General features: G+C 52.2%; 4 protein-coding genes across 4 annotated transcripts; all 4 read left to right on the top strand.

Annotated features, from left to right (window-relative positions):
• The first annotated feature begins 24,061 nt into the window (after positions 1–24,061).
• LOC144246542 (serine/threonine-protein kinase pim-1-like) lies at positions 24,062–26,362 on the top strand. Its single transcript, XM_077784454.1, has 5 exons — positions 24,062–24,308; positions 24,776–24,879; positions 25,321–25,687; positions 25,893–26,069; positions 26,257–26,362. The coding sequence occupies exons 1-5, from the start codon at positions 24,062–24,064 to the stop codon at positions 26,358–26,360; spliced, it is 999 nt and encodes a 332-aa protein (XP_077640580.1). The 3' UTR covers positions 26,361–26,362.
• A 5,212-nt stretch (positions 26,363–31,574) lies between these two features.
• LOC144246541 (serine/threonine-protein kinase pim-1-like) lies at positions 31,575–33,876 on the top strand. Its single transcript, XM_077784453.1, has 6 exons — positions 31,575–31,821; positions 32,289–32,392; positions 32,485–32,535; positions 32,835–33,201; positions 33,407–33,583; positions 33,771–33,876. The coding sequence occupies exons 1-6, from the start codon at positions 31,575–31,577 to the stop codon at positions 33,872–33,874; spliced, it is 1,050 nt and encodes a 349-aa protein (XP_077640579.1). The 3' UTR covers positions 33,875–33,876.
• A 5,211-nt stretch (positions 33,877–39,087) lies between these two features.
• Positions 39,088–41,388, top strand: LOC144246539 (serine/threonine-protein kinase pim-1-like). The gene is made up of 6 exons (XM_077784452.1): positions 39,088–39,334; positions 39,802–39,905; positions 39,998–40,048; positions 40,347–40,713; positions 40,919–41,095; positions 41,283–41,388. Exons 1-6 carry the CDS (start codon positions 39,088–39,090, stop codon positions 41,384–41,386), a joined length of 1,050 nt encoding a protein of 349 aa, XP_077640578.1. The 3' UTR covers positions 41,387–41,388.
• A 20,674-nt stretch (positions 41,389–62,062) lies between these two features.
• On the top strand, positions 62,063–64,364 carry LOC144246538 (serine/threonine-protein kinase pim-1-like). The gene is made up of 6 exons (XM_077784451.1): positions 62,063–62,309; positions 62,777–62,880; positions 62,973–63,023; positions 63,323–63,689; positions 63,895–64,071; positions 64,259–64,364. The coding sequence occupies exons 1-6, from the start codon at positions 62,063–62,065 to the stop codon at positions 64,360–64,362; spliced, it is 1,050 nt and encodes a 349-aa protein (XP_077640577.1). The 3' UTR covers positions 64,363–64,364.
• Positions 64,365–68,779: the final 4,415 nt, after the last annotated feature.

Below are 68,779 nucleotides of genomic sequence, written 5' to 3'. Positions count from 1 at the left end.
TGGGCATGGTTTGACAAGATGACAATTACATATTGATTGATATTTAAAATATCAGCAAGAAATTCTTTATCTTCCAGTAACAAATCGACTTTTCAGAGATCAGAAATCATGGTAAAAAGGATTAATTCCTTCATGTGGGGTTCTGGAGTCCAGCCACTTAATTCTACCATAATCAAATGAAAATTAGCTAAAATTAAAAGCTTTAAAAGGCTGAAGAAGGTCCTTTGAGGATGTACTCAAGCAACAAGGCATCAAAGGCTGACTGGAACTCTGTCACTTGAAGATCTGCTAAGCAGCAATGGACAATTAATTACATGTTCAGAAGGGAATATATTACCTGAACTGCCTCAGTCACATAACAAGTGTGAGGAAAGAAGCCAGTAAAAGCAATATTACTTCTCCTAAATGTTGTTGACCCCAGTTTTTTTTAGACTCAGTTTCACTCCAGGTTAGACTTACCAATAAAAGGAGAAAGAAGACGTGGGAAAGAGAAGAAAAATCAATCCCATGTTCCAAAAGCTCCACACAGAGGCTGTAACTAGAAGTGAATAACCTGGAGCTCCTGCAATAGTCATTGACAGTTAATTTCTAGAAGAGATGTCAAGGGAAACTTCTACTGAGGTCCAGTGAGTGGGCATTACACCACCTGGGAGATAAAGCAACATTTGTAGAACTAAAGTGCACCTAATAAGGATGAGCTCATTCTAATAATGCAATCTGACAGGCTGACATTCCCTATTACTGACTTTCAAGGTCACTTAGTGAATTTTTACGTAACTGTGTTTTCTCTTCCATGGTCTATTCATATATTAATAAATAGTTAAATATATAATAGTTAAATAAACAATTAATTATTTAATATAATAGTATATTAATTAGTAGATTAATTAATAGACCATTATTCCATGGTCTATATGATATTGAGTGCTAAACCTCTACGACAGACTGATTTCTATTGGTGTACCTGAATTACACAAATGGTGCTAAGTGATCACAAACTGTAGAAGCTTCAGAAGGCACATGCTTCAAGAAACTACTGTGTAGGAAAGCAGCATAACTTAGGACTTTTATGAAGACAAGGTAGTATCAAAGTGCCTAAATAGAATATTAGATTTCCAAATTTTGTTGTGTCACAACCAGAAAAAGAATCCATGCAATACTGTTGATAGGCAAATATTATTCTTTGGTATTATTTTAATGCATCCTCCTATATGCAGATTATTTAAGCAGTTAATGCTTCCAGAAGGCCTTCAGTTAAACCTATAAACTATGAAAAAGCTGTCATCATGGTGCCAGGAAAATAATGCCCCACATTTTGGGCCTGAACATGACATCTGAATCTAACTCCAACACTAAAGCACCTCAAACACTTGGGAATCCAGCTGCTCTTCAGCTAAGCCTAAATTTCACTGAAGTATCTAAAAGAAGTTCAGAAATTTGAGGTATAATTAACTGCAGCTTATTGTTGCATGCCACTGATGCTGAAAGAAAAAAAGAAACATCTACACCTTGGTGAGTCAATGGAAGGAGGAAACATCCTTCATACATGTAGGGGATGTATATTATACATGTGTATAATAGGAGAGAATGTAGACAGAGGGTCTAAAGACCACCAGAGAAAAGTTTTTTTGCAATTCTGTTTAGTAAATTACTCCCCACAATGCTTGGTGTGAATTAACACTATTCAAAATATCTGAAGCTAGTGCATAAGAATTTCAGTCTGGATCATTTCAGATTCCTATTGATCTTGTACAGGATTTGAAGTCAGTGAAATTCATAATATTCCACATATACTTAAGAACTCAGAAAGCACCATCACAAAGCCACTACTGGTAAAAAAATCAGTAATTTTATGTAAAGACACTGATGCTTAAAATGGGTTTATTACAAACATTTCTTTATAGGACAAGGTTTCTTTGTTACAGTTCATGTTTACCAGGGCTCCTTCATCAGTTATTTAAGACTACTGCTGAAACAAGAAATACTGCAAAAGTAGCAGAACTGCCAATGGATTTTTAGGTTGCCAACCAGGTGGTTATTACAGACTGCAAATCAACTTAATCTCTGCTGCAGTGAGATGTGTCCAACTCTGCACTCAACCACACTCCACTCTCCCTACTTACTTCTTCTTAAGAAGGAAATTTTGTTTTTTCCCCATCAAGTCCAGACTGAGTGCTTAGTGGATGTTCTTATGATTCAGAAACATCCTTCTGCTTAGAAGGAATTGAGACATCCATGGCATTTTGTGTAAACCTCCAAAATATGAACATCTGGTAGTGTTCAGTCACACAAGGAACTGAAATTAGTATTTTCTCCTGGAGGAAGACCCACCAGGAACCTCTTCAGCAAAACCTGCTTTTCTGAGCTCAGTTTCTTTTCTTTTGGACAATGATTTTGTGAAGACTGGAGGCTTGAAGGATTCCAAAGCTTTCCAATGGATTTCTGGCCAAACAGAAACCTGAAACTCAACAAAAGTATTCTTGCTTTAAAATACTAATATGGGAGGGAGGAGAGGGAGTGTGTGTAGAAACTAAAACCAAAAGAGGAATAGAATAAGCCTTTCTGCAACAAGGCAAATATCATCAATTTTTTATTATTTATAAGTGATACAGCATCCAATAAACAATCAGGTAAAAAGCATCAGTGTTCTACACAACTCAAAATTAATTTTACACTGAATAACCTGACTGTATGTCAAAACCTAATGTTTGTAAAAGGTACTATGTGATCCACACCACTTTACTCAAACTCACAATAAAACAATTTCACCATTCCATGAAATGTAAGTTTTCATTTAAAATATTTACTGGTGATGGTAATGATATTAAATTAAATCATTTATTTTGCAAGAACAAAGTCATTTGATACCTTCTAAATGTTAGATGAAAACAAAAAAGTGGATTCCACTAATTTGACCGGTGACTGGGACAGATGAGTAAAGTTAGCTTAAAAAAAAAAAAGCCACTCTTAGTTCTCCAGATTTATTGTTTGGCACTCACCATCACCATCACCTATATACCATCTATCTCCCCACCTCCAGCTCAAAACATCTTCATTCCAGAGAAAAAAGCTATTGTTTCATGCAGCAAAGCTATAAAAATCTTGAATATATTTGATAATATCCTGGCATTACCAGGCAGTAACTCCTAAACCTGGACTACCACAAACAGACCAGGAAAAAGTAACAACTGACCTTCACAAATTCAGCCTCATTTTCTACAGTCTAAGCACTAAGCTTTTCTATTTGCCACAAACAATGAAGTGCACTTACTATTTACTCTAAGTTTTTCCTTTCCTTTCAAACCAGAGCATTTTCCTGATTTTAGCTGGTGAATGTATCCACTTGGATTCAACTGCTGACTCCTTCCTCGAGGTCCCACCTTCCTGACCACACCAGGACACTGAATTTCATTGCACAGGTCCTGCTGTGCTGCATAAGATAAACCAATGAAAAAATACCACAATGTACATCCCCAACAGGCAAAAAAAAATCAATCAAAGAAATTCTGAGGTCCCTAAAAAAAAGTATAGGGATAGGCTGATATTTTCCCTTCACAGACATTACATCTCCATTCTTGACATTACATGTCTTTTAATGCATTTGCAATGTTTTTCTCCCTGGAACCATCCTTCTCTTAGATTTAGGATAGAAGAATTTAGGAGTAACTTGAAAGAATCCTAGTAATTTAAGAGTCAAACTTCACTTAAAGGATAAGAAGCCTTCACTTTATTCTTAGGCCCTTTTAAAATACAAAAAAAAAAGTCCCCATGTTTTCTTCAGCTTCCTCAGAAAACAGTATTTTAAAATTAAAGCTTTTCTGGCAGGCTCATATAGCTTTATCTAAGCACAGGGTAAGATTTTCACTTTTAAAATAAACGGCTTACAGGCTGACTCCTGCTTTAACTAGAATTTTCAACTTCATAAACACTGTGAATATGTGACAAATGTGCTAGAATGTGCACGAGTCACTTACTGGGAGAACTTAATATATTAATTATAAATATCTATCAACTTAATTGAAGGAAAGTGTTTACTCCTTGTGTCTGACTACCACTTCTACACTTAGTGGAGTGTGTTTAAGAGATTCGTCCTTAAGAGCTGGGCATCCCAAATATGCCTGGGACTCTGGTCATTTCAGACCAAGAGGTTATAAGAGAGTATGAAAGTTGTAAGAAGCAGAAAGCCTTTAAAGTCACCCAGTTTGATAGGTTTCAAGTACCATTTGAGATCCAATCAGCTTCTGCAGATTGACTGCTGATAAATTACCACCTCTCTGAATAGCAAAGACTGCTGGCTTGTGAAGTTTATTTTTAACTGATAGTTAACTTTAACTTGCAGTTATATTTTAATTTATAGTTATTTAAAATTTAATTACCATCATGTCACTCAAAGCCTTGTACAGGCTTTCTTTTTTAAATGGTAGACATAAATCAGTAAAATAAATTAAATGCCACTGACTGCTACATAGTTATACAGCAAATTAATGAAATCACTCAGGAGTACACAGGTAATATAGGCATAAATAATACTGAATCCAACAAGTGGGGCAAATGTGCTATCAAACCTGTCATGCAGCCATGGGGTACACCATGAAAGACAGCTCTCTCTTCATTTTAAGTAGCAGCATTTACACCAGCCTTAGTCATTAATCCACACCTTAGCAACTCTGCTGCTTTCTCCTGTTTTTCAAGCAGGTCTTTGGATAGCATGCCAGGCTTGTTCTGTGTCATCTCTCTTTATGGCCTCTTCCAATAAATTAAAAATGACCTTTGTACCTCTTGGACAGATGCAGCTTCTGTGCTGGAGGCAAAAGCTCCATACTAAAGTAAGCAGATGTTAAAGTAATTGTGATCCTATAAGAAGTTTAAACAGAAAAAGAGAAAATAGCAATCCTTTCGCCCCCAAGAGGAGGAAAATAAGACCTCAGTTCCCAGAGAAGAAAATAATTTTAGAAATAGATAATGAGAACTTTTACCTTTGAACAACTCACCTTTAAAACAGTACCCTATAAGTTAACATAACCCATACACACAACTATGAGAAAAACCTGTAGAAAATAAAAAACTTCACAATTACAGATTTCCCTGGGCAGCTGCTATTTGTAAGAAAACTACAAGAAAACTGGTTGGTTTTTTTTCTTGTGGAGAAGTCTCCATAATATTAACAAGAGACATTAATTTTAATTAACATTAAATTAAACATAAACACTCATTAATATTAACCCACCACAGCAGTCATGAAGATAACCACAACTTCAAGGTTGAGTTTTGGAAAGTCTACATTACTTCCTGAGGAATTCTGGAGGATTTTTGCTGGAGCTGTTTCACCTTTGTGGCTGCCATTCCCAGCCCAAAGTTGTATAAAATAACCTTTCTTTACAGGCATTCTATCACTTAACTCCCCAGTGCCACTATTTAAATGCCAAGGTAGTAAATGTTCCCTAATTGAGAAGTCTGAGTAACTCCAAAAGCCACAACACACCGAGATTGTGATCTCCTAAAGAAAAAGCCTTTCCTCTAAATCTCTGCTGATCCAATTCACAAGCTATGGTAAAATATACTGAATTCCAAGAGTAATAAATTCCCAGAGGTGCTGGAATAAAATGAAATGCAGCCATTCTGTCCTCTCCCTGTGACCAGGGGGCTTCTTTTCTGAATCCGAGGAATATGAACCCTGGCATCCTAACACAGTCCTGAAATGGATATTGCAGCTAATTCCTGACTATGTAAATAACCTGTCCATTTTCAGCTTGATGGGTTGATTTTTTTCCCCTCCTAAAAATGTTATTCAGTCCTACTGCTCACTGTTAAACAGCTTCGGAGTTTCACTAGCGAGGTGCTACATGTCAGGGGTGGATGGAGTGATCCTTTTATATCAATTAGCAATTACTGTAAAGTGCTTTGGGGTGAAATGCCACAAAGGATTAGAACTTCAAGGGAAGAATAAGCAGCAGGAGCACATGAACTCATAAATGGCATAGATCCTATTTTACGTAAATTGCCCTAGTAATAAAGAATGAGCAAAAGGTCAGATAAATACAGGAAATGACATATAAGCAGAGTGGTCTCTAAATAGAATATTTTCCCAAGCTTTCCCAAGTACCAGTGTGTCTTTAGGCCAATAGCTCCCTCATCTGAGCATCTGCAACATTCAGTACAACAATATTCTTCAGTTTTACCACCCTGTGAGTTAATTTCATTCCAGACTAACATAGTGTGAGCTCATAAAACCCATCAGAGGAGAATGAAAATCTCTCTTATATTTAGCAACAACACAAAACCAAAGCCAAATAAACCTCTCTTCTCTTCCCAAGACATGCACCTGTATTCTGTACACACATCTAATCCCTGGAATTCAGTCTTCCTGGAGCAATTTTATGTATGAGCAAGGAATCTGCACAGAATAAAGACAAAATCTAAACTGCATATGAAGGCTGGAACATATCAATACAGCAACATCATAAGAAATATTTGAGCAGCCTTGCAATTCAAGATGTTATAGTTTCTAAAGAAAATTCATGTCCTATTTCTGCATTTTCATATCATAACAATCTTTCATTAGCTGTAAGAGACATATTACAGTACTTTGTCCAAAACATGTAAAAGGAAAAGAAGAAAATTGAACATTGATAAAAAGTAATTAATTTGTTCTGCCACCAATACACCAGATCTACATTTCATTAAATAGCAGCAAAAAGATAAAGTGAGAAAATTTTATTGTCCATACCTGGAATTAGAAAGTCATGGAAATTAAGAATTATCTGATTAAAACTTCAGTAAGGAAAGCAAGAAAAAAACATACCTAGCAAAGACACAGCAAGTCACATTCTTATATTAGTAATGCATTCAATATTCCAGGTAAGAGTAATGTATCATATACAATTAGCAATATGACTTCTACAGCACCAACAGTTCATGTACCAGCTCTTCTAGTTTGTGTTTCTCCTAATAAAACTTGTCACTTAATACCAAAAAAGTATACACAGACACAAAAAATATACATGGACCTTAGTGGAACATTTTAAAGTAGTTCCCAAGCATGCAACAAAATTCTTCATTAGTAGCATGCAAAATGCTTTTACTTGATTCTTTATGAATGCTTTCTAAGCTACAATCACTACAGTTAACAAAATACCTCAAAATCTGTAAAATAAACTAATTTTCTTTGCATTACTATGTAAAAGCTGATCCAATGCCATTTAGCCTGATTTCCAGGCAGTGCATATATACAATTTCTACATCATTAACTCAAATTCCTATGTATCCAAATGTCTTTCAGTTCTGCTGGCTAAGCATTAGTTCCTTCATGGTGTTAAAAATGCTACCTTTTATATATCAGATATTTTACTTGTTCAGTTATGAAATGCACAGATACTGCAGCTGAAAGGAAAAAAGATAACCAGCATACAAAGTAAAGTATTAAAACTGCTACTCCTGAGGATTCAAATTTACTCTTTTTATGTGTGTAGGTTCAAATTGATACCTAAAAAATGCAATTATCTATTTTTGCCTCTATTTATATTGTATAAATATTTATATTTAAATATATTTTTATATAATTTTATATATTACATTTTGTTCTTTTTAATGCCTCCTATATTTGTATATGGTATTTGGCTCAACATAACTATGAAATTGCAACAGTCTTTCAATGTCCTGTAGGCACATGAAACAGCTATGAAATAAAAGGCAGAAAGATAAAAAAAATCATAAATGAGAAAGAGCAACCTCTTGCTAAAGCAGAGAACTGTGAGTCAGCAGATAAAAATTTCCCAATTCTTTCAGACTGACTATATTAGCATGAATTAGAAACTAGTCCTCTTATGAGTTTTCTTAACTGTAAACCAGGTAATACTTGTCTCTGACCTCAGAGATGCTTCATTTGTTAATATTTGTAGGCATTCCTGTCTGTGTAGATGGGGCAGCCCCTGGATTTTATGATAACAAAGCCCTGAAGTAGCTTTCTACAGACAATATTTCTCAATACAAATATTTCTCAACAAAATATTAGATTAGAAATCTCAAACACAGACCAATTTTTTTTTTTTTTTCTAGCTGGTTAAAGCTGACTTGAGGTGAAGCCTGTTGAATGCCAGAGCAATGTCATGAAAGCATTACTACTCCATGGGATGTTGAAAAGCATTTGTCCTGAATTGTGCAGGACATTCCCTGTCCCCAACAGTGCTGCCCTGCCCTGTCCTCTGCACCATCACGCAGCTCCTGCCTCCTGCAAACCAACCCAAATCTGCAGGCAGTGTGGTTTCCTGGGACAGAAGCCCACGGAAGCCCTTCTGGCAGATGGCCTGTGAGAGCTTCAGCCTCTGTGTCCTCTTTCTCTGTTTATTCTTGAAGTTTAAAATGTTTGCACATTTTATGGAATATCCAACAAAACAAGCAAGCCAAACCTCAGAATGAGTAATGTCTTAAGAAGCAAGATGCACCAATGAAAAGCAAATTGCATAAATACCATTTTTAATGTGGCCAGACTGCATTCTCTGCTCAGGTACAACTGAATTTTAAAAGATGGTGGTTTTTTTTTTTCAACACAAAGCTCACACAGAAGGGTTCTATCAGCTCATCAGCATCAGATGATTTCTCCCTCAACTTTTTCTATGGATCTATGCTAATGTCTTGTAAGTATTTAAATGTGTTAATCTTAGATTATATGTGAACCCGTAATTTATATTGTTAAGCTATGAAGGTTTCAAATACACTTCTGAGTTTGGAAAAGCTTTTGTAGATGAAATTACTCTTGCTCAGTTCTTTAAGTTCTGCTTTTGATGAAAAGTGAAACTGCAGTAACACAAGAAAGCAAATGCCATCCAAAATATTAGAGCATTTTATGAGAAAAGACAAGAGAAACTGATTTATGATGTGGCTTCTGTTAATTCCTGCAATTCTTAATAGCCAATCCCACCTTTCAGTTGCATATTTTTCATTAAATATTTGGGAGCTCGTTAGCTGCAGCTGATACCAATAGAACACCAGTAAAAATCCTTTCCTAACTGGCTGATTAAAAGTAATATAAACAGTAAAACAAGCAAAGAGTTATACATAAAACAAACTAGGAAATTAAAGAAAAGTCAATATATCGCTATGCGGGAAAATATAAAAACAAGCTAGCAATTTTATTTACAGGAATTTTGCTCCATTATATGAAGTGCAAAGACACTCTCAAGTTTTCATCACAGTTAAATAATCCATCTTCAGAACACCAAAAACCTGCACCACATACAACACAGTTGCTATGGCAATTCTTCATTTACAATGAACAAAATAAGTGAACAACCAACACAGCCTCTGTGTTAAGCAAACACACACCTGCAGGCTTGGTAATTGGGGCTAGTATATACTATATACATATATAAAAAACATATAGTGTGTGAATATATATAAAACATATTTTGTGTGTGTATATATGTAGAAACACATAGTGTGTGTGTTTATATGTAAAAAAACAATGTGTGTATAGAAATGTAAAAATCCAGTGTGTGTATATATGTAAAAAAATACATAGTGTGTGTATATAACATATAGGATATATATATATATGTATATATAAAACATAACATATCAGTCCACCAAAACCAGAGATAGGAATTTCTGAAGTCTTCAGCTACAGATGCTCTTACCTCTGCTCCCAGACACTGTTAAAGGCTTGTAAATCATTCCTAATAGCTTACTCCAGCTGTGATACCACACAGCATTTTCCAGAATTAACTCAAGCACTAAGATTTGTCTTTCCAGATTAAAACTTTGTCCTCTTGTGTCCCTGCAGCCCAGTTTCTGCTCTATCCAAGGTAAGCTAAAGCCCAGCACATGGGGTTGCCAACTTGCCTTTGTTCGTGCTGGTCATCCATGCCCCAAAGCCCGGCAACGCTGCAGCTTCTGCATTTATATCAAATACTGCCTTGCAGCTCCTCAGAAATATCCCCATTCCTGGGGAGGGACACAAAATTCTGGGCATTTCACAGAGTCTTATGACAGGGAGTGGGTTATTGAGGTAGCAACTTCAGACAGTAGAATCCTGAACACACGTTTCCCACACAGAGATCATGGAAGGTTGGGTGAGGGACACATCCTTTGCCACTCAGATTTTTTGCAGGTGTTTTTCCCCCTCAGGGCCAGAGGCCCCTGAACACTAACAGCAGCCTTTTTCCCAGGGAAAGAAAGCAAGGCAAGGTGTGTATTCTATTTGCCACCTGTTGGAGGTGTGGCAGTTATCTTCTGTTAAACGGGCAGTTTTCTTTAACTCTTCAACAAACCATTCCTCCCTCTGGGGAGACATCTGCTCTTAATGGCCTATTGAATGTCCCTGCATGGCTGATAAAATTCCATCATTCCACTGAGAGATGCTCTGCCCAGGAGGATGAGCCAAGCACTCCTAGCTGGATAGAATCAGAGATTTTGGGACACCAGGGCAGCCTTTTCCCCACTGGATTCTCAGAGGTGCAGCCTTCTTCTCCACTGGATTCCCAGAGGAAGACCAGGCCCATCTACACCACCACTGGAACTTCAGAAGAAAACTCCACCCTTGTCCAGGATCCCTGCTCCAGCAGAAGCACAGCTGGCACTGCAGGAGCACTGCAGCCACCATTTAATGGGACTGCTGCCACCACCCTGACCCACAGGGTGTCAGGTCGTGTTCTGACTCTCTCAGGGGTTTATTTTTGTTGATGTTTGTCCTATTACATTTGTATGTTTTAGTTTTCTAGTAAAGAACAGTTATTCCTATTCCCATATCTTTACCTGAGAGCCTTTTAATTTCAAAATTACAATCACTTGGAGGGTGGGGGTTTACATTTTCCATTTCAGGGGAGGCTTCTGCCTTCTTTAGCAGGCACCTGTCTTTTCAAACCAAGACATTGCTCCGAGCAGTTACTGGAAGATTTTGCTGTGCTTTCCCATTATGTTTTATTTAACCCAAATTACATAAGTACTATTTTGCACATGTTGAAACTTCTATATTTCAAGTTCCCAACATACTACAGGGATTGGGTAGGTGATTTTCAGACTCCAAAGGTGATATTGACCACAGAATATCAATTAATAGGAAATCTCAGACAAAAGGTTATCCAATACACACCCTCAAAAATCCTCAATTTCTTTTTTCTTTTCTAGTCTGGAAGAGACAAATTCACCAGCACTGCCATGCATGCAACAAAGTGACCCAGGCATGAAGATGAGCAAGCTGATGATCCTTCAGATTCCAGTTTTCAAGGGTGACATTAGTGAGACACTGCTTGGAGCACTGCTCACACAGTGCTTATCTTAGGATGAAGTTTACAGAACAGATTGAAGTGTTTTATTAATTTGCCTTGAGGGAAAAATTTCTTCCACAAAACATCCAAGCTTCCTCAGGGAACAGGAGGAATCACACCGTGCTGTGCAAGGCTTCCATGATTTAAGAGTCCGCATTATCTTGCAATATTTAAATAACCTGGTCATTAACAGCAAAGGAGCAGCGCAATTTCCAAGGCTGCAAGAGAAAAGGATGTGTGTAGATCCAGCACTGAAACAAAGCCCAGCTACAAGGTACATTTGTTTTCTAGGTTTGCAGAGAGCCTTTTTCTCCTGCCCAGACTATCCTCTCCAGGATGAATGCAACCAAACCAAAACACACGCTCACCAACGCAACTCAGCCAAACCTGCCAGGAAGATCAATGCATTCAGCTGCTTCTACAAAACATCAGTAGACACTTTTCTACTTTAAAAACTAACAGCATATTTCTATGCAGTAATTTTTAAAATGTGGTTATATCCAATATTTTTAAAAAGGCTTAAACATAATACCAAGCTTGTCACAATCTGCATAGGTCATACTATGATCCCTCTTTATTTGGTTGACCTTGGAATACAGAATCTCAAGGAGCTCTTGAAATTCAGCTCTTGAAATTCATTTTTAAGAGCGCCTTTTGTATCCTTTACTCACTCTGAAAGATAACCATGTAACAAGAAAAGAAATAGCTGAAGGAAAATAAGCAGTATTTTCTTTGTAGTGAATCTAAAAATTTAGAACTTTAAATTTTTGCAAACATGATTTTATAGAAACTATAGGGAATTAAGTTTTCCATCCCCACTAAAGGATGTGGCCTGAACCACGGCTGCAGTGCCCCCAAGGCTGTAACTGCTCTGCCAGGGGGATTCATCCATGGCCGTGGCTCTGAGGTGCTCCAGCATGACCCCATGCACAGGCACTGATGCTTCGAGGGTGACCTGCTTTTTATAAATAAAGTTAATGTCTAATCTTCTATCTGTTTTATCCATTCACAGTTTGGTCCCTGGTTAAATCCCTCTATGTATTTGCCCCTATTCCCGGAGTGTATCCCCCAGTTAACTCCCTGAGTCTCTGTACCCCTCTCCTGTTATGAATGCTTTGTTAAAATCCCCTTATGGAAGACATTCTACTTATCGGGTTTACTGTTTTTAGTAGTCTAGAGCATTTTCCGTCCCTTTTTCACTGCGTCGGGTAGTTCCAAAGCTGCTCCCAGGAAACCACTCCCAGAGGAGGCTTCCTGCTTCCCAGAGGGCCAAGCGGGCGCTGACTATTAATTACTGGACTCTGAAGTAAGACAAAATGGACTCAGACAACGAGCCAAGAGCAGGAACAACAGAACGATCTACACCTACCTGCAAGGAAACCTTCAGAAGACGGGAGAGGACTCTTAGAATCTCCGGAGTCGATCGCTGTAGGCTTAAAGGAGTAAGAATAGGGAAAACCCCCTAGACCAGCGAGCTACGAGCGAGTCTTGTGGCGTATCCCGTGAGGGCGAAGACTCCGATCCTGCCGTAACCGACAGGCTCGTCTGCCCCTCCTCTGGGACGTCGACTCATCTGGAAGCAGCGGCGGCGGTGCGAACCCCGAGCCCCCACCCCCATAGGCTCTCCTCATAATAAAGGCCTATCAAGAAAGGAGCACAAGGTCTCCTGGCCCTTTTATTTACATCAATTGGGGGCTCGTCCGGGATCGGCCACGCCCACAAGGACCGAAGAGGACTGGCCACCCTCCTCGAATCTTTGTGGGACAACTGGCCACATCCGGACGACGAGGACAGCCTACGGGGAGAGTCAACGACCGAAGAGCGCCGGACTGGTAAGCCCTCCGGCGGCGGGATATGGGAGACGAGCGAGTGTGTGAGTGCATGAGACGGGGGCCGGCAGCTCGGACCCCCGAAGCGTTGGGACCCCCTAGTACTGCGGTTCCGGACTCCCGCGAGGGGGCCGGCCGGGAACGGGGGGGAGCGGAAGAGGCCCAATTCAGGGTCCAGAGAGGCAAGTGAGACGTCTCCCTCCAGGGTAAGCTGGGCGGCTTCCCTGAGTAAGTTGTGAGGTGGAGGGAGGGAGGACCCCGGGCCCCCGCTAAGACCGAGCCTCACGGGAGGTACGGGGAGGGAGTAGGGGCCAGGGTGGGCCCCCGTGACCTCCGCTAGGACCCGGCCTCTAGGTCAGGACCCAGGAGCGGCCGAAAGGGGATAGCGCTAGACCCGCTGGGATCGGGCTCCGGGTTTCTGGGAAGGGGGGTTGAGGACTGGGGGAGGGATTAGCCCATTGGGACCCCACTCCAAAAACTTCCCGACCCTAGGGGTGGCCGCTGGGACCCAGCCTGAGGGAAAAGGTGTGGGAAGGGACCCCTAGGTTTTATTGAGTTCAAGTAGTTCCCTTGGGGGGGGGCCTTACAAGAGGTGCGGGGAGGGAGTAGGAGCCAGGGTAGGCCCCCGAGATCTCCGCTAGGACCCGGCCTCTAGGTCAGGACCCAGAAGGAAGGGAAGCTACGGGTTTTTGGTTTCTGTGGCCGGTCAGTAGGCCTCAGGAGGTAGAGATCTTTCGTTGAAAATCAGTTGTAAGGAGAATTAAGTTTAGTTTCATTTGTGTTGCCCGTCAGTCGCTTTACGTTCGGGTAGGGGCACGTTAGATTTTTTTTTAAGATGGGTCAGTGTGGTAGCAAGAAGTGTTCCCGTGGAAAGAAGGTAAAGAGAGTCAAAAACATTCCCCCGAATAGCCCCCTCGGGAGAATGTTAGATGAGTGGGAAAGGAATGAATTAACCCGGGACTTAGATAAGATCAAGATGATCTATTTTTGTATGGAAGTATGGCCGAAATTAGATGTGGAATGGCCATGGTTCGGGTCAGCAGATGTCTGGATGTGTACCCGGTTAAAGGAAAGTTTAAGTAGCCAGCCCGAACCGGACGAAGACCAACTTGTGTATGCATCCTTCTGGGGACAGGAGAGATCTAGCATGAAGCCAGCAAAGATGTGTAAGCTAAAAGAGCATAAGGAGGGAGTGGAAGGGGAAAGGGAGGAAAAAGGTATACCCTGGGACCCTCTGGACCATTTGCCTCCTCCTCTTGCTCCAGAGCCTCCCTTGCAACCCCGAAATCCTATTCCACTACCTCCTCCTCCTCCGGACCCTACCCCTATACCTCTGTCTCATCCTCCGGTCCCACTTCTAGTCCATGCTTCCTCTCCACCCAACTTTTCACAGTCACAACCCACCCAGTCGGTGCCTGCTACACCATCTCAGGCAACTCCCTCCGCTCCCCAGGCGTCCCTTGCTCTAACCTTTGTCCCAATAGTATCCCCCCCTTCCCAGATTCCCCATCCTTTACCTCCACCACCTACCACCCCCTTAACTTCCGTCCCCCTAGCTCCTAAGGACCAGTCCCAAGTTTCCCCATTCCAAGTCCCAGCTTCTCCTCCAGTCACTGACTCTTTCTCTACCCCTGTCCTTCCCCCATATACCCCGAGTCCTTCAGCTCACTCTGAGCACCCAGTAGCAGAATTGACTACACCGATGTCTCAGTCCCCTTCACCGAAGGTAGTCCCTAAGCCCCCTCTCCAGTGGGAGAAATCCCAGTTTTTAGTAGATGACAAGACTGGACCTGGGGAATCATCATCTTCTCGAGTCCAAAGAGAGAGTTTAGATGAAGGCCCGTATTGTAACACTCGATCTCGGGCCTTGCGGACCGATAAACTATTCCCCTTAAGAGAGGTACCTATGGGGGGAGTCCTTGGGAGAATTGGATATGTAAACGCTCCTCTGACTTCCTCAGAAGTGAGAAGTTTTAAGAAGGAATTAAGCAACTTAGTAGAGGACCCAGTTGGAGTATCACAGCAAATAGATCAATTTCTAGGCCCCAACGTTTATACCTGGGGAGAGCTCACCTCCATTTTAAGAATATTATTTAGTCCTGAAGAGGTGAAATTAGTTTGGGCAGTGGCAATAAAGATCTGCGACAGAGAAAATCGAACTGGAATCACTGCAGATTGCAAGCTACCGGTAAACGATCCGGGTTGGGACCCCAATCGAGCACAGGACAGGCAAAACATGGAGGAATATCGGACTTTGATGATCAGAGGAATTAGGGAGGCTGTTCCTAAAGGAACTAACTCGAAGTTGGCATTTGATTGCTGTCAAGAGAAAGATGAAACTCCTGCTGCTTGGTTGGGTAGATTAAAAAGGAGCTTCCAACAATATTCCACTATAGATCCTGAAAGTCGGGAGGGCCAGGTATTGTTAAAGGTTCAGTTTGTGTCTAAGGCGTGGCCGGATATTAGAAGGAAATTAGAAAAGTTGGAGGATTGGCAAGAGAAAGGGATTAATGAGTTGTTGAAGGAGGTTTGAAGGTGTATTTGCGTAGAGAGGAAGAAAAAATGAAGAATAAAGCACGTATGATGGTGGCAGTAGCAAGAGAAAGTGTGGGGATAGGAAAGGAAATAGCAGGAGGAGTGGGAGGCTCTAATCCACCTGGAGGAAGAAAAATTCCTGTAGCATCTGGGCGTGTCAAACCTAGACAATCTGAGGATTTAAAGTGTTATTACTGCGGAGGAGTTGGGCATTTCAAGAGAGAGTGTGGAAAAGCCGCCCGCGATGAGGCCATTATGAAAGAACAGGAAGCCCTTGAGAAAGTACTAAGAGGGGAAGACTAGGGGTGTCAGGGGCTCTATGCTTTAGGGGACCCCATGTACCATCCTGTTGAGCCCTTGATAACCTTAGAAGTGGGTCCCTGCTTTCAGGAGTTTGAGTTTTTAGTTGACACCGGGGCAGATCGGTCTAGTATAAATAGAGTTTCAAGCGGAGTAAAGATAGGGAATAAGACCTGCGAGCTTGTGGGAGCAGAAAATAGACCCTTTTCGGCACCAGTTTTAGAAGAAGTACCGGTAAAAGGAAACTCTCGGATAAGCCAAGTGGACCTGGTTTATCTCCCGGATTTAGGCACTAACCTGTTGGGGAGGGACCTCCAAGTCCAGCTGGGAATAGGGATAATTCCCCAGGGAGATAAAATGATAGTAAGAATGTTTAAGCTAACCGAAGTAGATTTGGGAGAGATAAATCAGAAAGTCTGGGCTGAGACGGGGAAGTATGGAAAGTTAGACATTCCCCCTTTGAGGGTGCAAATGACCGAGGGACGTCCAGTACAGGTTAGTCAGTATCCATTATCACTGGAAAATAGAAGAGGTTTGGAGCCCATTATCCAATCCCTGTTAAATGAAGGGATTCTAGAGCAGTGCATGTCACCACACAATACCCCAATTTTGGCAATCCGGAAGGCTGAAGGGAAATATCGTTTAGTACAAGATCTCAGAGAAGTTAACAAGAGGACCATCACGAAACACCCCACAGTACCAGATCCGTATACCCTTCTGAGCAAAATCCCTTACTATCATGCCTGGTTCACAGTTATGGATCTAAAGGATGCTTTCTGGGCTTGCCCATTAGCTCCAGAATGTCGAGATTGGTTTGCCTTTCAGTGGGAAAACATCGAAGGGAATAGGAGGATGCAGTTAAGGTGGACTAGGTTGCCACAGGGCTTCTGTGAGTCACCCAACCTCTTTGGTCAGACTTTAGAAAAGATATTGGAGGCATTTACCCCAGAGGAAGGAGTACAGATACTCCAATATGTAGACGACCTTTTGGTCTCCGGAGAAAATCAAGAACAAGTTTGAAAGACCAGCATAAAGTTATTAAATTACTTGGGAGAAATCGGACTGAAAGTATCAAGGAGTAAATTGCAGTTTATGGAACCCCAGGTAATATATCTGGGACACATAATTGGACCGGGTTACAAGAAGTTGAATCCTGAAAGGATATCAGGGATTATATCCCTTCCAGCCCCGAAAACAAAAAGAGACATCAGGAAATTATTAGGTCTATTTGGCTACTGTAAATTATGGATAGACAGCTATACCCAGAAGGTTAAATTTTTATATGAGAAGTTAGTTCTCCCGGACCCAGTGAAATGGACTGAAGAAGATGATGGGAGGTTAGAAGGGCTCAAGCAGGCACTCATTTCGGCACCGGTTCTGGGATTGCAGGATCTAAAGAAAGAATTCCATCTATTTGTCAATACCGAAGAAGGGGTAGCACATGGAGTGTTAGCTCAGGAGTTGGCCGGTTTCAAAAAGCCCATTGCTTATTTGTCCAAGCTCCTGGATCCCGTAGCTCGGGGATGGCCTACTTGTCTTCAGGCCATTGCGGCCACAGCCCTTAGTGTAGAAGAAGCTCAAAAACTGACATTTCAGGGAAAAATTAAGGTATATACTCCCTATGACATCAAGGGGACCCTTAGCCAAGGGGAACATAAGTGGCTCTCAGATGCCCGGGTACTAAAATATGAAATTATGCTAATGAACTCAGATCACCTGGAATTAACGACCACCAAACTAGTAAACCCTGCCCAGTTTTTGTCGGGAGAACCAGCCTCGGGTTTTGAACATCATTGGGTGGAAACGATTAGTCTGCAGACAAAGGTTAGGGCAGATTTGAGTGATACACCCCTGGAACAGGGAGAAATATATTTTAGTGACGGGTCATCTAGGGTTGTAAATGGGGAACGGATGTCAGGATATGCGATCATACAGGTATCTGGTGAGAAAGATCTGGAAGTCCTGGAGAAGGGGAAATTGCCAGCACATTGGTCAGCACAGTTATGTGAAGTATACGGCCTAAAGAGGGGATTGGAACTCCTGAACAAAAAGTGCGGAACCATCTTTACCGATTCTCGGTACGCTTTTGGTATAGTCCACACCTTTGGAAAAATTTGGGAGGAAAGGGGTTATTTGAATTCTAAGGGAAAAGACCTAGCCCATAGAGAAATTATCAAATCCCTCCTAGAAGCGTTGCTAGGACCTGAAGAAATTGCAGTGGTGCACGTGAAGGGGCATCAAAAGGGTGATTCCCTGGAAGCAAGGGGGAATCGGGCGGCCGATTTAGCTGCAAAAAGAGCAGCTCAAGGCCCAGAGGAATCGGTCAAGGTCCTGAAGCTGACCGATGCGGCAGGAACAATCAGGGAGGAGAATACCCTGCAGGAGAAACTAATATTCACCGAGCGGGAACAAAAAGCTATGAAAGATTTAAAACTGCAACAAGGGCCTCAAGGGGAGTGGATTCTCCCGGATGGGAGAAAGTTTATATGTAAGGCCCTAGCTCGGAGACTTTTGGCTGAAATGCACCAACTTACCCATTGGGGGACCCAAGGACTCTGTGATCATTTCCTGAGAAATTATGTGTGTATAGGGGTGTATGACATCGCAAGAGCTGTTACTCAAGGTTGTGTAACGTGCCAAAAAGTTAATCAAAAGGCGATGAGAAAACCCATATCGGGTGGGAGAGAATTGGCCGAGAGACCATTCCAAAATGTCCAAATTGACTTTACAGAAATGCCTCCAGCAAGGGGGTATCAACATCTCCTAGTGATTGTAGATCATCTGACCCACTGGCCTGAGGTTTTCCCCACTCGTAACGAAACCTCAGGGACAGTAGTAAAAATTTTATTAGAAAACATTATCCCCCGATATGGGCTAATAAATAATATTGATTCTGACCAAGGCCCGCACTTCACAGCCCGCATTCTACATGATATCACTGAAGCTCTGGGCATTAGATGGAGGTTACATACCCCGTGGCATCCCCAGAGCTCCGGCAGAGTCGAGAGAATGAATAAAACCATCAAAGCAACTCTCACAAAACTGGTTCTAGAAACGGGCCTAGATTGGGTACAGTGTCTCCCTCTGGCACTACTGCAGATAAGAACCCGCCCTAGAGCAGATCTCGGAGTGTCTCCCTATGAAATGTTATTTGGTCTTCCCTTCTTAATCTCCCCTTATAGCACTGCTCAATATGTGGAGGGAGAAGAGGCCTCCCGAAGGTACTTAGAGACCATTGTGAAAACACTAGAAAAACTTAGGAAAAAGGGATACCTTCCTCAGACCCCTCCTTTAGAAGTATGCACCCATAACATCAATCCTGGTGACTGGGTTTTAATCAAGTCATGGAATAATGCTCCTCTTACTCCCCGATTTGAAGGACCATATCAAGTTCTGCTTACCACACATACAGCTGTCAGGACCCTGGAGAAAGGGTGGACACATATCTCGAGAGTCAAAGGGCCTGTGAAATCCCCGAGTGAGGACACCGATCCAGCAGAAACCACCCCAGCTTGGACTGCTTTCCCCGCTGGAGCTCTGAAGGTGAAACTAAGAAAAACTCCTAAGAACTGATAACGGCTAAACCAGGCCAGTAACTTCTGCTGCCAGTATAGTTTCTATAGACCGAAATAGCTATAAGTGAAAAAGTCTGTAAGTTTTCTTAATATGTTTAATTGTTATTGGTGTCTTAAAAACCCCCAAAAGACAGCTGCACTTCCTTAGAGGTATATTGCATATCTTTCCTGGGACAGGCACCCCTCAGGGGAAACAAAATTCAAAAAGAGGGAGAACGGGACGGAAGCAGGGAGGACGAGGATTCAACTCCCCAGGTACAACAGAATCCCAGGAGACAATTTCAGGAGGCAAGACCGGGGGAGGTCGAGGATAATGGCTCCTACCGGACTCCTGAGAGGAATGAGTCGACCTTCCATGAAGGTGCTGGTGATAGTGATGATGTGTTTCTATGGCACAGGAGGAATAGACTCCTGCGTTAAGTGTCACCATCCATTGTACGACGGGGAGAATCTAGAATCTCTGGTTAGAGTGCACAGTAATTTGAGTCCTTCCTGCTATAATCAGTCACAATTAGAGACCTGTCAAGAGGGAGGGAAGGTCTATTGGATTGCAAGGAACACAGCCTCGTTTAGGCAAAGGCTCCTAGGGGAGTGTCCCATGAAAGATACTTGGCTATGCTTTGAAAGAAGGGAAACAATGAAAGGAGAAATAGACATTATTAAAGAGAGAAAAATAGACATGAAAATTAGCAATAAAGGTGGGAAGATTTGAGTGGTAAAAATCTATTCATTGATTTGATAGAAAAGATCAGCAAGGAACTAAACATTACCAGATGCTGGGTTTGTGGGAGTACACAAATGTCAGATGTATGGCCCTGGGAAGGCATAAGCCTTAAACCGAGAGAAATCTTAGGAATTAAACTGTTAGGGGAGGAACAGATGATGCCAGACTATAGAAGGAAGGAAAAGTGGGAATTGAAAGGCGATGTGATCGGAGAGGAGTGTATTCTACGGACGGGAAACCAGTTTCGCACCTCGGTGGGCCAGTTAGCCTGTAAAAGATATTTGATAACAAAAGGAACACCTTTCCTTATTCGGTGGGTCCCCCAAGAACCCAACAGGTACTGGAGCATGAGCAGAAGGAAAAGAGGGTGTATATATCATGAAGGTTATCGTTTATTCGAATGTGCAGAGAAAGGGGCAAATCCCTTCCAGGGAACACGCTCTATATCAAAATATTGGGAGCTTCCACACGTAACCGATGAAAGTTTCTGGAGGGCTCCAGGGAACCTTTTTTGGATTTGTGGGAAAGCAGCTTATACTCATCTACCGGGAGATTGGACGGGCAGCTGCACAATAGCAGTTATAAAACTATCTTTTTTCCTACTTCCCAAAGAAGCAGGTGCAGGGTTGGGAGTCCCTTTATATGACAATCTGGAAAATCCTACAAAAAGAAAGAAAAGGAGTCTTATTGACCTAGGGGCAACCCAAGAATGGAAAGGGGAGACCTGGACTCCAGAGAAGATTATCAAAACCTATGGGCCCGCTACTTGGGCACAGGACGGCTCGTGGGGGTATCGGACCCCTATATACCTGTTAAATCGTATAATAAGACTCCAAGCCGTGATAGAAACTATCTCCAATAGGACAGCCCTGGCCTTAGAACATGTTAGTGATCAACTCTCCCAGACTCAAACAGTGGTGTATCAGATAAGGCTAGCTGTTGATTACCTGTTAGCTGATGAAGGGGGGATATGTGGGAAGTTTAACACCACCGAATGTTGCCTTGAGATAGATTATAGGAGTGAGGTCATCCGTAATATCTCCAAGGAAATTAGGAAAATTGCACATGTTGGAACCCAAGAGTGGACCCCTCTCATTAATTCGGACTGGTGGGACAACTTTTGGTCATGGAAAGGTGACTGGTGGAAGAAAGCAGCGTTCTTTGCTATAGCAGGATTGGTTGGACTAATGTTTCTCCCCTGTCTTATACCATGTTTAAGCAAAATAATTATATCTATAATCCAATCTGGCCATATGATTCCCACTACCCTGGAGACCTCTCCGAAGGATAAGCAAACCAAAATAATGATGCTAAAAAGTACGGAATGGAAAACAGCTAAGAAAGCATACGAGCAATACCAAAAAGCTAAGGAAGGTTTATGGTCAGGGGCCAGAAATGGCTAATTGACGCGGGCTTACGCCCGGTCAAAATAAGAGAGGGGGGAATTGTTATAAATAAAGTTAATGTCTAATCTTCTATCTGTTTTATCCATTCACAGTTTGGTCCCTGGTTAAATCCCTCTATGTATTTGCCCCTATCCCCAGAGTGTATCCCCCAGTTAACTCCCTGAGTCTCTGTACCCCTCTCCTGTTATGAATGCTTTGTTAAAATCCCCTTATGGAAGACATTCTACTTATCGGGTTTACTGTTTTTAGTAGTCTAGAGCATTTTCCGTCCCTTTTTCACTGCGTCGGGTAGTTCCAAAGCTGCTCCCAGGAAACCACTCCCAGAGGAGGCTTCCTGCTTCCCAGAGGGCCAAGCGGGCGCTGACTATTAATTACTGGACTCTGAAGTAAGACAAAATGGACTCAGACAACGAGCCAAGAGCAGGAACAACAGAACGATCTACACCTACCTGCAAGGAAACCTTCAGAAGACGGGAGAGGACTCTTAGAATCTCCGGAGTCGATCGCTGTAGGCTTAAAGGAGTAAGAATAAGGAAAACCCCCTAGACCAGCGAGCTACGAGCGAGTCTTGTGGCGTATCCCGTGAGAGCGAAGACTCCGATCCTGCCGTAACCGACAGGCTCGTCTGCCCCTCCTCTGGGACGTCGACTCATCTGGGAGCAGCGGCGGCGGTGCGAACCCCGAGCCCCCACCCCCATAGGCTCTCCTCATAATAAAGGCCTATCAAGAAAGGAGCACAAGGTCTCCTGGCCCTTTTATTTACATCACTGCTGAGCATGGCCTAATCCACAGCCACGGAGGCTTCAGGTTTATCCCTGGGCCACAATCCCTTCTTGGGCATGGACATAGCCATGGCCACAGATGCTCTGAGAGATTCCTGCTCTGCCATGGGCTTCTTCCCAGCCACTCATGCCTGCGGGTGTCCTGCTCCTGTCTGGGCTCATCCACAGGTCACAACTCCCTCGACTGGAGCTCACACCGGAGTTCCAGCAGCACAGAAACAGCAGCCATGCCCTGGCCTGGTCTCATTGATGATGGGAAAGCAATGCAGGTTCTATTTCAGGATTTGAAGTGGAGTTTTGATCCTGTCACTCGCATAATACACCTGGGGCAGGAGTCCAGGTGTGAGACAAACAGAGACAGGGTGTGTGGGGTGAAGAAGAGGCTGATGTACGGGTCTTCAATGGGATAGGATCCATTTTCTTCCCAGGGAGGTGCAAAGAGCTGGGTTTGGATTCAGGACGGGAATGTGGTAGATAGCACACGGATGGCTTGGATGTTGCTGAGCGGGGCTTGCCCTCCTCAAGGACTTTGCAGTGTCCCATTGGACAATCCATATCCCATGCTCAGCCAGCAAGGAGGTGAGACCATCAACATTCCCCTCCTCATCCCTGTGTGCCACTTAAAGAAGAATCTTCCACCCACTGTGCTCCAGAGAGCTGGCAAGTGCCCATAGGGAGCCCCCTGATCCCTGCTGGGGCACTGCGGAGGGCGGGGCCGAGGCAGGGCTGTGAGGGCACAAAGGGGCAGAGCGCTGGCATGAGGCAGGGCTGTGATGTCCCAGGGCTGTGCTGGCCGCAGCACTGTGACATCGCTGCGACATCACCGCGCTGTCGCTGGATAAAAGGGGCCAGTGCCCACAGCTGCCAGTGCAGCCGCGACGGGACGTGCTGGAGCCATGGGTGCCGGTGACGTGCTGATGGCTGCGCTTGTCCTGCTGCTGGCCGCCGTGGCTCTCTGGTGGGCCTTTGGCCACCGGCAGCCACGGAGCCGGCGGGCACGGACAGCCAAGAGGAGCAAGCGCCGCAGGGCCAGGCCCAGAGGCTCACGGAGGAAGCGAGGAGCCCCTGCGGCTCCCAGGCTCCCCCGGCCTCGGGCCGCTCCTGGCAAGCGGCCGCGTGCTCCCGCCAGCCCCCTGGGCAGCCCCTGCGGCTGTGGCCCCTGCCTGGCAGAGGCCCGGGAGCTGCGGGAACTGATGCTGCACCTCGGGGATGGCAGCGGGACACGTGCGCCGCTCTACTCGGGGATGTGGCAGGCCTTGTGGGCAGAACTGCAGGAGCTGCTGAAGCGAGGCCACCTGCCCTGCTGTGCCTCGGACAGCTCCTCCAGAGGCCTCCATCCCTTCCAGAGGCTGCTCCCAGCAACATTCTCCATCCCTGGGAGAGCCTCAAGCCCTGCAAGGGTGGCTCAGCAGGGGGAAGCCACCAGCATCCATGCAGGAACCTCAGGCTGTCAGAGACCCTGCACCCTGCCAGGAGCCTCTGCTCTCTCTGACAGCCTCCATCCCTCGCAGAGGCTCAGTGAGACCTGTCAGCCTGCACAAGGTGCAGAGCCTGTGCCCAGGTCTCCCGGCTCCCTTGGACTCGTGCACTTCAGCAGCACGGGCGCAATCCTGACCCTTGACGAGGCAGGGGAGAGCCCGCAAGTCCAAATGGGAGCCCAGCCCGATGCAGGGGAGCCCGCTCAGGAGCAGCTGGCGGGGCAGCCAGTGTCCTGGAGCCAGCAGTGGTCATCCCAGAGCGGCCAGGACAGCCAGGACGCTGTGCCGGATCTGCCCGCCAGCGACAGCCCGGGCCTGGTGGTGGAGACGAGCCTCCAGACGCTACGGAGGCTCCTCCATCTGCAGGAAGCTGCCCCAAGACAGCCCTCGAGTGCCGCCAAGGGCTTTCTAGCAGCAGGTGAGATCTCCCGAGGAGCTGCCTGAGGCTCCCCCGGGGCAATGCAGGGGCGCGGCCCGGCCAGGCCAGGGCCCCCGAGAGCAGCCGAGTCGCCGGCTGTTTGCAGCGCCTGCGATGCACGGCGTGAACAAGCCCTGTCTGCCTTGCAGCCGCTCCCGGGACTCCCCTGGGCCAAGGCTCGGGCTGCAGCCCCGGCCGTCGGCAGGAGCGGAGCCCAGCGCACGCCGCCGGGGACAGCGACGGTGCCGCCCTGCCCCGCTGCCCCGGGGCTGCCGCAGCCGCCTGTGCGCGCTGCCCCGGCCCGGCTCCGCCGCTCGCCAGCCCGGCGGCTGCAGGGCCGTGGCCGCTGCCCGGCGCGCAGCACGAAGCAGGTGAGAGCGCGGCGGCCGCGGGGGCCCGGCCCGCTTCACTCGCGGGCACTTGCGGGGCGTTCTGGGCGCCAGGCTGACGGCTTCTCTCGGCCGCAGGGCAAAGGAGGCAGCGGCAGGAGCGGTACCTGCTGGGCCCGCAGCTGGGCAGCGGCGGCTTCGGCACCGTCTTCTCGGGCATCCGCCTCTCGGACGGGAGCCCGGTGAGTGGCCGCCGCGGCCGGGCGGGGCAGGAGGGGCAGCGGCGGGGAGCGGCAGGGCTGGAGCTCAGCCCTCCTCTCTCCGTGGCTCGCAGGTGGCCATCAAACGCGTGGCCCGGGAGAGCGTCCTGCAGTGGGACGAGCTGGTGAGTGAACGGGGCCAGCGGGACAGAGCGGGGCGCGGCGGGCAGGGAGAATCCCGGGGCGGGCTCGGCGTGCGGAGCCGCAGCCCCGCGGGCCCGGGCACGGCCAACAGCGGTGCTGGGGCCGGGCAGGGGCCCCCGAGCATCCCCCGGGCGGGAGGCAGCGCAGGCGGCAGGGAGGCTGCGCCAGGGGCACCGGGGCATCCCGGGCAGGGCGCAGCGCAGCCCCAGGGCTGCAGCAGCAGCAGCAGCAGCAGCAGCTGCAGGCCTGCCCGAGGCACCGATTGTCTCCCGCTGACAGCCCGACGGCACCCGCGTGCCCTTGGAGGTGGTGCTGATGGAGAAGGTGGGCTCTGGCTGCCACAACATCATCCAGCTCCTGGACTGGTTTGAGCTGCCCGACAGCTTCGTGCTGGTGCTGGAGCGCCCGGAGGCATCGCAGGATCTCCTGGAGTTCCTGCAGGAGCAGGGCTGCCTCTGCGAGGTGCAGGCGCGCTGGCTTTTCTGCCAGGTGCTGGAGGCCGTGCGGCACTGCACCGCCTGCGGCGTCCTGCACCGGGACATCAAGCCGGAGAACCTGCTGGTGGACCCGGAGAGCGGCGACCTGAAGCTGATCGACTTCGGCTGCGGCGCCTTCCTCCAGGAGCGGGCCTTCACGGGCTTTGCCGGTGAGCCATGGCCTGGGCCCTGCTCCCGGTGCCTTCTTGGCCTCGCGGAATGGTTTCGTGCCTTTGGCCAGCTGGCCGGGGGATGCGGGGTGGCCTCGGAGGGAAGCTGTGGCCGTGGGTGCGGGCCCTGCCTCGGCCAGGAGGCTGGCACCAGGCTCTGGAAGGCAGCAGCCTGCGCCCGGCCAGCGCCGCCCGTCTCCCCTAGGAACCCACGCGTACAGCCCGCCCGAGTGGATCTGGCTCGGCTGCTACCACGGCCACGCGGCCACCGTCTGGTCCCTGGGCGTGCTGCTGTACGTCATGGTGTGCGGGAGCCTCCCCTTCCAGGACGACCATGCCATCGTGCTGGGCAAGCTCTCCTTCGGGCAGCAGCTCTCTCCAGGTTGGTGTCTGGCCTCAAGACGCCGGGCTTTGGCAGCTGGCGGCGCTCAGCCCGGCGCGGCCCTCACGCAGCTCGGTGGGACGTGGCTCTGCCCTCCAGGGCCGGCCGCAGGAGGGGCCCGTGCCGACGGGGGCAGCTGGCCAGGAGACTCTGCCGCTGACCGGCGCTTTCTGGCTTCTCTCCCCAGAGCTCCAGCACCTGATCCGATGGTGTTTGGCCAAGCACCCTGCGGACAGGCCGGAGCTGGACGAGATCTCGCGCCACCCTTGGGTGCAGGGCCGGCGTTCTTGATGCCTTGCCGGAGCCTCTGCAGCACCCACTCACCGAGTCCCACGCAGGGCTGAGGACCCGAGAAATAAAACAACAAACTCATTTTGGTCTGTCAAGGCTGGTCCTTGTCAGCAACTTCAGCTACAGAGGGATATTGGTGGGGAAAAGGGAGGCACAGGAGCCCTTGGGGGGCCTGAAACCACTCACGGTGGTGGGGGAGAGCCCAACACACTCCTCCTACATATCCCTATCCCTCACACAGGGAAAGCCCTGGCTAAATTCCAGGAAAAACAGTGCTGTGGATGCAAGGATCAGAACCAGGATCTGTGTGGAGAGCGTAGCTCACGGGAGGCACATGAATGGAACCGAGTGAGGCTGGGGCAGGAGGGTCAGGCCGAGCAGAGAAGGGGGACTCTCCCTCTGTCCATGCCAAGGCCCAGGGCAGCCCTGTCCCGGGAAGTGCACAGGGAGTGGATCCTTGAGCTGCTGCACCTTCGCACTGCCCTCGCTCAGCCCAGAACCCCCTCATTGCCCGGGGCAGCTGGTGGCACTGGGGAATGGAGAGGGAAAGAAGCAGAACACAAGGATCTGTCCTACACCCCCACATGGACTGTGATGCCAGCTTCATGGGCTGCACCAAATGGCTGCCCTGTTGGGACCACCAGCAGAAACCTCCAGCAACATCCTAATTTACCGCTCCAGGAAAATGAAAATCCCAAAGATTAACTCCAGGGCGGATCTTTGAATATCTCCTTGGCATCTAGAGATCTATTATCTGAATCCAGTCATGAATTTCCTTCAGGTCTCCTCCCCCGGGACCAGTTAAACGCAAGATGAGGTAAAAGCCTCCTCTGCCTCTTAATTCTAAATCTCCCATTCCAGGAGAGGCTCTATTGGTTAACAAAGACTTAATTTGACACGAAGCTTTAAGGATAAGAGATTCTTTTGCAGTCTTCAGTTACAATTAAAGATATGGCTTTATTTTTTTCTGTTTTTTGTTTGTTTGTAATTATATTACAAGTAATGCTGTGGCCGCACAATTGTGCAAATAATGGGGCCACCCCTCGCCGAGGGGTTTAACATTTTACAAAGATGGACCATCGGTCTTCAAGTACAGCCCTGTGGTGTTCTTGCACTAGAACTCCTTTGGCATGCTCCTGTTCATCATGCACATATTAAAATTCCAATTCCTTTTCCCTGTCTGGGCTAGGGCAGGAGGCTCAGTTCATCTGCTTTGTAACACTTCAAAATTCTTTCAGATTCTGACAGGCTCTTACCTGGCAGTCAGAGCAGTGTTCCAGGGAGGCACCCGTGGCTCCAAAAGACCTGCCTTGAACAGGAGCTCAGTAACAGGCTGGAACCCCTTTCCTTCTCTCCTTTGAAACAGGGCATTGCTTTCTAGACACCACTTGTCCTGGTGGCTTCAAAGTGATTTGGAGAGGTTCCATATCTAATTTTCCACATTTCTGTGGGACTGCCCACACCTCTGGGTTTACTTCAGCCTTGGCCTTCTCAGACATCTGACACAAAGCTACAAGGGCGGCAGCTTCCTTACCAGCTTTCACAGTCATAATTGACATTCCCATTTTAGCCATCAAATCTCTTCCCAGTAAATTGCAATCACAAGTAGGAAGAAACAGAAATTCATGCATGTCACACCTATCTCCCACATTTACCAACAGTAGTAGTGGAAGAATTTTTCCTGGACTGTGTTGGCAGAAGAGGAGGCAAGTGTGGGAACTCAAAATGTCCTTCAGACATTTTTGGAGGTTCCAGGCCCTGGTCAGAAGCATTTGAGACCCTGGCAGACAGCTGGAAAGAGCTGTGATTTTGAGTTTGAGCCATGTAACAATTTCCCAACCTTGCAGGAAGAACAAGAAGTCACAAAAGGTTATATATTATAGTAGAAGTAGTTACAAAGTAGAGGGAAGAATTTTTTAGTGCTGTACAGGGGGGTTTTAATGTTTATACAGGGGGGTTTTAGTTTTGTACATGGGGGTCAGACATTTTAAGGTGGAGGGATTTTGGTTGGTCCTGTCCTTCCTCTTTCTTCTTCCTTACCTCCATGTTTTTGGCGATGTTGGCATCCACAGATTGGTTTAGAGTAGAAAAGCACCATTTATTATAGGTAGTAGGTATTGGGGGAAAACTGTAGCCATGTAACATGTAATGTGCCATATAAAAGATAGAAAAGCACCATTTGATATAGGTAATAGGCATTGGGGAAAAACTGTACCCATGTAACATGTAATGTGCCATATAAAAGAGAGCAGCAGCCAGGGGCGGGGAGAGAGAAGAAGGCGGCAGACAGAGAGGATGTCAGAGTGTGTGTGTGCCTCTGCCTGAGCTGCTGAGCAAACTCCAGCAGCCCACAGAAGACAATCCTTTAGATAACTTGCAATAAACAACCATGAGACCGAACAACAAGAGACTGCTGAGCTTTTCTTTGGAAGCATGGGTTGGAGGAGAAGTTTTTCCACCACACGAAGCCACCCCGCAACCTAGGGTGGTCTTTGACAGGCAAGGATGTGCAGAGCCATCTGTCCCGAGGTCATGGCTGTGGGGAGGATGAGAGGACAGTCGGGGAACGTGCTGAGATGGCACCTGGCACCAGCTTGCCCATCCAGGGCGCCCTGAGAGGCAGCAGAGCTGAGCCTGCAGTGCCTGGCCCTCTGGGACCCAACGCCTTCCCTCCCCTTCCCTCTTCTGCCCCCTCATCTCCTCGCCTCCCTGCCCTGCTGGGATCTTCTCACTGCCTCCCCCTTGACCTCCTGGGGCAGCCACTTCTGGACCCGGGGTGTCCATAACCTCTGGACAGGCTCATGGCCAGCCAGACGCTGGGGTTTGGCACCTAGTGAGGGTTGAGAGATCCTTCCAGGCCCTGAAGCAACTGGGAGACCAGTTCTTGTGGGGCCACTGGAAGGACAGGTGTGGCCACCACACGGGCACTGGGGATGGCGGTCACTGGGACCCCGTGTCCTGCCCACAGTCTTTCTCCCAGCTCTCCAGGGGTGCCTGACACTCAGCTCGGCCCTCCGTGGCTCTGCAGCCCAACAGGACCAGCAGAACCCTGATGCCCAAAGCCATGCCAAGCATGGCTCGGCCCACTTGGAGTGGCAGAATCCCGTGCGAATTCTGCTCTCTGAGCATCCTCTCTGCCTTTAGCTGTTCCCAGTGTCCCTGTCCCACAGACCCTGGCTCTGCCAAGTACCACTGGCTTGGACCAGAACAATATCTATGAGGCTGTGGCATTGGATGGGATTCATCCCAATATGTCCCAACAGGAAGCCCCTACATCCTCTGCCCAAGGTCCTGAAAGACAAGGAATTCCACGCTGGCTCCAGCTGTGTTCTCCAGCTGTATCTGATTTGACAGGAAGGGCTTGGAGTCTCCAGGAAACGCCAGCCCTGATAATCTAGCCTTGACAGCAGGAAAGGCCATCATTGGCACTACTGGGAAGTGATGGAAGGACAGCGCCAGCATCTGGACAGGGCAGCGTGAGATAACGGAGGGAAATGTAGGAGAACAGATTATGGGACACAGGGAATGGGGCTGTGGCCCAGCCTCATCCCTAATGGGGTGCAGCTGTATAAGACAGGTGAAGAGCACTGAAGGAAAAGAAGCATGGAATGCTGATGTTTATTGACCAACCACCAAAAGAGTAAGAGGGTACACAGATATTACGCATTTGAGGGAAAAGAGTATAAAAGTTTCTACAGGGGAATAATGAAATGTTTCCGCTTGAAACCTTTCATGGTGTCAGTCACGAGTCCACAGTCAGGGAAATTCCTGTCTGATTGACTATGCCACTATCACAAGGTCACCTGTCTCATGGATGATGGGAAAGCAATGCAGGTTCTATTTCAGGATTTGAAGTGGAGTTTTGATCCTGTCGCTCGCATAATACACCTGGGGCAGGAGTCCAGGTGTGAGACGAACAGAGACAGGGTGTGCGGGGTGAAGAAGGGGCTGATGCACGGGTCTTCAATGGGATAAGATTAATTTTCTTCCCAGGGAGCTGCAAAGAGCTGGGTTTGGATTCAGGACGGGAATGTGGTAGATAGCACACGGATGGCTTAGATGTTGCTGAGTGGGGCTTGCCCTCCTCAAGGACTTTGCAGTGTCCCATTGGACAATCCATATCCCATGCTCTGCCAGCAAGGAGGTGAGACCATCAACATTCCCCTCCTCATCCCTGTGTGCCACTTAAAGAAGAATCTTCCACCCACTGTGCTCCAGAGAGCTGGCAAGTGCCCACAGGGAGCCCCCTGATCCCTGCTGGGGCACTGCGGAGGGCGGGGCCGAGGCAGGGCTGTGAGGGCACAAAGGGGCAGAGCGCTGGCGTGAGGCAGGGCTGTGATGTCCCAGGGCTGTGCTGGCCGCAGCACTGTGACATCGCTGCGACATCACCGCGCTGTCGCTGGATAAAAGGGGCCAGCGCCCGCAGCTGCCAGTGCAGCCGCGACGGGACATGCTGGAGCCATGGGTGCCGGTGACGTGCTGATGGCTGCGCTTGTCCTGCTGCTGGCCGCCGTGGCTCTCTGGTGGGCCTTTGGCCACCGGCAGCCACGGAGCCGGCGGGCACGGACAGCCAAGAGGAGCAAGCGCCGCAGGGCCAGGCCCAGAGGCTCACGGAGGAAGCGAGGAGCCCCTGCGGCTCCCAGGTTCCCCAGGCCTCGGGCCGCTCCTGGCAAGCGGCCGCGTGCTCCCGCCAGCCCCCTGGGCAGCCCCTGCGGCTGTGGCCCCTGCCTGGCAGAGGCCCGGGAGCTGCGGGAACTGATGCTGCACCTCGGGGATGGCAGCAGGACACGTGCGCCGCTCTACTCGGGGATGTGGCAGGCCTTGTGGGCAGAACTGCAGGAGCTGCTGAAGCGAGGCCACCTGCCCTGCTGTGCCTCGGACAGCTCCTCCAGAGGCCTCCATCCCTTCCAGAGGCTGCTCCCAGCAACATTCTCCATCCCTGGGAGAGCCTCAAGCCCTGCAAGGGTGGCTCAGCAGGGGGAATCCACCAGCATCCATGCAGGAACCTCAGGCTGTCAGAGACCCTGCACCCTGCCAGGAGCCTCTGCTCTCTCTGACAGCCTCCATCCCTCGCAGAGGCTCAGTGAGACCTGTCAGCCTGCACAAGGTGCAGAGCCTGTGCCCAGGTCTCCCGGCTCCCTTGGACTCGTGCACTTCAGCAGCACGGGCGCAATCCTGACCCTTGACGAGGCAGGGGAGAGCCCGCAAGTCCAAATGGGAGCCCAGCCCGATGCAGGGGAGCCCGCTCAGGAGCAGCTGGCGGGGCAGCCAGTGTCCTGGAGCCAGCAGTGGTCATCCCAGAGCGGCCAGGACAGCCAGGACGCTGTGCCGGATCTGCCCGCCAGCAACAGCCCGGGCCTGGTGGTGGAGACGAGCCTCCAGACGCTACGGAGGCTCCTCCATCTGCAGGAAGCTGCCCCAAGACAGCCCTCGAGTGCCGCCAAGGGCTTTCTAGCAGCAGGTGAGATCTCCCGAGGAACTGCCTGAGGCTCCCCCGGGGCAATGCAGGGGCGCGGCCCGGCCAGGCCAGGGCCCCCGAGAGCAGCCGAGTCGCCGGCTGTTTGCAGCGCCTGCGATGCACGGCGTGAACAAGCCCTGTCTGCCTTGCAGCCGCTCCCGGGACTCCCCTGGGCCAAGGCTCGGGCTGCAGCCCCGGCCGTCGGCAGGAGCGGAGCCCAGCGCACGCCGCCGGGGACAGCGACGGTGCCGCCCCGGCCCGCTGCTCCGGGGCTGCCGCAGCCGCCTGTGCGCGCTGCCCCGGCCCGGCTCCGCCGCTCGCCAGCCCGGCGGCTGCAGGGCCGTGGCCGCTGCCCGGCGCGCAGCACGAAGCAGGTGAGAGCGCGGCGTCCGCGGGGGCCCGGCCCGCTTCACTCGCGGGCACTTGCGGGGCGTTCTGGGCGCCAGGCTGATGGCTTCTCTCGGCCGCAGGGCAAAGGAGGCAGCGGCAGGAGCGGTACCTGCTGGGCCCGCAGCTGGGCAGCGGCGGCTTCGGCACCGTCTTCTCGGGCATCCGCCTCTCGGACGGGAGCCCGGTGAGTGGCCGCCGCGGCCGGGCGGGGCAGGAGGGGCAGCGGCGGGGAGCGGCAGGGCTGGAGCTCAGCCCTCCTCTCTCCGTGGCTCGCAGGTGGCCATCAAACGCGTGGACCGGGAGAGCGTCCTGCAGTGGGACGAGCTGGTGAGCGAGCGGGGCCAGCGGGACAGAGCGGGGCGCGGCGGGCAGGGAGAATCCCGGGGCGGGCTCAGCGTGCGGAGCCGCAGCCCCGCGGGCCCGGGCACGGCCAACAGCGGTGCTGGGGCCGGGCAGGGGCCCCCCGAGCATCCCCCGGGCGGGAGGCAGCGCAGGCGGCAGGGAGGCTGCGCCAGGGGCACCGGGGCATCCCGGGCAGGGCGCAGCGCAGCCCCAGGGCTGCAGCAGCAGCAGCAGCAGCAGCAGCTGCAGGCCTGCCCGAGGCACCGATTGTCTCCCGCTGACAGCCCGACGGCACCCGCGTGCCCTTGGAGGTGGTGCTGATGGAGAAGGTGGGCTCTGGCTGCCACAACATCATCCAGCTCCTGGACTGGTTTGAGCTGCCCGACAGCTTCGTGCTGGTGCTGGAGCGCCCGGAGGCATCGCAGGATCTCCTGCAGTTCCTGCAGGAGCAGGGCTGCCTCTGCGAGGTGCAGGCGCGCTGGCTTTTCTGCCAGGTGCTGGAGGCCGTGCGGCACTGCACCGCCTGCGGCGTCCTGCACCGGGACATCAAGCCGGAGAACCTGCTGGTGGACCCGGAGAGCGGCGACCTGAAGCTGATCGACTTCGGCTGCGGCGCCTTCCTCCAGGAGCGGGCCTTCACGGGCTTTGCCGGTGAGCCATGGCCTGGGCCCTGCTCCCGGTGCCTTCTTGGCCTCGCGGAATGGTTTCGTGCCTTTGGCCAGCTGGCCGGGGGATGCGGGGTGGCCTCGGAGGGAAGCTGTGGCCGTGGGTGCGGGCCCTGCCTCGGCCAGGAGGCTGGCGCCGGGCTCTGGAAGGCAGCAGCCTGCGCCCGGCCAGCGCCGCCCGTCTCCCCTAGGAACCCACGCGTACAGCCCGCCCGAGTGGATCTGGCTCGGCTGCTACCACGGCCACGCGGCCACCGTCTGGTCCCTGGGCGTGCTGCTGTACGTCATGGTGTGTGGGAGCCTCCCCTTCCAGGACGACCATGCCATCGTGCTGGGCAAGCTCTCCTTCGGGCAGCAGCTCTCTCCAGGTGGGTGTCTGGCCTCAAGACGCCGGGCTTTGGCAGCTGGCGGCGCTCAGCCCGGCGCGGCCCTCACGCAGCTCGGTGGGACGTGGCTCTGCCCTCCAGGGCCGGCCGCAGGAGGGGCCCGTGCCGACGGGGGCAGCTGGCCAGGAGACTCTGCCGCTGACCGGCGCTTTCTGGCTTCTCTCCCCAGAGCTCCAGCACCTGATCCGATGGTGTTTGGCCAAGCACCCTGCGGACAGGCCGGAGCTGGACGAGATCTCGCGCCACCCTTGGGTGCAGGGCCGGCGTTCTTGATGCCTTGCCGGAGCCTCTGCAGCACCCACTCACCGAGTCCCACGCAGGGCTGAGGACCCGAGAAATAAAACAACAAACTCATTTTGGTCTGTCAAGGCTGGTCCTTGTCAGTAACTTCAGCTAAAGAGGAATATTGGTGGGGAAAAGGGAGGCACAGGAGCCCTTGAGGGCCTGAAATCGCTAATGGTGGTGGAAGAGAGCCCAACACACTCCTCCTACATATCCCTATCCCTTACAGAGGGGAAGCCCTGGCTAAATTCCAGGAAAAACAGTGCTGTGGATGCAAGGATCAGAACCAGGATCTGTGTGGAGAGCGTAGCTTACAGGAGGCACATGAATGGAACCGAGTGAGGCTGGGGCAGGAGGGTCAGACCGAGCAGAGAAGGGGGACTCTCCCTCTGTCCATGCCAAGGCCCAGGGCAGCCCTGTCCCGGGAAGTGCACAGGGAGTGGATCCTTGAGCTGCTGCACCTTCGCACTGCCCTCGCTCAGCCCAGAACCCCCTCATTGCCCGGGGCAGCTGGTGGCACTGGGGAGTGGAGAGGGAAAGAAGCAGAACACAAGGATCTGTCCTACACCCCCACATGGACTGTGATGCCAGCTTCATGGGCTGCACCAAATGGCTGCCCTGTTGGGACCACCAGCAGAAACCTCCAGCAACATCCTAATTTACCGCTCCAGGAAAATGAAAATCCCAAAGATTAACTCCAGGGCGGATCTTTGAATATCTCCTTGGCATCTAGAGATCTATTATCTGAATCCAGTCATGAATTTCCTTCAGGTCTCCTCCCCCGGGACCAGTTAAACGCAAGATGAGGTAAAAGCCTCCTCTGCCTCTTAATTCTAAATCTCCCATTCCAGGAGAGGCTCTATTGGTTAACAAAGACTTAATTTGACACGAAGCTTTAAGGATAAGAGATTCTTTTGCAGTCTTCAGTTACAATTAAAGATATGGCTTTATTTTTTTCTGTTTTTTGTTTGTTTGTAATTATATTACAAGTAATGCTGTGGCCGCACAATTGTGCAAATAATGGGGCCACCCCTCGCCGAGGGGTTTAACATTTTACAAAGATGGACCATCGGTCTTCAAGTACAGCCCTGTGGTGTTCTTGCACTAGAACTCCTTTGGCATGCTCCTGTTCATCATGCACATATTAAAATTCCAATTCCTTTTCCCTGTCTGGGCTAGGGCAGGAGGCTCAGTTCATCTGCTTTTTAACACTTCAAAATTCTTTCAGATTCTGACAGGCTCTTACCTGGCAGTCAGAGCAGTGTTCCAGGGAGGCACCCGTGGCTCCAAAAGACCTGCCTTGAACAGGAGCTCAGTAACAGGCTGGAACCCCTTTCCTTCTCTCCTTTGAAACAGGGCATTGCTTTCTAGACACCACTTGTCCTGGTGGCTTCAAAGTGATTTGGAGAGGTTCCATATCTAATTTTCCACATTTCTGTGGGACTGCCCACACCTCTGGGTTTACTTCAGCCTTGGCCTTCTCAGACATCTGACACAAAGCTACAAGGGCGGCAGCTTCCTTACCAGCTTTCACAGTCATAATTGACATTCCCATTTTAGCCATCAAATCTCTTCCCAGTAAATTGCAATCACAAGTAGGAAGAAACAGAAATTCATGCATGTCACACCTATCTCCCACATTTACCAACAGTAGTAGTGGAAGAATTTTTCCTGGACTGTGTTGGCAGAAGAGGAGGCAAGTGTGGGAACTCAAAATGTCCTTCAGACATTTTTGGAGGTTCCAGGCCCTGGTCAGAAGCATTTGAGACCCTGGCAGACAGCTGGAAAGAGCTGTGATTTTGAGTTTGAGCCATGTAACAATTTCCCAACCTTGCAGGAAGAACAAGAAGTCACAAAAGGTTATATATTATAGTAGAAGTAGTTACAAAGTAGAGGGAAGAATTTTTTAGTGCTGTACAGGGGGGTTTTAATGTTTATACAGGGGGGTTTTAGTTTTGTACATGGGGGTCAGACATTTTAAGGTGGAGGGATTTTGGTTGGTCCTGTCCTTCCTCTTTCTTCTTCCTTACCTCCATGTTTTTGGCGATGTTGGCATCCACAGATTGGTTTAGAGTAGAAAAGCACCATTTATTATAGGTAGTAGGTATTGGGGGAAAACTGTAGCCATGTAACATGTAATGTGCCATATAAAAGATAGAAAAGCACCATTTGATATAGGTAATAGGCATTGGGGAAAAACTGTACCCATGTAACATGTAATGTGCCATATAAAAGAGAGCAGCAGCCAGGAGCGGGGAGAGAGAAGAAGGCGGCAGACAGAGAGGATGTCAGAGTGTGTGTGTGCCTCTGCCTGAGCTGCTGAGCAAACTCCAGCAGCCCACAGAAGACAATCCTTTAGATAACTTGCAATAAACAACCATGAGACCGAACAACAAGAGACTGCTGAGCTTTTCTTTGGAAGCATGGGTTGGAGGAGAAGTTTTTCCACCACACGAAGCCACCCCGCAACCTAGGGTGGTCTTTGACAGGCAAGGATGTGCAGAGCCATCTGTCCCGAGGTCATGGCTGTGGGGAGGATGAGAGGACAGTCGGGGAACGTGCTGAGATGGCACCTGGCACCAGCTTGCCCATCCAGGGCGCCCTGAGAGGCAGCAGAGCTGAGCCTGCAGTGCCTGGCCCTCTGGGACCCAACGCCTTCCCTCCCCTTCCCTCTTCTGCCCCCTCATCTCCTCGCCTCCCTGCCCTGCTGGGATCTTCTCACTGCCTCCCCCTTGACCTCCTGGGGCAGCCACTTCTGGACCCGGGGTGTCCATAACCTCTGGACAGGCTCATGGCCAGCCAGACGCTGGGGTTTGGCACCTAGTGAGGGTTGAGAGATCCTTCCAGGCCCTGAAGCAACTGGGAGACCAGTTCTTGTGGGGCCACTGGAAGGACAGGTGTGGCCACCACACGGGCACTGGGGATGGCAGGTCACTGGGACCCCGTGTCCTGCCCACAGTCTTTCTCCCAGCTCTCCAGGGGTGCCTGACACTCAGCTCGGCCCTCCGTGGCTCTGCAGCCCAACAGGACCAGCAGAACCCTGATGCCCAAAGCCATGCCAAGCATGGCTCGGCCCACTTGGAGTGGCAGAATCCCATGCGAATTCTGCTCTCTGAGCATCCTCTCTGCCTTTAGCTGTTCCCAGTGTCCCTGTCCCACAGACCCTGGCTCTGCCAAGTACCACTGGCTTGGACCAGAACAATATCTATGAGGCTGTGGCATTGGATGGGATTCATCCCAATATGTCCCAACAGGAAGCCCCTACATCCTCTGCCCAAGGTCCTGAAAGACAAGGAATTCCACGCTGGCTCCAGCTGTGTTCTCCAGCTGTATCTGATTTGACAGGAAGGGCTTGGAGTCTCCAGGAAACGCCAGCCCTGATAATCTAGCCTTGACAGCAGGAAAGGCCATCATTGGCACTACTGGGAAGTGATGGAAGGACAGCGCCAGCATCTGGACAGGGCAGCGTGAGATAACGGAGGGAAATGTAGGAGAACAGATTATGGGACACAGGGAATGGGGCTGCGGCCCAGCCTCATCCCTAATGGGGTGCAGCTGTATAAGATAGATGAAGAGCACTGAAGGAAAAGAAGCATGGAATGCTGATGTTTATTGACCAACCACCAAAAGAGTAAGAGGGTACACAGATATTACGCATTTGAGGGAAAAGAGTATAAAAGTTTCTACAGGGGAATAATGAAATGTTTCCGCTTGAAACCTTTCATGGTGTCAGTCACGAGTCCACAGTCAGGGAAATTCCTGTCTGATTGACTATGCCACTATCACAAGGTCACCTGTCTCATGGATGATGGGAAAGCAATGCAGGTTCTATTTCAGGATTTGAAGTGGAGTTTTGATCCTGTCGCTCGCATAATACACCTGGGGCAGGAGTCCAGGTGTGAGACGAACAGAGACGGGGTGTGCGGGGTGAAGAAGGGGCTGATGCACGGGTCTTCAATGGGATAAGATTAATTTTCTTCCCAGGGAGCTGCAAAGAGCTGGGTTTGGATTCAGGACGGGAATGTGGTAGATAGCACACGGATGGCTTAGATGTTGCTGAGTGGGGCTTGCCCTCCTCAAGGACTTTGCAGTGTCCCATTGGACAATCCATATCCCATGCTCTGCCAGCAAGGAGGTGAGACCATCAACATTCCCCTCCTCATCCCTGTGTGCCACTTAAAGAAGAATCTTCCACCCACTGTGCTCCAGAGAGCTGGCAAGTGCCCATAGGGAGCCCCCTGATCCCTGCTGGGGCACTGCGGAGGGCGGGGCCGAGGCAGGGCTGTGAGGGCACAAAGGGGCAGAGCGCTGGCGTGAGGCAGGGCTGTGATGTCCCAGGGCTGTGCTGGCCGCAGCACTGTGACATCGCTGCGACATCACCGCGCTGTCGCTGGATAAAAGGGGCCAGCGCCCGCAGCTGCCAGTGCAGCCGCGACGGGACGTGCTGGAGCCATGGGTGCCGGTGACGTGCTGATGGCTGCGCTTGTCCTGCTGCTGGCCGCCGTGGCTCTCTGGTGGGCCTTTGGCCACCGGCAGCCACGGAGCCGGCGGGCACGGACAGCCAAGAGGAGCAAGCGCCGCAGGGCCAGGCCCAGAGGCTCACGGAGGAAGCGAGGAGCCCCTGCGGCTCCCAGGCTCCCCCGGCCTCGGGCCGCTCCTGGCAAGCGGCCGCGTGCTCCCGCCAGCCCCCTGGGCAGCCCCTGCGGCTGTGGCCCCTGCCTGGCAGAGGCCCGGGAGCTGCGGGAACTGATGCTGCACCTGGGGATGGCAGCGGGACACGTGCGCCGCTCTACTCGGGGATGTGGCAGGCCTTGTGGGCAGAACTGCAGGAGCTGCTGAAGCGAGGCCACCTGCCCTGCTGTGCCTCGGACAGCTCCTCCAGAGGCCTCCATCCCTTCCAGAGGCTGCTCCCAGCAACATTCTCCATCCCTGGGAGAGCCTCAAGCCCTGCAAGGGTGGCTCAGCAGGGGGAATCCACCAGCATCCATGCAGGAACCTCAGGCTGTCAGAGACCCTGCACCCTGCCAGGAGCCTCTGCTCTCTCTGACAGCCTCCATCCCTCGCAGAGGCTCAGTGAGACCTGTCAGCCTGCACAAGGTGCAGAGCCTGTGCCCAGGTCTCCCGGCTCCCTTGGACTCGTGCACTTCAGCAGCACGGGCGCAATCCTGACCCTTGACGAGGCAGGGGAGAGCCCGCAAGTCCAAATGGGAGCCCAGCCCGATGCAGGGGAGCCCGCTCAGGAGCAGCTGGCGGGGCAGCCAGTGTCCTGGAGCCAGCAGTGGTCATCCCAGAGCGGCCAGGACAGCCAGGACGCTGTGCCGGATCTGCCCGCCAGCGACAGCCAGGGCCTGGTGGTGGAGACGAGCCTCCAGACGCTACGGAGGCTCCTCCATCTGCAGGAGGCTGCCCCAAGACAGCCCTCGAGTGCCGCCAAGGGCTTTCTAGCAGCAGGTGAGATCTCCCGAGGAGCTGCCTGAGGCTCCCCCGGGGCAATGCAGGGGCGCGGCCCGGCCAGGCCAGGGCCCCCGAGAGCAGCCGAGTCGCCGGCTGTTTGCAGCGCCTGCGATGCACGGCGTGAACAAGCCCTGTCTGCCTTGCAGCCGCTCCCGGGACTCCCCCGGGCCAAGGCTCGGGCTGCAGCCCCGGCCGTCGGCAGGAGCGGAGCCCAGCCCACGCCGCCGGGGACAGCGACGGTGCCGCCCCGGCCCGCTGCCCCGGGGCTGCCGCAGCCGCCTGTGCGCGCTGCCCCGGCCCGGCTCCGCCGCTCGCCAGCCCGGCGGCTGCAGGGCCGTGGCCGCTGCCCGGCGCGCAGCACGAAGCAGGTGAGAGCGCGGCGGCCGCGGGGGCCCGGCCCGCTTCACTCGCGGGCACTTGCGGGGCGTTCTGGGCGCCAGGCTGATGGCTTCTCTCGGCCGCAGGGCAAAGGAGGCAGCGGCAGGAGCGGTACCTGCTGGGCCCGCAGCTGGGCAGCGGCGGCTTCGGCACCGTCTTCTCGGGCATCCGCCTCTCGGACGGGAGCCCGGTGAGTGGCCGCCGCGGCCGGGCGGGGCAGGAGGGGCAGCGGCGGGGAGCGGCAGGGCTGGAGCTCAGCCCTCCTCTCTCCGTGGCTCGCAGGTGGCCATCAAACGCGTGGACCGGGAGAGCGTCCTGCAGTGGGACGAGCTGGTGAGCGAGCGGGGCCAGCGGGACAGAGCGGGGCGCGGCGGGCAGGGAGAATCCCGGGACGGGCTCAGCGTGCGGAGACGCAGCCCCGCGGGCCCGGGCACGGCCAACAGCGGTGCTGGGGCCGGGCAGGGGCCCCCGAGCATCCCCCGGGCGGGAGGCAGCGCAGGCGGCAGGGAGGCTGCGCCAGGGGCACCGGGGCATCCCGGGCAGGGCGCAGCGCAGCCCCAGGGCTGCAGCAGCAGCAGCAGCAGCAGCAGCTGCAGGCCTGCCCGAGGCACCGATTGTCTCCCGCTGACAGCCCGACGGCACCCGCGTGCCCTTGGAGGTGGTGCTGATGGAGAAGGTGGGCTCTGGCTGCCACAACATCATCCAGCTCCTGGACTGGTTTGAGCTGCCCGACAGCTTCGTGCTGGTGCTGGAGCGCCCGGAGGCATCGCAGGATCTCCTGGAGTTCCTGCAGGAGCAGGGCTGCCTCTGCGAGGTGCAGGCGCGCTGGCTTTTCTGCCAGGTGCTGGAGGCCGTGCGGCACTGCACCGCCTGCGGCGTCCTGCACCGGGACATCAAGCCGGAGAACCTGCTGGTGGACCCGGAGAGCGGCGACCTGAAGCTGATCGACTTCGGCTGCGGCGCCTTCCTCCAGGAGCGGGCCTTCACGGGCTTTGCCGGTGAGCCATGGCCTGGGCCCTGCTCCCGGTGCCTTCTTGGCCTCGCGGAATGGTTTCGTGCCTTTGGCCAGCTGGCCGGGGGATGCGGGGTGGCCTCGGAGGGAAGCTGTGGCCGTGGGTGCGGGCCCTGCCTCGGCCAGGAGGCTGGCACCAGGCTCTGGAAGGCAGCAGCCTGCGCCCGGCCAGCGCCGCCCGTCTCCCCTAGGAACCCACGCGTACAGCCCGCCCGAGTGGATCTGGCTCGGCTGCTACCACGGCCACGCGGCCACCGTCTGGTCCCTGGGTGTGCTGCTGTACGTCATGGTGTGCGGGTGCCTCCCCTTCCAGGACGACCATGCCATCGTGCTGGGCAAGCTCTCCTTCGGGCAGCAGCTCTCTCCAGGTGGGTGTCTGGCCTCAAGACGCCGGGCTTTGGCAGCTGGCGGCGCTCAGCCCGGCGCGGCCCTCACGCAGCTCGGTGGGACGTGGCTCTGCCCTCCAGGGCCGGCCGCAGGAGGGGCCCGTGCCGACGGGGGCAGCTGGCCAGGAGACTCTGCCGCTGACCGGCGCTTTCTGGCTTCTCTCCCCAGAGCTCCAGCACCTGATCCGATGGTGTTTGGCCAAGCACCCTGCGGACAGGCCGGAGCTGGACGAGATCTCGCGCCACCCTTGGGTGCAGGGCCGGCGTTCTTGATGCCTTGCCAGAGCCTCTGCAGCACCCACTCACCGAGTCCCATGCAGGGCTGAGGACCCGAGAAATAAAACAACAAACTCATTTTGGTCTGTCAAGGCTGGTCCTTGTCAGTAACTTCAGCTAAAGAGGAATATTGGTGGGGAAAAGGGAGGCACAGGAGCCCTTGAGGGCCTGAAATCGCTAATGGTGGTGGAAGAGAGCCCAACACACTCCTCCTACATATCCCTATCCCTTACAGAGGGGAAGCCCTGGCTAAATTCCAGGAAAAACAGTGCTGTGGATGCAAGGATCAGAACCAGGATCTGTGTGGAGAGCGTAGCTTACAGGAGGCACATGAATGGAACCGAGTGAGGCTGGGGCAGGAGGGTCAGACCGAGCAGAGAAGGGGGACTCTCCCTCTGTCCATGCCAAGGCCCAGGGCAGCCCTGTCCCGGGAAGTGCACAGGGAGTGGATCCTTGAGCTGCTGCACCTTCGCACTGCCCTCGCTCAGCCCGGAACCCCCTCATTGCCCGGGGCAGCTGGTGGCACTGGGGAGTGGAGAGGGAAAGAAGCAGAACACAAGGATCTGTCCTACACCCCCACATGGACTGTTGTCATGGTTTGACACTGGCACAATGCCAGTGCCCCCATGAAAATGTGATCCCTCCCTTGAATGCTGTGAAGTGGAATCTAGAATAGAGCAAAGCAGGCCCAACCTTAATAACAGGAAAAAAACTTTATTAAACTACTACTACAAAAGAAAAGAGAAAACTAAAGAAGGGAAAAAAAAAAACACACAAAGATCAAATGAAAACCTTGCAAAACATTCCTCCCCCCACCACCCAACTCCAACAAACCACAGTGAGACACAATCTGGACCCCAATCAGGTTTCCACCCTCCAAACAATTGATACTCAGTCCATCGAGGGAACAGAGTCTCTCCTGTGCCACAGAGCCCCCAAGAAACACAGCTCCACATCCTGTGTTTCCATGTCACACATGGCACCGCCCGGAGAAAAGTTTGCCATGGTGACCCTTCTCCTTTCCATGCACAGTGCTCTCACCACAATGCATGGATGGTCAGACTGCCTTTAGGATTTTTCCTTTCAAGGATGCCCTGCCAAGAGGGGAGAAAACAACAGTTTTTCATTGTTTGGGACCACAGTCCCCCCCATTTTCCCTTGGGGCCGAGGGCTCAAGAACAGAGATCTTCTTCTCTTCTCTTTCCTTTCCAGGGCAGGGGGTGCCACCACAAACCCCCTAACCTTTTCTCTGTTCACTCCACTTTTGTCTTTTTCCCAGCTGAAGCAGATCTCTTGAATCACTGGCATCCTCCCAAAACACAGTCCCTCTTGAAGGAGAAGATTTGGTTCAGGTTGTGGCTAACACGGAAAAGTCCAGCCAAAAGCCACTCCTTGTCCCCCTCCCATCCAGAATTCCTCCTTCCAACATCCCATCCCAGGGTCCAAGGTGTCCCTCTTCCTCTCTTTCAAACCGAGGAGGGGAAAGGAAGATTCACAAAGCTTTCATTTCTCAAGGAAGGGTTAAAAGTCCAAACTCCCAGGATGATTCGATGCCTGGACATCCAGCAACTCCCACACAACTGGGCACCTTGCAGCTCCCCCGGCTCCTCCTTCCTTGTGGCTTTCTCTCTCCCTCTCGGGAGAGGAACTCTGGGGGGGGAAATGGAGACATCCCAGATTTCTTCCACCCTTCCATCTGCAGGGGCCAGCCCGGTTCCAGTCCTTCCACCACCCTTGGGGCCTACCTTTCTCAGGCCATGGGGCTTCCCCTTCCCCACCCAGCTCGTTGCTGGGCAGGGGAGGTTTGCACTGCACGCTGACTGGAACTAAAGAGAGCGAGGTCCCCTGGGAATTCTGCTTTTAACTCCTCTGTGTTCTCAGAGGCGTGTCTACTTTCAATTGGTCAATAACTAAATTGACCTCTTCCTTCCGGAAAAAATTCTCTTTCCGTGTCAAACCACGACACCTGTGATGCCAGCTTCATGGGCTGCACCAAATGGCTGCCCTGTTGGGACCACCAGCAGAAACCTCCAGCAACATCCTAATTTACTGCTCCAGGAAAATGAAAATCCAAAAACTTAACTCCAAGGCAGGTCATTGAATATCTCCTTGGCATCTAGACTGGATTATCTGAATCCAGTCATGAATGTCCTTCAGATCTCCTCCCTCGGGACCAGTTAAACATGACGTGGGATGTCGTGGTTTGACAGGAATATGAATCTTCTCAGAAGGAAGAAGTCAATTTGGATATTGACACTTGGAGTGACCAATTGAAAGTGGACACGCCTCTGAGAACACAGAGGGGTTAAAGGCAGAATTCCCAGGAGAACTCTCGCTCTTTGGTTCCAGTCAGGTTCAGTGCAGGACTCTCCTGCCCGGCCCATGGCTGGATGGAGGGGACCCATGCAGCCCAGCTTGAGGTAGGCCCAAGGGTGGAGGGACTGGAACCAGGCTGGCCCCCTGCAGATTGAAGGGTGGAGAAATCTGGGATGTCTGCCTTCTCCCCCAAAGTCGAGAGAGAGAGAGAGAGAGAGAAAGAGACAGCGGTGGTTTATCAGCAGTACGCCGCGGGGAAGGAGAAGAGCGGGGGGGGCCACAAGGCCACAAGGTGCCCAGCCGTGGGAGCTGGCAATCCGGGCAGCGAGCCATCCTGGGAGTCGGGACTTTTAACCCTTCCTTGAGAAATTAAAGCTTTGTGAAATTTTACTCCTCCTCAGTTTGAAAGAGAGGAAGAGAGACAGCCTGGGACCTGGAATGTTAGGAGAAGAAGACTGGGGGAGATGATGATGGAGTGGCTTTTGCCTGGACTTTTTCTTGTTAGCCACAGACTGAACCGATTTTCTCCTCCAAGAGAGACTGTATTTTAGGAGGATGCCGGTGAGCCAAGAGACCTGCTTCAGCAGCTGAGAAAAGACAGGAGTGGAGTGAACAGAGAAAAGTCGGGGAGGTTTGTGGTGGTGCCCCCTGTCTTCAGAGAAGAAGAAGAGAAAAGATCTCTGTTCCTGAGACCCTCGGCCCCAGGGGAGGAAGAAAATGAGGGGGACTGTGGTCCCAAAAACTGAACTGTTGTTTTTTTCCCCTCTTGGCAGAGCATCCTTGAAAGGAAAAATCCTAAAAGCAGCCTTTCCATCCATGCATTGGTGGTGAGAGCACTGTCCATGGAAAGGAGAGGGTCACACTGGCAGATTTTCTCCAGGCAGTGCCATGTGTGACATGGAAACACAAGAAGTGGCAGCTGTGTTTCCTGGCGGTCTGTGGTGCAAGGGAGACTCCTCCATCCCCTGATGGACTTAGTATTGACTATATTGAAGGGTGAATACTTGACTAAGGGTGCAAATGTGTCTCACTGTGGTTTGTTGGAGTTGGGTGGTGGGAGGAGGAATGTTTTGAAAGGTTTTGATTTTTGATTTTGTGTGTGCTTTTCTTTCTTTATTTTCTTTTATAGTAGTATAGTAGTAGTAGCTTAATAAAGTTTTTTTCCTTCTTATTAAGCTTGGGCCTGCTTTGCTCTTTTCCTGATCACATTTAACAGCATTCAATTGAGAGGTTGTATTTTCATGGGGGTGCTGGAATTGTGCCAGTGTCAAAATATGACAAGGGGTTAAACCCTTCTCTGCTTCTTAGTTCTAAATTTCCGATGCCAGGAAAAGCTCTTTAGGTTAATAAAGACTTAATTTGATGTGAAGCTTTAAGGATAAGATAGCCTCTTGCAGTCTTCTGTTACAATTAAAGCCGTGGCTTTATTTTTTTCTAATCATATTACAAGTAAAGCTGTGGCTGCACAATTTTGCAAACACTGGGGCCACCCCTTGCCGAGGGGTTTAACATTTTACAAAGATGGACCATCGGTCTTCAAGTACAGCCCTGTGGTGTTCTTGCACGAGAACACCTTTGGCATGCTCCTGTTCAACATCCACATAAAATTCAACTTCTTTTTCCCTGTCTGGAAGGGCTAGGGCAGGAGGCTCAGTTCATCTGCTTTTTAACACTTTAGAATTCTTTAGAATTCTTTCAGATTCTGCCAGGCTCTTACCTGACAGGGATAGCAGTGTTCTAGGGAGACACTCATGGCCCCAAAAGACCTGCCTTGAACAGGAGCTCAGTAACAGGCTGGAACCCCTTTCCTTCTCTCCTTTGAAACAGGGCATTGCTTTTTAGACACCACTTGTCCTGGTGGCTCCGAAGTGATTTGGAGAGGTTGCATATCTAATTTTCCACATTTCTGTGGGACTGCCCACGCCTCTGTGTTTACTTCTCAGTAAGTAGGCCTTCTCGGACATCTGACACTAAGTTGCAATGGTGGTAGCTTCTTGTCCAAGATTTAAAAAAAAAAAACGTTTTCCAATTACCATCTGAGTAAGAATTGCCTTGGGGCAGTTTTCCTTATCTGCTCTAATGGCCCCATCAATGCCTGGCCACATGACTCAGAGATAACACTGTCCAGGAAGAGGAGGTGATTAAGGACACACCTTGTAACTCATAATAACCCATTGTGAGATGCTCTGCCCAAGGGGAGGAGCTAGGCATTCCCACCTGGATAAAACTGGAGATTTCTAGACAGAGGAGAGCCTTTTCACAGGTTCTCCAAAAAGACACAGCAACTACATCTGCCATCCCAAGATGACTGCAGCTGTTCCAATTCAGACTGCTACCAGCATGCTGGCCAGGTTGTATTCTGACTTTGTCAGTAGCCTTTCCCTTTATATTATTACATGTATTTTTGTCCTTTTCGCCTTTTCCCAAAAAATTGTATTTCTGACTTAGAGGCTCTCACTAGTTTTACTTTCAAACCAGAACATATTTTTGGTGCCCAACGTGAGGCAAGAAAGTCCTGAGAGAAGTCAGAATTACAATCTTGTATTCTAGAGGGTACCTATTCACTATGATGCTTAACATGCTTTTTTGAGTCTTATACCTAGTTCTCTATATTTTCCCGAATGTGAGGAATTATTTGGCAATTGTAATGCTCATGTGTAGACCAGGGTATGGTATAAAAATTGCTTTATTAGTCTACTATGTCTATTGCATTATGACCTCTGAGGCAATGAACATGATTTAGAATATGTACTCAATTCTGTTTGCTTGTCCTAATCTAGGCTGCTACGTCTGAGGCCTTGGCAACCTCACCCAGCCCCTGGGTGGAGGGGTAAAGATTGATGTTTTCAAACCTTTCAAGCTTAACACAGCAGTTTTTAAAAATGTTGAGTTCCCTCTGGATGCCAAGGACAGCATAATGTTGTTGTTAGTTCTTCTTTGTCTTCTCTGCACAATCTGCAACATGCTCAGAAACAAAACACTACATAGTGTGGTGCAGCGTCTTCTTAAGGAAGAAGAAACAAGAAGCAAAGCAGCAGTGTCTGTGCCTGTACAGAATACCACAACAGCATCCATGTCAACGCAGGCTGCCATAGAGAAAGAAGGAACCAAAAAGAAAACAACAGTGTCCGTGTCTACGCAGACTGTCATGGAGGAAAAAACAAAAAGCAAAGAAAAAGTGTCTATGTCTACACAGACCAGCACAGAGGAGGAAGGAACAGAAAGCGCCATCAGCATCTCCACACAAACCATCACCAAACCAAAGCAGCCTAAACCCATAGTAGTTGCCCCCGTTCAGAAGAAAAAATCGAGGAGCAAATCAGTCCGCATAGTGACTGATGAGGACACTGCAGGACCCTCGCACCCAGCGGAAGAGACGGAACCAGAGATCATCACTCGTTCTCTATCCCTGGGAGAGCTACGTGACCTGCGGAGAGAATTCACCCGCCAGACAAATGAGTCCATCCTGACCTGGCTTCTCCGCATCTGGGACACTGCAGCCAATGACACCATTCTGGATGGAAGTGAGGCCAGACAACTGGGATCACTATCCCGGGATGTGGTCATTGACCAGGGGATTGGGAGAACCCAGGAAACTCTCAGCCTCTGGCGGCGACTGCTCGCAAGTGTGAGGGACAGATACCTTTATAAAGAAGACCTCCAGGTACTCCAAAGAAAATGGAATACCATGGAACAAGGTATCCGATGCCTGAGGGAATTGGCTGTGTTGGAGATAATTTTCGCAGAGGACGAGAAATTTCTTAAAAGTCCAGACTGTGTCCAGTGCATATCACAAATGTGGTTGAGATTTGCACGGCTTGGACCAAAAATGTACTCTCGTTACCTGGCAACACTGCAGCGGAGAGAAGGCGAAGACAGGGTGGGCGTCTTAGCCAATAAGTTAAGAATTTATGAGGATACGGTCACCACCCCATTTCGTACCTATGTCTCGTCCGTAGAAACAAGGTTGGCTGAGCAAGTCCAGGACTTGATTGAAGAGAGTCATAAGAAACTAAAAAAGGAACTCAAAGAAGAAGGCTACCATATTTCACCAAAACCAAGAAAAATCTCTGCCATTAAGAGCCAGCGCTCCCAAGCCAAGAAGAAAGGATACACTCCACGAGGAAACCTCTGGTTTTTTCTTCAGGAGCATAGAGAAGACATGAGGAAGTGGGATGGAAAACCCACCTCTTCCTTAACAGCCCAAGTACGTGAACTAAAAAGAACACCTAACACAAAAAGAGTCAATGCTACTCCAGTCTCTCAAACACTGAGTTCCAGACAATATAAGAATAATGATATAACTAATCCTCTTGAAAGAACCTCAAGAACCTATTTACCAGAAGAAAGCAACGTATACCATGACCAGGAATAGAGGGGCCCTGCCTCTAGCCAGGTAGAGGACAGGGACAATTGGATCTATTGGACCATGTGGATTCGATGGCCTGGCACATCTGAACCACAAAAATATACAGCTTTAGTTGATACCGGTGCCCAATGTACCCTGATGCCATCAAGATATGTAGGAGAAGAATCCATTTCTATTTCTGGGGTCACAGGAAGATCCCAGCAGCTTACTATATTAAAGACTGAAGTGAGTTTAACTGAGAACGGGTGGCAGAAACACCCCATCGTGACTGGCCCAGAGGCCCCATGCATCCTTGGCATAGACTATCTCAGAAATGGATATTTCAAAGACCCAAAGAAACATCGCTGGGCTTTTGGGATAGCTGCTGTAGAGACAGAAGACATCCAGAAACTGAATACCTTGCCTGGTCTCTCAGATGACCCTTCTGCTGTGAGACTGCTGAGAGTTGAAGAACAGCAGGTACCAATTGCCGTGACAACAGTGCACCATCGGCAATATCGTACCAGCAGAGACTCTGTGACCCCCATCCATGAGATGATTCGTAAATTGGAGAGCCAAGGGGTGGTCAGCAAGGCCCATTCACCTTTCAACAGCCCTATATGGCCAGTACGCAAGTCCAGTGGGGAATAGAAACTGACAGTAGACTACCATGGCCTGAATGAGGTTACACCACCACTGAGCGCTGCCGTGCCAGACATGTTGGAGCTTCAGTACGAGCTGGAGTCCAAGGCAGCAAAGTGGTATGCCACCATTGATATTGCAAATGCCTTCTTCTCCATTCCTTTGGCAACGGAATGCAGACCTCAGTTTGCCTTCACCTGGAAGGGAGTGCAGTACACCTGGAACCGACTGCCCCAGGGGTGGAAACACAGTCCCACCATCTGCCATGGACTGATCCAGGCTGCACTGGAAAAGAACGAGGCTCCCAAACATCTACAGTATATCGATGACATCATTATATGGGGGAGCACAGCAGGGGAAGTCTTCGAAAAAGGAGAAAAAATTATCCAGATTTTACTGAAAGCTAGTTTTGCCATTAAATGAAGCAAAGTTAAGGGACCAGCTCAAGAAATTCAGTTTCTAGGAGTCAAGTGGCAAAATGGATGTCGTCAGATCCCGACAGAAATAATCTACAAGATCACCGCTATGTCTCCAACTACCAACAAGAAAGAGACACAAGCTTTCCTAAGTGCCATAGGCTTTTAGAGGATGCACATTCCCGAATACAGCCAGATTGTGAGCCCTCTCTACCTAGTCACCCGAAAAAAGAATGATTTCCACCGGGGCCCTGAGCAGCAACAAGCCTTCACCCAGATAAAGCAGGAGATCGCTCATGCTGTAGCCCTTGGCCCAGTTAGGACAGGACCAGAGGTCAAGAACGTACTCTACTCTGCAGCTGAGAACCATAGTTTGTCCTAGAGCCTTTGGCAAAAGGTGCCTGGGGAGACTCAGGGTCGATCACTGAGATTTTAGAGCCAGAGCTACAAAGGCTCTGAAGCAAACTACACTCCCACAGAGAAGGAAATCTTAGCTGCCTATGAAAGAGTTCAAGCTACCTCAAAAGTAATTAGCACTGAAACACAGGTGCTTCTGGCACCCCAACTACCAGTGCTAGGGTAGATGTTTAAAGGAAAGGTTCCTTCTACACATCATGCCACTGATGCTACATGGAGTAAATAAATTGCCCTCATCACTCAGCGCGCCCGTATTGGAAATCCGAATCACCCTGAAATTCTAGAAATTACAACAAACTGGCCTGAAGGGGAGACTTTTGGATTGTCTTCTGAAGAAGAGGAGCAAGTAGCACGTGCTAAGGAGGCCCCACCATATAATGAGCTACCAGAAACTAAAAGACAATATGCCCTTTTTACAGATAGTTCCTGCCGAATCATAGGCACTAGCCAGAAATAGAAAGCTGTAGTGTGGAGCCCCACACGACAAGTGGCACAAAATACTAAGAGACAAGGTACATCAAGTCAGCTTGCAGAGCTTAAAGCCGTCCAGCTGGCTTTAGATATTGCTGAGCGAGAAAAATAGTCGAGACTCTATCTCAACACCAACTCATGGATAGTAGCTAATGCTCTCTGGGGATGGCTAAGTCGCTGGAAAAAGGCTAACTGGCAGCGCAGAGGGAAACCCATCTGGGCCGCCAAGATCTGGCAGAACATTGCCTCCCAAGTAGAGAAGCTGACCGTAAAGATTCGACACGTAGATACACACATACCCAAAAGTCAGGCTACTAAAGAGCATCACAACAACGAACAAGTAGACCAAGCTGCCAAAGTAAAAATATCACAAGTAAACCTAGATTGGCAGCATAAGGGAAAACTATTCCTAGCTTGTTAGGCCCATGACGCTTCTGGTCATCAGGAGAAAGACGCAACATACCAATGGGTACGAGACCGAGGGGTAAACCTTACTATAGACAACATCTCACAGGTCATGCACGACTGCGAGACCTGCGCTGCAATCAAACAGGCCAAACGGATGAAGCCTCTGTGGTACGGTGGGAGATGGTTGAAATACAGGTATGGGGAAGCTTGGCAAATTGACTACATCACGCTTCCCCAAACCCAACAAGGCAAGCACTATGTACTGACCATAGTGAAAGCAACCACAAGATGGTTGGAAACTTACCCTGTGCCTCATGCCACTGCCCAAAACACCATCTTAGGCCTAAAAAAACAGGTCTTGTAGAAACACGGCACCCCTGAGAGAATTGAGTCAGACAATGGAACACATTTCAAAAATGGCCTCATCAACACCTGGGCCAGAGAACATGGGATTGAGTGGATATATCATATCCCATATCATGCTCCAACTGCCAGAAAAGTTGAACAATGCAATAGACTGCTTAAGACCACCCAAAAGGCACTCAGTACGGGAACTTTCCGAAATTAAAAACTGAACTTGGCAAAAGCTACCTAGATAGTCAACACCCAAGAGTCCATCAATCGAGCTAGTCCTGCCCAATCTGAACCCTTACAAACAATAGATAGAGATAAAGTCCCTGTAGTACATATGAAAGGTATTTTAAGAAAGACTGTTTGGATTAATCCCACCCCAGGCAAAGACCAACCCATCCATGGGATTGTTTTTGCTCAAGGACCCGGTTATACTTAGTAAGTAATGCAGAAAGATAGGCAAACCCGTTGTGTACCACAGGGAAACTTAGCCTTAAGTGAGAACTATGTGTAAAGTTTCATCATGACGAAGATGGAAATAGGAAAAGGGGTGGATAATGTCCAAGATTAAAAAAAAAAAATGTTTTCCAATTACCATCTGAGTAAGAATTGCCTTGGGGCAGTTTTCCTTATCTGCTCTAATGGCCCCATCAATGCCTGGCCACATGACTCAGAGATAACACTGTCCAGGAAGAGGAGGTGATTAAGGACACACCTTGTAACTCATAATAACCCATTGTGAGATGCTCTGCCCAAGGGGAGGAGCTAGGCATTCCCACCTGGATAAAAGTGGAGATTTCTAGACAGAGGGGAGCCTTTTCACAGGTTCTCCGAGAAGACACACAACTACATCTGCCATCCCAAGACGACTGCAGCTCTTCCAATTCAGACTGCTACCAGCACGCTGGCCAGGTTGTATTCTGACTTTGTCAGTAGCCTTTCCCTTTATATTATTACATATATTTTTGTCCTTTTCCCCTTTTCCCAATAAATTCTATTTCTGACTTAGAGTCTCTCACTAGTTTTACTTTCAAACCAGAACACTTCTTTATCAGCTTTCACAGTAATGATTGACATTCCCATTTTAGCCATCAAATCCCTGCCCAGTAAATTGCAATCACAAGCAGGAAGAAACAGAAATTCATGCATGTTAAACCTATCTCCACATTACCAATAGTAGTAGGGTGTTGCAGCATTTCTGAGACAGAGAGGGCATGAATTATGTTCAGAATGAGATTTGAGCTACTCCAGTCTAGGCCTCAGATTTGAGCCTTGTGAGGCCCTCTAAGCCTGTGAAGAAGTTAGAAATTAAGAGTTTGTGGCGCAGATAGAAATTATATTAAGGTGTGATGGGAAGCACTGGGCTGTCTGGGTGTGAAGCAGTATAGGTTTATAGTGTGAGGTTTAGGCAAACTTAAGACAAAGATAAACAATGTTCACTTGCCAATGAGAGTGCCTTTGTAAACTGTAAACTCTATAGAAGTGTATATAAACTGCTATCTTCTCGCTAAGAAGCAGAGAACGTTGGATTAACCATATTGGCTCGACGTGCGTTCTGTCCTGTCCAGCTTTCCTGTCTTATGAGGACCCTGGTTTCAGCAGAATCCTGTGGGAATTCAGCTCTCTGAGCATCCTCTCTGCTTTTAGCTGTTCCCAGTGTCCTTGTCCCACAGAGCCTGGCTCTGCCAAGTGCCACAGGCTTCTCTGGGTGCCAAAGGGTGTCCAACAGGAGAAGGACAGTGGTGTTACAGTGATTTTTCATGTGGAAATGCCTGGGACAACTTGGACCAGAACAATATCTATGATGCTGTGGCATTGGATAGGATTCATCCAGATATGTCCCAAAAGGAAGCCCCTAAATCCTCTGCCCAAGCTCCTGAATGACAAGGAGGTCCATGCTGGCTCTGTGTTCTCCAGCTGTATCTGACTTGACAGGAAGGGCTTGGAGTCTCCAGGAAACTCCAGCCCTGATAATCTGATCTTGATAGCAGCAAAGGCCATCATTGGCACAACTGGGAAGTGATGGAAGGACAGGGTCAGCATCTGGACAGGGCAGCGTGAGATAATGGAGGGAAATGTAGGAGAACAGATTATGGGAAACAGGGAATGGGGCTGCGGCCCAGCCTCATCCCTAATGGGGTGCAGCTGTAGAAGACAGGTGAACAGCACTGAAGGAACAGAAGCATTGAATAGTGAGGTTTATTGGCCAACCACAAAAGAGTAAAAGGGCACACAGATATTACGCATGTGAGGGAAAAGGGTATAGAAGTTTGTACTGGGGAATAATAAAATGCTGGCGCTTGAAACCTTTCATGGTGTCAGTCACGGGTCCGCAGCCAGGGACATTCCTGTCTGATTGACTATGCCACTACCAGCAGGTCACCCATCTCCTGGATGATGGGAAGGCAATGCAGGTTCTATTTCAGGATTTAGAGTTTTGATCCTGTCCCTCACAGAATATATCTGGAGCAGGTGTCCAGGTGTAACACAAACAGAGACAGGGTGTGCTGGGCGAAGAATGGGCTGAGGTACCAGTTTTCAATGGGATAAGATCCATTTTCTTACCAGGGAGCTGCAAAGAGCTGGGTTTGGATTCAGGACAGGAATGTGGTAGATAGCACACGGACGGCTTGGATGTTGCTGAGTGGGACTTGCCCTCCTCAAGGACTTTGCAGTGTCCCATTGGACAATCCATGTCCCATGCTCTGCCAGCAAGGAGGTGAGACCATCAACATTCCCCACTTCATCCCTGTGTGACACTTAAAGAAGAATCTTCCACGCACTGTGCTCCAGAGAGCTGGCAAGTGCCCATAGGGAGCCCCCTGATCCCTGCTGGGGCACTGCGGAGGGCGGGGCCGAGGCAGGGCTGTGAGGGCACAAAGGGGCAGAGCGCTGGCGTGAGGCAGGGCTGTGATGTCCCAGGGCTGTGCTGGCCGCAGCACTGTGACATCGCTGCGACATCACCGCGCTGTCGCTGGATAAAAGGGGCCAGCGCCCGCAGCTGCCAGTGCAGCCGCGACGGGACGTGCTGGAGCCATGGGTGCCGGTGACGTGCTGATGGCTGCGCTTGTCCTGCTGCTGGCCGCCGTGGCTCTCTGGTGGGCCTTTGGCCACCGGCAGCCACGCAGCCGGCGGACACGGACAGCCAAGAGGAGCAAGCGCCGGAGGGCCAGGCCCAGAGGCTCACGGAGGAAGCGAGGAGCCCCTGCGGCTCCCAGGTTCCCCAGGCCTCGGGCCGCTCCTGGCAAGCGGCCGCGTGCTCCCGCCAGCCCCCTGGGCAGCCCCTGCGGCTGCGGCCCCTGCCTGGCAGAGGCCCGGGAGCTGCGGGAACTGATACTGCAGCTCTGGGATGGCAGCGGGACACGTGCGCCGCTCTACTCGGGGATGTGGCAGGCCTTGTGGGCAGAACTGCAGGAGCTGCTGAAGCGAGGCCACCTGCCCTGCTGTGCCTCGGACAGCTCCTCCAGAGGCCTCCATCCCTTCCAGAGGCTGCTCCCAGCAACATTCTCCATCCCTGGGAGAGCCTCAAGCCCTGCAAGGGTGGCTCAGCAGGGGGAAGCCACCAGCATCCATGCAGGAACCTCAGGCTGTCAGAGACCCTGCACCCTGCCAGGAGCCTCTGCTCTCTCTGACAGCCTCCATCCCTCGCAGAGGCTCAGTGAGACCTGTCAGCCTGCACAAGGTGCAGAGCCTGTGCCCAGGTCTCCCGGCTCCCTTGGACTCGTGCACTTCAGCAGCACGGGCGCAATCCTGACCCTTGACGAGGCAGGGGAGAGCCCGCAAGTCCAAATGGGAGCCCAGCCCGATGCAGGGGAGCCCGCTCAGGAGCAGCTGGCGGGGCAGCCAGTGTCCTGGAGCCAGCAGTGGTCATCCCAGAGCGGCCAGGACAGCCAGGACGCTGTGCCGGATCTGCCCGCCAGCAACAGCCCGGGCCTGGTGGTGGAGACGAGCCTCCAGACGCTACGGAGGCTCCTCCATCTGCAGGAGGCTACCCCAAGAGAGCCCTCGAGTGCCGCCAAGGGCTTTCTAGCAGCAGGTGAGATCTCCCGAGGAGCTGCCTGAGGCTCCCCCGGGGCAATGCAGGGGCGCGGCCCGGCCAGGCCAGGGCCCCCGAGAGCAGCCTAGTCGCCGGCTCTTTGCAGCGCCTGCGATGCACGGCGTGAACAAGCCCTGTCTGCTTTGCAGCCGCTCCCGGGACTCCCCTGGGCCAAGGCTCGGGCTGCAGCCCCGGCCGTCGGCAGGAGCGGAGCCCAGCCCACGCCGCCGGGGACAGCGACGGTGCCGCCCCGGCCCGCTGCCCCGGGGCTGCCGCAGCCGCCTGTGCGCGCTGCCCCGGCCCGGCTCCGCCGCTCGCCAGCCCGGCGGCTGCAGGGCCGTGGCCGCTGCCCGGCGCGCAGCACGAAGCAGGTGAGAGCGCGGCGTCCGCGGGGGCCCGGCCCGCTTCACTCGCGGGCACTTGCGGGGCGTTCTGGGCGCCAGGCTGACGGCTTCTCTCGACCGCAGGGCAAAGGAGGCAGCGGCAGGAGCGGTACCTGCTGGGCCCGCAGCTGGGCAGCGGCGGCTTCGGCACCGTCTTCTCGGGCATCCGCCTCTCGGACGGGAGCCCGGTGAGTGGCCGCCGCGGCCGGGCGGGGCAGGAGGGGCAGCGGCGGGGAGCGGCAGGGCTGGAGCTCAGCCCTCCTCTCTCCGTGGCTCGCAGGTGGCCATCAAACGCGTGGCCCGGGAGAGCGTCCTGCAGTGGGACGAGCTGGTGAGCGAGCGGGGCCAGCGGGACAGAGCGGGGCGCGGCGGGCAGGGAGAATCCCGGGGCGGGCTCGGCGTGCGGAGCCGCAGCCCCGCGGGCCCGGGCACGGCCAACAGCGGTGCTGGGGCCGGGCAGGGGCCCCCCGAGCATCCCCCGGGCGGGAGGCAGCGCAGGCGGCAGGGAGGCTGCGCCAGGGGCACTGGGGCATCCCGGGCAGGGCGCAGCGCAGCCCCAGGGCTGCAGCAGCAGCAGCAGCAGCAGCAGCTGCAGGCCTGCCCGAGGCACCGATTGTCTCCCGCTGACAGCCCGACGGCACCCGCGTGCCCTTGGAGGTGGTGCTGATGGAGAAGGTGGGCTCTGGCTGCCACAACATCATCCAGCTCCTGGACTGGTTTGAGCTGCCCGACAGCTTCGTGCTGGTGCTGGAGCGCCCGGAGGCATCGCAGGATCTCCTGCAGTTCCTGCAGGAGCAGGGCTGCCTCTGCGAGGTGCAGGCGCGCTGGCTTTTCTGCCAGGTGCTGGAGGCCGTGCGGCACTGCACCGCCTGCGGCGTCCTGCACCGGGACATCAAGCCGGAGAACCTGCTGGTGGACCCGGACAGCGGCGACCTGAAGCTCATCGACTTCGGCTGCGGCGCCTTCCTCCAGGAGCGGGCCTTCACGGGCTTTGCCGGTGAGCCATGGCCTGGGCCCTGCTCCCGGTGCCTTCTTGGCCTCGCGGAATGGTTTCGTGCCTTTGGCCAGCTGTCCGGGGGATGCGGGGTGGCCTCGGAGGGAAGCTGTGGCCGTGGGTGCGGGCCCTGCCTCGGCCAGGAGGCTGGCGCCGGGCTCTGGAAGGCAGCAGCCTGCGCCCGGCCAGCGCCGCCCGTCTCCCCTAGGAACCCACGCGTACAGCCCGCCCGAGTGGATCTGGCTCGGCTGCTACCACGGCCACGCGGCCACCGTCTGGTCCCTGGGCGTGCTGCTGTACGTCATGGTGTGCGGGAGCCTCCCCTTCCAGGACGACCATGCCATCGTGCTGGGCAAGCTCTCCTTCGGGCAGCAGCTCTCTCCAGGTGGGTGTCCGGCCTCAAGACGCCGGGCTTTGGCAGCTGGCGGCGCTCAGCCCGGCGCGGCCCTCACGCAGCTCGGCGGGACGTGGCTCTGCCCTCCAGGGCCGGCCGCAGGAGGGGCCCGTGCCGACGGGGGCAGCTGGCCAGGAGACTCTGCCGCTGACCGGCGCTTTCTGGCTTCTCTCCCCAGAGCTCCAGCACCTGATCCGATGGTGTTTGGCCAAGCACCCTGCGGACAGGCCGGAGCTGGACGAGATCTCGCGCCACCCTTGGGTGCAGGGCCGGCGTTCTTGATGCCTTGCCGGAGCCTCTGCAGCACCCACTTACCGAGTCCCACGCAGGGCTGAGGACCCGAGAAATAAAACAACAAACTCATTTTGGTCTGTCAAGGCTGGTCCTTGTCAGCAACTTCAGCTACAGAGGGATATTGGTGGGGAAAAGGGAGGCACAGGAGCCCTTGGGGGGCCTGAAACCACTCACGGTGGTGGGGGAGAGCCCAACACACTCCTCCTACATATCCCTATCCCTCACACAGGGAAAGCCCTGGCTAAATTCCAGGAAAAACAGTGCTGTGGATCCAAGGATCAGAACCAGGATCTGTGTGGAGAGCGTAGCTCACAGGAGGCACATGAATGGAACCGAGTGAGGCTGGGGCAGGAGGGTCAGGCCGAGCAGAGAAGGGGGACTCTCCCTCTGTCCATGCCAAGGCCCAGGGCAGCCCTGTCCCGGGAAGTGCACAGGGAGTGGATCCTTGAGCTGCTGCACCTTCGCACTGCCCTCACTCAGCCCGGAACCCCCTCATTGCCCGGGGCAGCTGGTGGCACTGGGGAGTGGAGAGGGAAAGAAGCAGAACACAAGGATCTGTCCTACACCCCCACATGGACTGTGATGCCAGCTTCATGGGCTGCACCAAATGGCTGCCCTGTTGGGACCACCAGCAGAAACCTCCAGCAACATCCTAATTTACCGCTCCAGGAAAATGAAAATCCCAAAGATTAACTCCAGGGCGGATCTTTGAATATCTCCTTGGCATCTAGAGATCTATTATCTGAATCCAGTCATGAATTTCCTTCAGGTCTCCTCCCCCGGGACCAGCTAAACGCAAGATGAGGTAAAAGCCTCCTCTGCCTCTTAATTCTAAATCTCCCATTCCAGGAGAGGCTCTATTGGTTAACAAAGACTTAATTTGACACGAAGCTTTAAGGATAAGAGATTCTTTTGCAGTCTTCAGTTACAATTAAAGATATGGCTTTATTTTTTTCTGTTTTTTGTTTGTTTGTAATTATATTACAAGTAATGCTGTGGCCGCACAATTGTGCAAATAATGGGGCCACCCCTCGCCGAGGGGTTTAACATTTTACAAAGATGGACCATCGGTCTTCAAGTACAGCTCTGTGGTGTTCTTGCACTAGAACTCCTTTGGCATGCTCCTGTTCATCATGCACATATTAAAATTCCAATTCCTTTTCCCTGTCTGGGCTAGGGCAGGAGGCTCAGTTCATCTGCTTTTTAACACTTCAAAATTCTTTCAGATTCTGACAGGCTCTTACCTGGCAGGCATAGCAGTGTTCCAGGGAGACAGCCGTGGCTCCAAAAGACCTGCCTTGAACAGGAGCTCAGTAACAGGCTGGAACCCCTTTCCTTCTCTCCTTTGAAACAGGGCATTGCTTTCTAGACACCACTTGTCCTGGTGGCTTCAAAGTGATTTGGAGAGGTTCCATATCTAATTTTCCACATTTCTGTGGGACTGCCCACACCTCTGGGTTTACTTCAGCCTTGGCCTTCTCAGACATCTGACACAAAGCTACAAGGGCGGCAGCTTCCTTACCAGCTTTCACAGTCATAATTGACATTCCCATTTTAGCCATCAAATCTCTTCCCAGTAAATTGCAATCACAAGTAGGAAGAAACAGAAATTCATGCATGTCACACCTATCTCCCACATTTACCAACAGTAGTAGTGGAAGAATTTTTCCTGGACTGTGTTGGCAGAAGAGGAGGCAAGTGTGGGAACTCAAAATGTCCTTCAGACATTTTTGGAGGTTCCAGGCCCTGGTCAGAAGCATTTGAGACCCTGGCAGACAGCTGGAAAGAGCTGTGATTTTGAGTTTGAGCCATGTAACAATTTCCCAACCTTGCAGGAAGAACAAGAAGTCACAAAAGGTTATATATTATAGTAGAAGTAGTTACAAAGTAGAGGGAAGAATTTTTTAGTGCTGTACAGGGGGGTTTTAATGTTTATACAGGGGGGTTTTAGTTTTGTACATGGGGGTCAGACATTTTAAGGTGGAGGGATTTTGGTTGGTCCTGTCCTTCCTCTTTCTTCTTCCTTACCTCCATGTTTTTGGCGATGTTGGCATCCACAGATTGGTTTAGAGTAGAAAAGCACCATTTATTATAGGTAGTAGGTATTGGGGGAAAACTGTAGCCATGTAACATGTGATGTGCCATATAAAAGATAGAAAAGCACCATTTGATATAGGTAATAGGCATTGGGGAAAAACTGTACCCATGTAACATGTAATGTGCCATATAAAAGAGAGCAGCAGCCAGCGGCGGGGAGAGAGAAGAAGGCGGCAGACAGAGAGGATGTCAGAGTGTGTGTGTGCCTCTGCCTGAGCTGCTGAGCAAACTCCAGCAGCCCACAGAAGACAATCCTTTAGATAACTTGCAATAAACAACCATGAGACCGAACAACAAGAGACTGCTGAGCTTTTCTTTGGAAGCATGGGTTGGAGGAGAAGTTTTTCCACCACACGAAGCCACCCCGCAACCTAGGGTGGTCTTTGACAGGCAAGGATGTGCAGAGCCATCTGTCCCGAGGTCATGGCTGTGGGGAGGATGAGAGGACAGTCGGGGAACGTGCTGAGATGGCACCTGGCACCAGCTTGCCCATCCAGGGCGCCCTGAGAGGCAGCAGAGCTGAGCCTGCAGTGCCTGGCCCTCTGGGACCCAACGCCTTCCCTCCCCTTCCCTCTTCTGCCCCCTCATCTCCTCGCCTCCCTGCCCTGCTGGGATCTTCTCACTGCCTCCCCCTTGACCTCCTGGGGCAGCCACTTCTGGACCCGGGGTGTCCATAACCTCTGGACAGGCTCATGGCCAGCCAGACGCTGGGGTTTGGCACCTAGTGAGGGTTGAGAGATCCTTCCAGGCCCTGAAGCAACTGGGAGACCAGTTCTTGTGGGGCCACTGGAAGGACAGGTGTGGCCACCACACGGGCACTGGGGATGGCAGGTCACTGGGACCCCGTGTCCTGCCCACAGTCTTTCTCCCAGCTCTCCAGGGGTGCCTGACACTCAGCTCAGCCCTCCGTGGCTCTGCAGCCCAACAGGACCAGCAGAACCCTGATGCCCAAAGCCATGCCAAGCATGGCTCGGCCCACTTGGAGTGGCAGAATCCCGTGCGAATTCTGCTCTCTGAGCATCCTCTCTGCCTTTAGCTGTTCCCAGTGTCCCTGTCCCACAGACCCTGGCTCTGCCAAGTACCACTGGCTTGGACCAGAACAATATCTATGAGGCTGTGGCATTGGATGGGATTCATCCCAATATGTCCCAACAGGAAGCCCCTACATCCTCTGCCCAAGGTCCTGAAAGACAAGGAATTCCACGCTGGCTCCAGCTGTGTTCTCCAGCTGTATCTGATTTGACAGGAAGGGCTTGGAGTCTCCAGGAAACGCCAGCCCTGATAATCTAGCCTTGACAGCAGGAAAGGCCATCATTGGCACTACTGGGAAGTGATGGAAGGACAGCGCCAGCATCTGGACAGGGCAGCGTGAGATAACGGAGGGAAATGTAGGAGAACAGATTATGGGACACAGGGAATGGGGCTGCGGCCCAGCCTCATCCCTAATGGGGTGCAGCTGTATAAGATAGATGAAGAGCACTGAAGGAAAAGAAGCATGGAATGCTGATGTTTATTGACCAACCACCAAAAGAGTAAGAGGGTACACAGATATTACGCATTTGAGGGAAAAGAGTATAAAAGTTTCTACAGGGGAATAATGAAATGTTTCCGCTTGAAACCTTTCATGGTGTCAGTCACGAGTCCACAGTCAGGGAAATTCCTGTCTGATTGACTATGCCACTATCACAAGGTCACCTGTCTCATGGATGATGGGAAAGCAATGCAGGTTCTATTTCAGGATTTGAAGTGGAGTTTTGATCCTGTCGCTCGCATAATACACCTGGGGCAGGAGTCCAGGTGTGAGACGAACAGAGACAGGGTGTGCGGGGTGAAGAAGGGGCTGATGCACGGGTCTTCAATGGGATAAGATTAATTTTCTTCCCAGGGAGCTGCAAAGAGCTGGGTTTGGATTCAGGACGGGAATGTGGTAGATAGCACACGGATGGCTTAGATGTTGCTGAGTGGGGCTTGCCCTCCTCAAGGACTTTGCAGTGTCCCATTGGACAATCCATATCCCATGCTCTGCCAGCAAGAAGGTGAGACCATCAACATTCCCCTCCTCATCCCTGTGTGCCACTTAAAGAAGAATCTTCCACCCACTGTGCTCCAGAGAGCTGGCAAGTGCCCATAGGGAGCCCCCTGATCCCTGCTGGGGCACTGCGGAGGGCGGGGCCGAGGCTGGGCTGTGAGGGCACAAAGGGGCAGAGCGCTGGCGTGAGGCAGGGCTGTGATGTCCCAGGGCTGTGCTGGCCGCAGCACTGTGACATCGCTGCGACATCACCGCGCTGTCGCTGGATAAAAGGGGCCAGCGCCCGCAGCTGCCAGTGCAGCCGCGACGGGACGTGCTGGAGCCATGGGTGCCGGTGACGTGCTGATGGCTGCGCTTGTCCTGCTGCTGGCCGCCGTGGCTCTCTGGTGGGCCTTTGGCCACCGGCAGCCACGGAGCCGGCGGGCACGGACAGCCAAGAGGAGCAAGCGCCGCAGGGCCAGGCCCAGAGGCTCACGGAGGAAGCGAGGAGCCCCTGCGGCTCCCAGGTTCCCCAGGCCTCGGGCCGCTCCTGGCAAGCGGCCGCGTGCTCCCGCCAGCCCCCTGGGCAGCCCCTGCAGCTGCGGCCCCTGCCTGGCAGAGGCCCGGGAGCTGCGGGAACTGATGCTGCACCTCGGGGATGGCAGCGGGACACGTGCGCCGCTCTACTCGGGGATGTGGCAGGCCTTGTGGGCAGAACTGCAGGAGCTGCTGAAGCGAGGCCACCTGCCCTGCTGTGCCTCGGACAGCTCCTCCAGAGGCCTCCATCCCTTCCAGAGGCTGCTCCCAGCAACATTCTCCATCCCTGGGAGAGCCTCAAGCCCTGCAAGGGTGGCTCAGCAGGGGGAATCCACCAGCATCCATGCAGGAACCTCAGGCTGTCAGAGACCCTGCACCCTGCCAGGAGCCTCTGCTCTCTCTGACAGCCTCCATCCCTCGCAGAGGCTCAGTGAGACCTGTCAGCCTGCACAAGGTGCAGAGCCTGTGCCCAGGTCTCCCGGCTCCCTTGGACTCGTGCACTTCAGCAGCACGGGCGCAATCCTGACCCTTGACGAGGCAGGGGAGAGCCCGCAAGTCCAAATGGGAGCCCAGCCCGATGCAGGGGAGCCCGCTCAGGAGCAGCTGGCGGGGCAGCCAGTGTCCTGGAGCCAGCAGTGGTCATCCCAGAGCGGCCAGGACAGCCAGGACGCTGTGCCGGATCTGCCCGCCAGCGACAGCCCGGGCCTGGTGGTGGAGACGAGCCTCCAGACGCTACGGAGGCTCCTCCATCTGCAGGGAGCTGCCCCAAGACAGCCCTCGAGTGCCGCCAAGGGCTTTCTAGCAGCAGGTGAGATCTCCCGAGTAGCTGCCTGAGGCTCCCCCGGGGCAATGCAGGGGCGCGGCCCGGCCAGGCCAGGGCCCCTGCGAGCAGCCGAGTCGCCGGCTGTTTGCAGCGCCTGCGATGCACGGCGTGAACAAGCCCTGTCTGCCTTGCAGCCGCTCCCGGGACTCCCCCGGGCCAAGGCTCGGGCTGCAGCCCCGGCCGTCGGCAGGAGCGGAGCCCAGCCCACGCCGCCGGGGACAGCGACGGTGCCGCCCCGGCCCGCTGCCCCGGGGCTGCCGCAGCCGCCTGTGCGCGCTGCCCCGGCCCGGCTCCGCCGCTCGCCAGCCCGGCGGCTGCAGGGCCGTGGCCGCTGCCCGGCGCGCAGCACGAAGCAGGTGAGAGCGCGGCGGCCGCGGGGGCCCGGCCCGCTTCACTCGCGGGCACTTGCGGGGCGTTCTGGGCGCCAGGCTGATGGCTTCTCTCGGCCGCAGGGCAAAGGAGGCAGCGGCAGGAGCGGTACCTGCTGGGCCCGCAGCTGGGCAGCGGCGGCTTCGGCACCGTCTACTCGGGCATCCGCCTCTCGGACGGGAGCCCGGTGAGTGGCCGCCGCGGCCGGGCGGGGCAGGAGGGGCAGCGGCGGGGAGCGGCAGGGCTGGAGCTCAGCCCTCCTCTCTCCGTGGCTCGCAGGTGGCCATCAAACGCGTGGACCGGGAGAGCGTCCTGCAGTGGGACGAGCTGGTGAGCGAGCGGGGCCAGCGGGACAGAGCGGGGCGCGGCGGGCAGGGAGAATCCCGGGGCGGGCTCGGCGTGCGGAGCCGCAGCCCCGCGGGCCCGGGCACGGCCAACAGCGGTGCTGGGGCCGGGCAGGGGCCCCCCGAGCATCCCCCGGGCGGGAGGCAGCGCAGGCGGCAGGGAGGCTGCGCCAGGGGCACTGGGGCATCCCGGGCAGGGCGCAGCGCAGCCCCAGGGCTGCAGCAGCAGCAGCAGCAGCAGCAGCTGCAGGCCTGCCCGAGGCACTGATTGTCTCCCGCTGACAGCCCGACGGCACCCGCGTGCCCTTGGAGGTGGTGCTGATGGAGAAGGTGGGCTCTGGCTGCCACAACATCATCCAGCTCCTGGACTGGTTTGAGCTGCCCGACAGCTTCGTGCTGGTGCTGGAGCGCCCGGAGGCATCGCAGGATCTCCTGCAGTTCCTGCAGGAGCAGGGCTGCCTCTGCGAGGTGCAGGCGCGCTGGCTTTTCTGCCAGGTGCTGGAGGCCGTGCGGCACTGCACCGCCTGCGGCGTCCTGCACCGGGACATCAAGCCGGAGAACCTGCTGGTGGACCCGGAGAGCGGCGACCTGAAGCTGATCGACTTCGGCTGCGGCGCCTTCCTCCAGGAGCGGGCCTTCACGGGCTTTGCCGGTGAGCCATGGCCTGGGCCCTGCTCCCGGTGCCTTCTTGGCCTCGCGGAATGGTTTCGTGCCTTTGGCCAGCTGGCCGGGGGATGCGGGGTGGCCTCGGAGGGAAGCTGTGGCCGTGGGTGCGGGCCCTGCCTCGGCCAGGAGGCTGGCACCAGGCTCTGGAAGGCAGCAGCCTGCGCCCGGCCAGCGCCGCCCGTCTCCCCTAGGAACCCACGCGTACAGCCCGCCCGAGTGGATCTGGCTCGGCTGCTACCACGGCCACGCGGCCACCGTCTGGTCCCTGGGCGTGCTGCTGTACGTCATGGTGTGTGGGAGCCTCCCCTTCCAGGACGACCATGCCATCGTGCTGGGCAAGCTCTCCTTCGGGCAGCAGCTCTCTCCAGGTGGGTGTCTGGCCTCAAGACGCCGGGCTTTGGCAGCTGGCAGCGCTCAGCCCGGCGCGGCCCTCACGCAGCTCGGTGGGACGTGGCTCTGCCCTCCAGGGCCGGCCGCAGGAGGGGCCCGTGCCGACGGGGGCAGCTGGCCAGGAGACTCTGCCGCTGACCGGCGCTTTCTGGCTTCTCTCCCCAGAGCTCCAGCACCTGATCCGATGGTGTTTGGCCAAGCACCCTGCGGACAGGCCGGAGCTGGACGAGATCTCGCGCCACCCTTGGGTGCAGGGCCGGCGTTCTTGATGCCTTGCCGGAGCCTCTGCAGCACCCACTCACCGAGTCCCACGCAGGGCTGAGGACCCGAGAAATAAAACAACAAACTCATTTTGGTCTGTCAAGGCTGGTCCTTGTCAGTAACTTCAGCTAAAGAGGAATATTGGTGGGGAAAAGGGAGGCACAGGAGCCCTTGAGGGCCTGAAATCGCTAATGGTGGTGGAAGAGAGCCCACCACACTCCTCCTACATATCCCTATCCCTCACACAGGGGAAGCCCTGGCTAAATTCCAGGAAAAACAGTGCTGTGGATGCAAGGATCAGAACCAGGATCTGTGTGGAGAGCGTAGCTTACAGGAGGCACATGAATGGAACCGAGTGAGGCTGGGGCAGGAGGGTCAGACCGAGCAGAGAAGGGGGACTCTCCCTCTGTCCATGCCAAGGCCCAGGGCAGCCCTGTCCCAGGAAGTGCGCAGGGAGTGGATCCTTGAGCTGCTGCACCTTCGCACTGCCCTCGCTCAGCCCGGAACCCCGTCATTGCCCGGGGCAGCTGGTGGCACTGGGGAGTGGAGAGGGAAAGAAGCAGAACACAAGGATCTGTCCTACACCCCCACATGGACTGTTGTCATGGTTTGACACTGGCACAATGCCAGTGCCCCCATGAAAATGTGATCCCTCCCTTGAATGCTGTGAAGTGGAATCTAGAATAGAGCAAAGCAGGCCCAACCTTAATAACAGGAAAAAAACTTTATTAAACTACTACTACAAAAGAAAAGAGAAAACTAAAGAAGGGAAAAAAAAAAACACACAAAGATCAAATGAAAACCTTGCAAAACATTCCTCCCCCCACCACCCAACTCCAACAAACCACAGTGAGACACAATCTGGACCCCAATCAGGTTTCCACCCTCCAAACAATTGATACTCAGTCCATCGAGGGAACAGAGTCTCTCCTGTGCCACAGACCCCCCAAGAAACACAGCTCCACATCCTGTGTTTCCATGTCACACATGGCACCGCCCGGAGAAAAGTTTGCCATGGTGACCCTTCTCCTTTCCATGCACAGTGCTCTCACCACAATGCATGGATGGTCAGACTGCCTTTAGGATTTTTCCTTTCAAGGATGCCCTGCCAAGAGGGGAGAAAACAACAGTTTTTCATTGTTTGGGACCACAGTCCCCCCCATTTTCCCTTGGGGCCGAGGGCTCAAGAACAGAGATCTTCTTCTCTTCTCTTTCCTTTCCAGGGCAGGGGGTGCCACCACAAACCCCCTAACCTTTTCTCTGTTCACTCCACTTTTGTCTTTTTCCCAGCTGAAGCAGATCTCTTGAATCACTGGCATCCTCCCAAAACACAGTCCCTCTTGAAGGAGAAGATTTGGTTCAGGTTGTGGCTAACACGGAAAAGTCCAGCCAAAAGCCACTCCTTGTCCCCCTCCCATCCAGAATTCCTCCTTCCAACATCCCATCCCAGGGTCCAAGGTGTCCCTCTTCCTCTCTTTCAAACCGAGGAGGGGAAAGGAAGATTCACAAAGCTTTCATTTCTCAAGGAAGGGTTAAAAGTCCAAACTCCCAGGATGGCTCGATGCCTGGACATCCAGCAACTCCCACACAACTGGGCACCTTGCAGCTCCCCCGGCTCCTCCTTCCTTGTGGCTTTCTCTCTCCCTCTCGGGAGAGGAACTCTGGGGGGGGAAATGGAGACATCCCAGATTTCTTCCACCCTTCCATCTGCAGGGGCCAGCCCGGTTCCAGTCCTTCCACCACCCTTGGGGCCTACCTTTCTCAGGCCATGGGGCTTCCCCTTCCCCACCCAGCTCGTTGCTGGGCAGGGGAGGTTTGCACTGCACGCTGACTGGAACTAAAGAGAGCGAGGTCCCCTGGGAATTCTGCTTTTAACTCCTCTGTGTTCTCACAGGCGTGTCTACTTTCAATTGGTCAATAACTAAATTGACCTCTTCCTTCCGGAAAAAATTCTCTTTCCGTGTCAAACCACGACACCTGTGATGCCAGCTTCATGGGCTGCACCAAATGGCTGCCCTGTTGGGACCACCAGCAGAAACCTCCAGCAACATCCTAATTTACTGCTCCAGGAAAATGAAAATCCAAAAACTTAACTCCAAGGCAGGTCATTGAATATCTCCTTGGCATCTAGAGATCTATTATCTGAATCCAGTCATGAATGTCCTTCAGATCTCCTCCCTCGGGACCAGTTAAACATGACGTGGGATGTCGTGGTTTGACAGGAATATGAATCTTCTCAGAAGGAAGAAGTCAATTTGGATATTGACACTTGGAGTGACCAATTGAAAGTGGACACGCCTCTGAGAACACAGAGGGGTTAAAGGCAGAATTCCCAGGAGAACTCTCGCTCTTTGGTTCCAGTCAGGTTCAGTGCAGGACTCTCCTGCCCGGCCCATGGCTGGATGGAGGGGACCCATGCAGCCCAGCTTGAGGTAGGCCCAAGGGTGGAGGGACTGGAACCAGGCTGGCCCCCTGCAGATTGAAGGGTGGAGAAATCTGGGATGTCTGCCTTCTCCCCCAAAGTCGAGAGAGAGAGAGAGAGAGAGAAAGAGACAGCGGTGGTTTATCAGCAGTACGCCGCGGGGAAGGAGAAGAGCGGGGGGGGCCACAAGGCCACAAGGTGCCCAGCCGTGGGAGCTGGCAATCCGGGCAGCGAGCCATCCTGGGAGTCGGGACTTTTAACCCTTCCTTGAGAAATTAAAGCTTTGTGAAATTTTACTCCTCCTCAGTTTGAAAGAGAGGAAGAGAGACAGCCTGGGACCTGGAATGTTAGGAGAAGAAGACTGGGGGAGATGATGATGGAGTGGCTTTTGCCTGGACTTTTTCTTGTTAGCCACAGACTGAACCGATTTTCTCCTCCAAGAGAGACTGTATTTTAGGAGGATGCCGGTGAGCCAAGAGACCTGCTTCAGCAGCTGAGAAAAGACAGGAGTGGAGTGAACAGAGAAAAGTCGGGGAGGTTTGTGGTGGTGCCCCCTGTCTTCAGAGAAGAAGAAGAGAAAAGATCTCTGTTCCTGAGACCCTCGGCCCCAGGGGAGGAAGAAAATGAGGGGGACTGTGGTCCCAAAAACTGAACTGTTGTTTTTTTCCCCTCTTGGCAGAGCATCCTTGAAAGGAAAAATCCTAAAAGCAGCCTTTCCATCCATGCATTGGTGGTGAGAGCACTGTCCATGGAAAGGAGAGGGTCACACTGGCAGATTTTCTCCAGGCAGTGCCATGTGTGACATGGAAACACAAGAAGTGGCAGCTGTGTTTCCTGGCGGTCTGTGGTGCAAGGGAGACTCCTCCATCCCCTGATGGACTTAGTATTGACTATATTGAAGGGTGAATACTTGACTAAGGGTGCAAATGTGTCTCACTGTGGTTTGTTGGAGTTGGGTGGTGGGAGGAGGAATGTTTTGAAAGGTTTTGATTTTTGATTTTGTGTGTGCTTTTCTTTCTTTATTTTCTTTTATAGTAGTATAGTAGTAGTAGCTTAATAAAGTTTTTTTCCTTCTTATTAAGCTTGGGCCTGCTTTGCTCTTTTCCTGATCACATTTAACAGCATTCAATTGAGAGGTTGTATTTTCATGGGGGTGCTGGAATTGTGCCAGTGTCAAAATATGACAAGGGGTTAAACCCTTCTCTGCTTCTTAGTTCTAAATTTCCGATGCCAGGAAAAGCTCTTTAGGTTAATAAAGACTTAATTTGATGTGAAGCTTTAAGGATAAGATAGCCTCTTGCAGTCTTCTGTTACAATTAAAGCCGTGGCTTTATTTTTTTCTAATCATATTACAAGTAAAGCTGTGGCTGCACAATTTTGCAAACACTGGGGCCACCCCTTGCCGAGGGGTTTAACATTTTACAAAGATGGACCATCGGTCTTCAAGTACAGCCCTGTGGTGTTCTTGCACGAGAACACCTTTGGCATGCTCCTGTTCAACATCCACATAAAATTCAACTTCTTTTTCCCTGTCTGGAAGGGCTAGGGCAGGAGGCTCAGTTCATCTGCTTTTTAACACTTTAGAATTCTTTAGAATTCTTTCAGATTCTGCCAGGCTCTTACCTGACAGGGATAGCAGTGTTCTAGGGAGACACTCATGGCCCCAAAAGACCTGCCTTGAACAGGAGCTCAGTAACAGGCTGGAACCCCTTTCCTTCTCTCCTTTGAAACAGGGCATTGCTTTCTAGACACCACTTGTCCTGGTGGCTCCGAAGTGATTTGGAGAGGTTGCATATCTAATTTTCCACATTTCTGTGGGACTGCCCACGCCTCTGTGTTTACTTCTCAGTAAGTAGGCCTTCTCGGACATCTGACACTAAGTTGCAATGGTGGTAGCTTCTTGTCCAAGATTTAAAAAAAAAAAAACGTTTTCCAATTACCATCTGAGTAAGAATTGCCTTGGGGCAGTTTTCCTTATCTGCTCTAATGGCCCCATCAATGCC

This window comes from Lonchura striata, chromosome 6 (assembly GCF_046129695.1).
Source record: "Lonchura striata isolate bLonStr1 chromosome 6, bLonStr1.mat, whole genome shotgun sequence".
In the NCBI taxonomy this organism is placed as follows: domain Eukaryota; kingdom Metazoa; phylum Chordata; class Aves; order Passeriformes; family Estrildidae; genus Lonchura; species Lonchura striata.
This window is presented reverse-complemented; position numbering and strand designations above follow the sequence as displayed.

What these genes read in the sequence shown, in the direction of transcription:
- LOC144246538 (XM_077784451.1), top strand. Translation starts at nt 62,063, where the DNA reads ATGGGAGCCCAGCCCGATGCAGGGGAGCCCGCTCAGGAGCAGCTGGCG. An exon ending in TCCTGCAGTGGGACGAGCTG is followed by an intron (nt 63,024 to 63,322) that starts GTGAGCGAGCGG and finishes TCCCGCTGACAG; the next exon opens with CCCGACGGCACCCGCGTGCC. An exon ending in CGGGCAGCAGCTCTCTCCAG is followed by an intron (nt 64,072 to 64,258) that starts GTGGGTGTCTGG and finishes TTCTCTCCCCAG; the next exon opens with AGCTCCAGCACCTGATCCGA.
- LOC144246539 (XM_077784452.1), top strand. Translation starts at nt 39,088, where the DNA reads ATGGGAGCCCAGCCCGATGCAGGGGAGCCCGCTCAGGAGCAGCTGGCG. An exon ending in GCCTCTCGGACGGGAGCCCG is followed by an intron (nt 39,906 to 39,997) that starts GTGAGTGGCCGC and finishes CGTGGCTCGCAG; the next exon opens with GTGGCCATCAAACGCGTGGA. An exon ending in TCCTGCAGTGGGACGAGCTG is followed by an intron (nt 40,049 to 40,346) that starts GTGAGCGAGCGG and finishes TCCCGCTGACAG; the next exon opens with CCCGACGGCACCCGCGTGCC.
- LOC144246541 (XM_077784453.1), top strand. Translation starts at nt 31,575, where the DNA reads ATGGGAGCCCAGCCCGATGCAGGGGAGCCCGCTCAGGAGCAGCTGGCG. An exon ending in CAAGGGCTTTCTAGCAGCAG is followed by an intron (nt 31,822 to 32,288) that starts GTGAGATCTCCC and finishes TCTCGGCCGCAG; the next exon opens with GGCAAAGGAGGCAGCGGCAG. An exon ending in TCCTGCAGTGGGACGAGCTG is followed by an intron (nt 32,536 to 32,834) that starts GTGAGCGAGCGG and finishes TCCCGCTGACAG; the next exon opens with CCCGACGGCACCCGCGTGCC.
- LOC144246542 (XM_077784454.1), top strand. Translation starts at nt 24,062, where the DNA reads ATGGGAGCCCAGCCCGATGCAGGGGAGCCCGCTCAGGAGCAGCTGGCG. An exon ending in GCCTCTCGGACGGGAGCCCG is followed by an intron (nt 24,880 to 25,320) that starts GTGAGTGGCCGC and finishes TCCCGCTGACAG; the next exon opens with CCCGACGGCACCCGCGTGCC. An exon ending in CGGGCAGCAGCTCTCTCCAG is followed by an intron (nt 26,070 to 26,256) that starts GTTGGTGTCTGG and finishes TTCTCTCCCCAG; the next exon opens with AGCTCCAGCACCTGATCCGA.